This window comes from Tubulanus polymorphus, chromosome 4, assembly GCF_964204645.1.
Source record: "Tubulanus polymorphus chromosome 4, tnTubPoly1.2, whole genome shotgun sequence".
Taxonomy (NCBI): domain Eukaryota; kingdom Metazoa; phylum Nemertea; class Palaeonemertea; order Tubulaniformes; family Tubulanidae; genus Tubulanus; species Tubulanus polymorphus.
In genome coordinates this window covers 13,673,513-13,745,601 of record NC_134028.1, presented here as the reverse complement: position 1 = coordinate 13,745,601, position 72,089 = coordinate 13,673,513, and positions in this window count along the sequence as shown.

Here is a 72,089-nt window from a genome sequence, read left to right as displayed (position 1 = left end):
ATATAGAAATCTTATATTTTGATACTGATACATATTAAAGATACAAACCAGGGGCGGATCCAGGGGGATGGGTAGACAGTATTGGAAGGAAACTTAAGGGCACCTTTCTGATCGTAGGGCACACCCAGTAGCCAGGTCAATGCGAGTGCCGAAGGCGCGACGTCCTTCGAAGGGGGTATGGGGGCCCTCCCCCAGAAAATTTTGAAAATATGGTACCATTTAAAGGCTTTTAGAGGGCTTCTAGAGACTTGCAGAGCAATCCAGAATAAACGACCCGGACACGGAATTAGCGGTTGCTGAAATAATGCCTTTAAAAACATTGCCGGTGAAATTTCGAAGGGCACTTAAAAATTCTAGACCGTATTGGGCAATACGGCTAATACGGTCTGGATCCGCCTCTGCAAACTAATAACATAACTGATGATTTAAAAACATTAAAACATCATTTTGATTTCAGTAATTATCCTAAAGATCATGAATTGTTTAGCAATGATAATAAAAAGCGACCTGGTAAATTCAAGGATGAATTAGGTGGTGAAGAAATGATAGATTTCATTGGTATTAGATCTTAAATGTATTCATATAAAACTAAAACCCATGAATCTAAAAAGTTAAAAGGAATTACCAAAAGTGTAGTAGAAAAGAATATTCATTTCAAAGATAACATCAATTGTATATTCAATGAAGATGAGATGTTTAAGATCTGAGTACCACGAAATGTTTATTGAAGAAATAGAGAAGGTTAGTTTGAATCCATTTGATGATAAAAGATATATTTTAGATGATGGAATTCATACGGTTGCATATGGTTGCAATTTAGATGAATACGTAAAATTTAAAAGAGAAGAGACAAAAGAGAATGAGATTATGAAAAGAATTCTAACGTGTTAATCAAATTTTTATAAAAATATGTATTATAAATGGAGAGTAAACAAGCAAACAGTGAGAACAACATATTATTTCTAGATAGAATAAAAGATACTTCAAATGTCAAATCAGTAGATTATAAATTTAAGAAGTTAAAAGAATTAACAATTCATAAGAAATATCTAATTACAAATATTGTTACAGTTACTAAAAAATATGGAGATAAATTAGTTATACACTTAGAATATGAAGGATTAAAAGGAGATACATATAAATTCAGAACATATTTACCTGATAGATTTCATAGATTATCAAGTGAAGATCTAGAAGAATTACGTTCAGGTGATTTCTATTTCATATACAAAGGTAAGAATGAAAAAGGGCACCATGAAATAGATTTCGAATAAAATATGTAAAATAAATGGTAGAATTAAAAGAATACAGAATATTTGTTGATTCAAGAAGACTTACAAATTATAAATCACATAATTTACTAGTACAATTAGATAGAGAATTTAAGAATTGTGTAGATTTAAAATAAGTTAATGTAAGTTTATGTAATTCTTTTTACAATGTATCGGATAAAACTATTGAACATAGAGTCTTTTTAATTCAGGATAGAAATAAGAATAAATGGTTTCATCTTTATCTCAAACCAGGATTATATAATTTAGATATATACATTAGCTCAAGAAATTAATAAAAGAGCACGCTCAAAAATGGGTGCATCTGCTGGATTTGGATTAAGACTGACTAAAAGTGATAGCTGCGATAAAGTAAGAATAAAATTAGGTAATGAAGATCAACATCAATTTCTAGTTAAAAAACCTTTAGCTAAAATTTTAGGAATAACCCCAGATGTAAGGATACGCAATGCTGATGCTACACAAAACTTAATACCTTTTACACACTTTTATATTTATTGCAATTTAATCGATCCTACAAAAACATATGAAGCAACTAAAGATATAACTTGTAATTCTGGTTTACTAAATATTTTACCATTGGAGAATGTTAAAGAATTTGGAACACAAATAAATTATAATTTAACAGAATGTGATTTCAAACCAAGCATTCCTCAATTTAATAATTTTAGATTAGAAATTAGAAATCACAATGGATACTTAATCGATTTGAATAACTTTCCTGTGATATATGAATTAGTTATAAGATGTAAAGAGTAATTTTTTTGATATATAAATGAATATAACTGTTGGACCAAGTATATGTTTTGGGTTTGATTTTAAACATGGTAAAGAAATGAGAATTAAACTAAATGATGTAATTACTGATATAAAAACAATGCATCAATGATTAATAAAGAAAATTATAATATAGAAAAAGTAATTGATTTAATTAAAACGCCTTTAGAATATTATGAATTAAATGAAGATGGAATTATTGATGATATTAAAAACATATTATCCAAAATATATGATAATCATAAAAGTAGTAATGAAATAAATGTTGAAATAATCATAACTAAGATAACTTAATATTTTGAAAATAGTAATTTTTTTGATAAATAAATGAGTGGTAATAAGTGGATAATAACTGGATTATATAATGGAGCATTATTTTCAGTTGGAACTGTTGGTTATTCAATGGTATTAAAAAAAAGTATTTAAAATGGGAAGTGTTAATGTTGATAGATTTGATATAAATGATATTTTAAAATTAACATTAGCAGTTACTTTATCTAATTTAACTATTGATTATTTGGAAAAACAAACAAATATTCCTCCCATATAAATGCATAATTTTTTTGCTAAATAAATGGCTTCTGCAATTATAACTATTATAGGATCGGCAATTGTTAACGCTTTAGCATTTACTGGTGGTGGTTATTTATTTAAGCATATTGATAAAAATGGATCATTATCAGAACAAAAAAGACATAACTTAGCATTAGAGAAATACAATAAAGCTGCAGAAGAATATAGAGAAAAGAGACAAAACTATATGGATTATATTAACAAGGAATTATATGATCAGAAGATTTCACATAGAGATTTTCAATCAGTCGATGATGCAATGAGTTTATATAACGCAGTAACCAATAAAGAAAAATTACATCTATACAAACCTAATTTATCAGATTATTATACCCCAAGTAAAGAACAACAGAAATATGAAATAATTTGGATTTTAGGTGGAACAGTTTTTTTTACATTTGTTGCTTATAAATTTACTAATTAGTAATTTTTTTTGCTAAATAAATGGATGATAAAGTTGATAATATTGATATTATTCCTCATGATATAGATAAAACTAAATTAAAAACATATTTAGAAAAACAAATATTATAATTTGAAAGTGACTTAAAGATAAAAAAGAAAAAATATTTTAAAAATGAAATTATATATTATTTTATTATCAGTGGTTCAGTTACAATTAGTTAATAACATTTCTAGCAATATTTTCACCATTAACACCTTTAGCTATATCAATTGGTGTATTAGGTTTAAGTTCAAGTGTTTTAACTGGTATAAGTTCAAAATTAAATATAAAAAGTAATAAAGAAAAAATTAAAACTAATATAAAAGAAATTAATAAATTGAAAAATACACTAGATTATATAATAAGTTTAAATGGCCATATAACAGTTGAAGAACAAGATAAATTGTTAAAAGAATTAATAAATTATTAATTTCTTAATTATATGAATGGGGTTTCCAAAAGCTTTCCAATATAATAAATCAATTAAATATAATATTCCTGCTATAGATTTTAACACAAGTATTACATATAAAAATTTAGTTTTAAATTCATTAACTAATTTAGAAATTTATGTTACTGAAACTAATAATTATAATATTCAGGTGGAAAATATATTCAATGTTTACGTAATTAATTTTAAAAATTTAAATGAGGCAAAACAATGGTTATTAAAATCTAATATGAAGTATTGGCAGAACCAATTAAATTTTGCTGTTTATTGCGCAACAACAGGATGTGGAATTAGTTGGAATGATCATTTAAATAAACCAAGTTTACCATTGATGTTATCTCGTTTTAGATTTCATACTTATTTTCAAAGAAAATTAATATTAGATGAATAAGAATGTCCTTTACCAGGTTCAAAATATTTTAAAGAATTGAATGATAATATTAATTTTTCTAAGTTTTATAAAACATGTAATGAATTTAATATTAATTCAAATAATGATTTTAGAGGGTGGATTAGGAATAGGAATATTATATACTAAAGAATTTGGAAAAATAATGACAAATACAGATATAAGAACACTAAATTGGAATGAATTACCAAAATATTATAATAATATACAACAACAAAACAATAATGGATGGATTAATTTCATTTTAGAAAATAGTGAAGGTTTTACTAAAGCTGGAATACAAAGAATGAATCAATCTATTAGAACTTATTTGATATGTATTTTATGATAACACTTCATTTGATGCGCAGAAACAATTTAAAGTATTATTTGAAGATTCTATTCATAATGATAAAAATAGATCGATTCCAGAAAACATTGTAAGATATCAAAATTATTTAGATAAATCACATATTAGATTAAGTTATTGTATAGGCCCTAATCTATTAATCATTTCTAATGATTTAGTATTAAAGATGGGAAATATAATTGGTAATAATAATCTAATTAAGACTGCAACAATAAATAATTCATTTGGATTAAATGATATAAATAAAAAGATTATGACAGCTCCAAAATTAATGGAAGGTGAAAAAAATAAAAAACATATTCAATCAACAGAAACTAAAACTAAGAATATTAAATTGAATAATGATTCTAAACCGGATTATACTACATCAGAAAATATTAGAACTGATAATATTCAAAATGAAATAATTAAACTAAATGATGATAATAAATCCCATGAAAATGCTAAATTAGCTATAACTTGTATAGGAATTGTAAACGGAGGAATATTATATTTTAAATTCAATTTTTTATTATATAAATGGAAGAAGATATTCCAATGGATACTTTTGGTGACGCCCCCGGTATAAGTGATGAACAACAACCTGATTTTAATGAAACTAATATTGATAATGATGATGAATCAGCTTAAAATACTAATTTAGGTCAAGATGATGATCCATCATATAATTCTAGTTTAGCTGATGAAGATGATGGTGTAATTGATTATAAAACGCGTGAAGAATATATGACAGCTCCCGAAAGGAAAGTTATTAAACCCATTACATTTAGAAAAGATTTAATGAATAAATTAGTAAATACAACTGATCCTTATTTGAAAGACCAGTTGTATGGAATGAAAAGTAGATTAATAGATACAATTGTTAACGAATTATTACCAAAAGTTGTAATAGATGAAATTGATTCAGAAGGTGTTGTAATGCAAATTTTAGAAGATGACAAATTTTTCATGAATAATTTAGAATTTAAAAATGATTCATAGTATTATAATGTTGAATTAAATAACAAAACTGCATCAATACAATTATCTAGAATGGGACAAGAAAATATATTTGAACCTGGAATGCTAGCAAGATCTACAATTGAACGTTCAAAGGGCGGCACAGAATTTCTCAGAATTATATGGAATGCAATCGATAGAATAAATGAAGAAGAACCAATTAAGAATATTGATATTAACAAATATTCACCATTTAAAAATCCAAATCCAAATCCTACTGATGTTATCCAGAAATGGAAGAGTATGCAGATCGATTAGATAAATTAAAATCTTCAACAACCGAAACATCGAGAAGAGATATTCAACAAATTGATAATTGTTCAAGCCAATTACAATTAGGAAAACGTTCAGATAACTTACTGGATACAATGAATTCATTTGAAGAAGAGATGAATAGTGTTTTAGATACACCCGGTGCTGAAACTGGAATAAATCGAATACAATCTTTACTAGTAAAAGGATTATTTGATTTAACTGATGATGAATTAGAAGCATTTCCTGAACAAGCACGTAGAGAAATTAAAGGTATGCAAGAATCAGCTGATAAAATTGCGCATGAAAAAAAGTAAAATAGATATTAAAATTAGATTTTTAGAAAAAGAATTGACTGATAAAAATAAAGAAATAGAACAATTAAAGTCTGATTTAGAACGTCAAGTAATTGATGAAATAGAATATAGGCAAAAAGAATTACGTTAAGAAAACGAAAAAGATGATTTAAAATATAACATAGAATTACAGAAAGAAGAAATTAAATTATTATTAAAATCATATGATTATAATATTAATAGATTAAAAGTTATTTTTAAAGAGTTGACAATAAAACCAAATTCTGAAATATCATTGAAAGATTGAATAAAATTATTATTTAAGTTAGAAGGTATAACAATTCTTTCAATTCTAACAACTGTAACTATGGTATTTACAACAATTGGTTTAGCTATATCAAATTCATTGAAATCTACACCAAATTCTAATAAACCAGATAAACCCCCGAATGATAATAATTCTATACAAGATAAAGTTAAAAGATAAAGTTAAGGATGGTTTAAAAAAATTAGCAAAATATTTATGGGAACTATCTAAAAAATCTGCTGCAGCATTACCCGGAGTTGTTGCAATTGTTGGTTTTATATTGAAATCTGCAGGAAACATTATTAACTTTGCTGCTGAACATATTATTTTATTTTTAATCACAGTTGTAAGTGCAATTATTTTTGGTTTAGTGAATATGATAAAAAATAAATAATTAATTTTTTTGTTAAATAAATGAGTGGGAGTTATATAAGTCCTTCTAAGAATTCTAGAATATCTAATGCTATTAAAGCAGAAAGATCTCATCATATAATTACCAATAATCCTTCTAATATTAATCCTGATGAAACTTTATATGTTAGAATTCCTCGATTAACACAAAATACTTTTTATGTTCCAAATAGTATTTATTTATCAGCCGATATAAAAGTAACTGGTAATAATAATAATTATGTTGTTGATAATGTTGGAAGATATTTGATTAAAAAATTAACTATATAGATTGGTCCAGAAACAGTTTTCTCATTAGATGATTATAATTTATTTATGCATTATAAAGAGTTATGGTTAACTAAAGAAAATAGAAATAATATGATATTTCAAGGCATCCAATCAGAAAACCAAAATAAACTAAGATCTGAAGCCAATAATGCAGTAGTAGCTAATGACGTAGATAATTTGATTAAAAAGAGCAAGCAAATTTAAGGAAGCAAATATGAAATTCCATTAGATATTGAATTGATAAATAATAATGCACTTTATATAAATATGCAATTCAAGAAGATGTTATATTCGAAATAACATTTGCTCCTGTAAATGAAATTTTATTATCTAACGTTGTTAAAGATATTGGTTATAAATTATCGAATATATGTTTGGAATATGATACAGTAACTGATGAAAATATTGCTAACACAATTCAAACTCAATACAATCAAGGATTTTTATTATTATATGATTATATTGATAAATTTAAAACTGTTACTATTAATGCAATTGATGAAATAATTAATGAGAATATTAACTTCCCAAGAGGATCTATTAAAGGTATATTAATATTGTTTACTATTGCAACATATTCTAATTGCGCAATACAGGTTGATAAGTATTATAATCCTGAAATAACAAAAGTAGAAATAACTATCGAAGGAATAGCAAAAAAAATATTCTGTCAAGGAATGAGAATGATAGATCAATGGCCAGAAATTAGAAAACATTTTATGAATGAAAAAGTAAAATCATCTGAAAATTGTAATATTAATCAAATTGATTATTATACCGGTAATAAATATGCATTATGGTTAGATTTTAGAACAACAGAGGATAATTCATTACATAGTTCTGGGAAAAAACTACAGAACACTAAAGATGGGATACAATTATTCATGACAAAGAAAAACGGAAGCTTAAAATTTTAAAATGCACATTTACATCATATCTGACGCGCAATTAAATATTGTAAATTCTCAACTAAATAGTGTTATGTATTAAGTGTTATGAAATATTTAAATTTTAACTTAAATTTTAATTTTAATAAACATTTATATAATAAATGGAAGGTGGAATATATGAAATACAAACTCCAAGTGAAATGATAACAGATATATATTATATATTACCTTATGAATATAGTAATTATTTTGGAGAATTCTTTAATCAATTCAAATATAGAATAAGTGAAATAGATAAGAATATTGAAACTAAAATAGAAAATAATATTGAACCTAAAATAGAAGATAAGAATGATATTGAATCTAAAATAGAAGATAATATTGAAACTAAAATAGAAGATAGTAATAATATTGAAACTAAAATAGAAGATGTAACAGCATCTACATCTTATAATATACCCTCTACATATGATATCAAAACCAAAAAGTCAAAGGAAAAATATTGTGACGTATGTAAACAGTATAAAAGTTATAAGAATTGGGCAACTCATCTTAATTCACTTAAGCATAAGAAAAATAAGAATAAGACTATAAATGAATTGAATAATGATAATAATATATCTGATAGTAATATAAAAGATAATTTTATAAACAATGTTAACCCAATTGAAACTAATGATAATGATATAACAGATAATGAAATAATTGATGATTCTAAAAAACATTGTAACATTTGTAATTTAGATATTACTAAAAGTAATTTTTCTAAACATAAAAAATCTAAGGGGCACATAGAACATGAAAAAGAATTAATATGTGATTTTAAAAAAATAATGAAATTGAACCTGTTGATTAAATTACTCATTATAAATCAAAATTACATCTAATTAGTGTTTATAAAAAGGTGGGTATGTTACCATTGTTAAATAACCCAATAGAATATATCAAAAATTTTAATGATTATAATAAACAATATGAAATATTCTATAATTTGTTATTTAGTAAATTTCAAGATTATGCAAACGATTATCTTGATCAAATGTATAAATTATTTTATTTGAGAAAAAAAGATTCAACTTATCTGATAAATAATTTTGGATATGATATTGATTTTTTATTATTATGATTTTGATAAATACTTTGAAAAATAGGAGAAAAAATTAATATGCCTTCTGATTATAGTTTAATGATGGCTCGACTAGAATCAATAGATATACCAAAGACTTATGATGAATTTGATATAAACAAAGATAAATTTACAAATGTATTAGAAACAAAATTAGAATAATTATTATAAAACTATTTATTATATATTACTGTTTCAATAACGATAAAATAAAAATTAGTAGGCTTAGTACGTCTAGTGCCTTAATAATAAATATATAAATAGTTTTAGAATAATTATTCTCATTTTATTTTATAAATTTATATTCATATGGAAATTGTAGTCACAGTAATAATTTTGAACCTTTATTATTCTTTAATTTATGCATATATTCATCATGTAACTCAGTAGGTATAATTTGATTTTCTTCCAATGATTGTTGCATAGATTTTCTATTTTTGTTATAAAATAAAACTAGAAATCTTATATTCTCCCTAAAATCTTAAACAATTGAATTATATTTTTGATTTAAAACCCATTTTGTTATCCCGAAATGTCTCCCAGAGAAAGCTAGATAACATAACTCACTTTCTCTAACTTTTGAATCATGTAAATTTGCGCAATCATCTATAATGAATAATGTATTTGATCCTTTATAAATATCAATTGCTGTTTTAATACAATTATCTAAATTTTCTTTTACTGTTTTAGGATCTAATATAATAAACTTTTTTATCTTAACTATATCCCTATTATATGTTTTATTCATTTCATAAGTAGGACAAAATAATATTATATTATCAAAATGATTCTTATAAATAGTTTCTAACAAATTTAATATGAAATAAATGTGTTTTACCACAGTTTGTTACTCCAGTAACTAACATATTATGTGGTTCAAATATAAATAAATCTTTATTCATTTATTCTTTTAATTTTACTAGATAAAATCCATTCATTAAATTTATCCTTATACCCTTTATATTTCACCAAAGAATACTTTTTCCTTTAAGAGTTTTTGTTTTCAATACTTTTTCTATTTTGTATTCTATTTCATCTGGATTTGGTGCAAGTGATAATTCTTGTTCATAGAAATAACCTAATATTTCTTCATCTTTTATATCTTCTAGTTTATAAACAAAAGGTTTAGTTAGTATTATCTTTTTAATCTTGAATATTTCTTCAGTAAAATTTGGGGTATAACCTTTATAAAAAGTTTTTCTATATTTAGATATTCTAACGTGTTGTCCAATTTTAAATCTAGGTTCACCAAAATCATGTGTAACAAATGCACCATATAAATTATTCAATACTATTTCTGAATTATCTTCTTTTCTAGCTTGTATAGGTTTCATATTTATAGAAGTATGTTTAGAATTATTATAACCTTTCACTAAATCATCTAACACATCGATATATTTATATGTTTCATTAGCAGTAAAATATTTCCACATTCTAGTTTTCAATCTTTCTATAATAGATTTTTATCTGAGTGTGTTGAAAAATATTCTTCATCGTTATCAGATAATAGTTTTTTAAAATGTTTGTTATAGAATTCCTTACCTTCATCAAATTGTATCTTATCTGGAATAGGTTCTTTAAATATTAATTTAAAAGCATTTGTCACTTCTATACCAGTTTTATTTTTGATTGGAATTGACCATGCGTATCGACTGAATATGTCTATAATATTCAGTATCCAGAAATATCCTTTGTTATATTCCTCTAAGTTCTTCATATCAATTAAATCAGCTTGCCATTGTTGATTGATATATGAAACCATAACTTTTCTTGTTAAATAAGTGTTATCCATTTTCTTGTGGATTTGATATGTTGGTTGATTTTGTAGCCATGATTTTAATTCACTATATTTTATATTACCTTTTTCTTTATCAGATTTAATTTTATCCCATAATTCCGAAACGCTAGAATATGATACTTCACTTTCTGGGTTATAATATAACTCTCTTAAATATTGTTCTTTTTTCATCTTATTTTATTTAATGCATTAATAATAAATTTTATTTAATCCATTAATAATAATTTAGATTTAGTTTCAATGACTTTATGATTTGATTTATTTTCTGGTATAATAGGTTTATCATCAGAATCATTATTGAATTTGCATTTATATATTACACCGGAGAATATAATAATTGTGATTAACCCAATTGTAATATATAAGTAATTATTTCTTCCACTATTAGAAGAATCAGATGGATTATCATTCGAATCAATATCAGATAATTTCTGTGATTCATTTATATCAGTTAATTTCTTTTTCTTAGCTCTTTTTAATTGTGCAGATCTTTACCTAATTCTCTTGCCCATTTAATTTGTTTCTCAGATCTAGCCTTTTTCGTAACGTCACTGTGCGTGTACGGACCATTACTCATTTACTTTAGTTAATTTTTGTTCTGATTCATTTTCTGTTTCACCGTTTGGTTGTACGGCGCCATCTGTTTCGTTCTTACCTGATTTATATTCCATAGGCTTTATATTCGAAAATGTTATGACACCAGTAGAAACTAATGTCATAACCGATCCTAATTGGAATGAAGGGTAACCAACCCATTTTTGTAATTCAGTCATAACTAAGTAGTCATTTTTCAAATCACTATATAATTTATTTTCATCAACAATTGACATTAACCGGTTACATAATTTTGAATAACATTTGACAATACCATCTGAAATAGAATCATTTATTCTGGCTAATCTAGCTTCTTCATAAATCTTAAAATATTCTATTACTTTATCTGGTTTCATAGCATCTAATTCTTGAAAAGTAATGATCTTAGTTAAAAATTGTTTACACTTTCCGCTAGCAATCAGTAATTCAAGATGGTGCTTACAATAGAAGTAGTATTCATAAAAATATTGTTATTAACTTGAATATTATTTTCAATTTTGGCCGGAATATCCTTATTATCACTAATGCCCAAATCATCTAATGTTTTTTCAATGTTGGTATTATTCTTATTAGATTTCTTTGACATTTATATAGGAGAAAAAAGCAAGAAAAATATTATAAGTATTATAAAATGATACTAGATAGTTAAAGTTAAAGAATTCTAGTATTGACTACTGATACTAGCTATTTGAATTTAAAGAATTTCTATTTGAATCTATTCAAAATATAAAGTATTCTCTTTTTGAAAAGAAAATATTAAAAATATAATAGAATTCACTGGTTAGTTGAAGTTATTGTTTTTTTAATATTTTTTATTTAAATTAGGATTCAATATCTCTATTGTCTATCTATAGGAGCGGTAACTATAACTGTCCAGATAAGTCATTTCGGATTCTCGATAATAAATACTCAAACTGAAAATAAATTCAAAGAAACGACTGGTGGAATTACTATTTCATAAACACATATATTTTATTCTACAATCATTATCGATTTCCACATTCCAAGCCGCTCGGGAGCCGAGCGGTAAGGTATGCGTGGAATGCAGAATCAATAAAGTATAATACAACATCTGTCACTGTGTGTGACATTAACAACAGCTGAATATAGAATAGTAGAAAATGCAATTAGGGTAAATATAATACAAATACAAAAAATCTATATAGTATGAAAAATTGTTAACTAAACAAGCAAATCATCCTTGGGATCATATAATCCCGACCAGAATTCTTTGATTTCGGGGTAATTTTCAAACATTTTTTCGATTTCTGTCAAATGATTAATAACTGTATCAAATGGTAAACCCAATCATTGAAATTTTTTAAATGAATATAATTTCCCAATCCCTCTAAGTTTTCTTTCATACCCGACACTAATATGTATATTTTCTTTAACCCAATTAGCCCATGAAATATTTATAGTTTGAGTCGAATGAAAAAGAACAAACCCTTTATTCAAGGAATTCCCAAAAATTATAAAATCCCAAAGATGATTTGTTTGTTTCGTTAACAATTTTTCATACTCGCTTATCAGCAATCCACTAATTTCTGAAAATAAATGCGCGTCTATTTCACTAAAGTTCGATAAATCTCTATGATCCAGTAATTTTGATTTTAAATATTCGTGTAGTTCACAACCGCTCAATTTGATTCTATTTTCTTTAAGTCCTAATAATGTTTTTAAACTTGGTGTTGGTATTTTTGGTAATTCTTGTATCTTTGATTGTTTGGTTGTAATTACTTCGTCCAAAATTGACACTAATTGTTTATAATAAAACATATGTTTCCTGAGTTTTTGATATTTTTTTCTTCTATATCTATTACAGTCTCTTGTGACGGTGTGTTGACATCCATACATTCTGGCTCCTCACTTTCTTGCGTTAGATTTGGAGTAGATGGTGGAGTTCTTGATCTGTATGACATTTTTTTACTAAATATCTAGAATGTAGAATAAAACTAACTTGAAGTTGTAGTTGTCAAATATCAATTACAGCACTTAAACATGTTTAACGTTTCCCGGCGTCTTAATAACAACAAAAACAGTACTTACATTTATAACTAAATGTGTTTCTAGAGAAAGATATTATACGTTCTATATATACCGTCTGATCAGTTCGGATGTAGTAATGCGTCTGCGCTCAATATACCCAGGCCCTGTCTGTCTAAGCAACAGATGTTCCTTTGTGATGTAATTGATTAATCCTTTTCAACTATAATAGCACATTCGATCAATATTCAAATGAGGTACACCCCATTCAACTGAATATAAAATGTGGCACAGATGTTAGTATAATTGCATATAGGCAGTTATAATGGATAGGCTAAAAAAATTGATACCTTGTTTCTCCGCTCTGCTGAGCTTAAATGTTGACCCGGCCGGCCGCCTATCTACCCTATACATTACTTTTTTTAAATCGTGATCAATTTTACCATAACAGACCCGGCCGCTATAGAAATGAACTGTTTACAAATTTTATCAAATTTTACAAAAATGACCCGGCCGCTGCGGAGAAACAAGGTATAATTTTTGTTTAGCCTAACTAAACACACACATACACGAGCGACTCGAGTAGAGTTTTTATTATAACCGCTTAAGCTTCAACATGTTTTTCATTCTGCTTTGAATTCCATAATTCAACAAATGTCTTTGCTTTATCCAGTTGATCTAAATATAACTGTAAATCTAGTTTATTAAATTTAATTATATTTTCCTTCTTTTCTAGAGGTCTTAAATTTTTCCAATTCCAAAATAGTTTTTTATTGTATTCATCACTCATGTCAAATTTAGAAATCGGCAACACATGATCAATATGAAAGTATTTACCATAATTATCTATATTCATTTTATCGTCGAATTGATATATTATCCACGATATGAAAAATGCATCTGAACAACATAAATTAGATAGTGTTTCTGAATGCGTTCCTTTGTTAAATAATTGTGTTAATCTAGACCTTAAACATTGTTTCACTTTAAAATTAAAATCTGTTTGATATCTTCCTCTCATATATTCTGTCATATAATCATTGTAAGCTTCTCTATTATCTTCTCGATATTGTTTGGTATATAGCTAATTTGTTATCTGTTATAGCTAATTTATCTAATTCACATTTAGAGCACTTCTTGTAGTATATATTTATGACAGCAGTGTTATTTGTAATATTGATAGTTTGTGGTTGTTCTGATTCCATTTATTATACATATTTTTTTACTTAGCCTATAAAATTTGTAAAATTTATATATATATATATATATATATATATATATATATATATATATATATATATATATATATATATATATATATATATATATATACATACATACATACATACATACATATATATATATATATATATATATATATATATATATATATATATATATATATATATGTATATACGGTGGTGCCTCTAGCGGCCGAATCTTGAACTTGGCGGCGCACTACTCTAGTATTATTTCAACCACACTTTACTAACACTTTTAATGTTTAAAAATCTAACTCATACAAATATAAATATTGAAATATGTTTAAAATATATCTATATATCTATCTATAAGAGCTCACACTTTACTCACCCTATTATATCGAATAATCTATCAATTTATGTGTTATTCATATATATTTTATTCATGTATATAAATATTTTAAGAGTAATAGGGGTTTAGTTGTTCTAGATTAAAGGTTGAAAGGGCGGGTGACTAATTCAAATAGAAATTATTGTTATTTTCATATTTTTTCATTTTTTACGAGCTCGACCTTTCGACCTTTGATCTAGAACCACTAAACCCCCATTACTATCGTGGCTTCTATATATTTCCGTGTTCGCTTCTCTTCACCTAAAGTCAATCGAGTAAGTCACATTATTTCTTTCAGTTGTAAAGTTTTTATACTACAAAATCATTTGAACATAATCTGATAGAAGTAATCTGGCAATTATCAACATGATCATAGTTTCCGTTAAGAAACCACAATATTCAAAGAACAACGATCCAAAAAATTTGTCCATGTCTACCAAAAAATCATTCCGAACCCCAGTCCCCGGGTGTAACATTTCACGTAACGATGTAAGACAACACCGATCTCTTACCTCTTTAAAAAGTGATAAGTTTAAAGTTCGATTAATTCTACTACAGAAATATAAAACCACCAAGCAAGCTTTCAGTACAACCATGTCAGCAAGCCCATTTTTAGAATTTCTTCTTACGGTCTTGCAGAGAAGTAAACCATATTCTTGTAAAATTCAGCATAGTGTTTTTAGTTGGCTCGCACGATTTGTGAATGTGTATTCTTCATTATGCTGCCCATATGCATTGAATATCCGATTACAACCGACTTAATTTGTCCAAGTATACTCCACACATACCGTTTATGCATGTCTCTGAAACCAAAAATTAGGTAGAGACTAAAGTACTTGGTTCAGGACTCGACAGCGGACACCGGCCCGGAAGAAATTACAAACAGGTATTGTCGGCTCCTAGCACGATTTCAGCGTTTTTCGGGCATATCCATGTTCTATTTGTAAGCCAGCTTTTTCGGGAATTTCCTGAAATTGAACCTTTTTTTTTCAGCGTTCCGGTGTTTTAGTGTTTTAGCTTTTTCAGCGAAGTTCAGGATCCGAGATGCGACATGGTAATGCAAAAGTGTCTGGACCAAGGATAGAGGAATAGCGTATAAATGCGCCAGCTAGCCAATTCGGAATTTAAAAAAAAAACATGCCTCTAGGTCGACTGTTGGTTTTTCTTGCGGGTATTTCTTACTAGAGGATGCGCTTATACTAAAACCTTTATGCCGAATGATTCGGCATAAAAGAGTAAATTTCGGCATAAAAGAGTAAATTTGGAGAACAAAACACATAAAAAGCCTAACTGGTAACAAGAAAAACCGAATCGGGAACAGGTTCCTTATTATTCGAGGGAAAAAGTAACCAAATAAAGAATAAGGAACAGGTAACAAACTTCAACGGGGTTTGAAGATGGTCGTTACATTTGATTGTCTTCTTGATTTAAATTATCAACCAAGTTTATATTCAACCCAGAACAAGGTTTCCTCAACTTGTATTTTTCTTTGCTGTACCAATTTCAGATAGTTATCATTACCAACCAACAAAACAACTTCAAACAACATTTCTTTGACAGTCGTTGGTAGAGTATAAGCCAGTGCCTTTTTGCATCTAAGCATATGATTTCCACTTACTGTATGTCGAATGGGGTTGTGATAAAAATTATCAATGATTACCCGGTAATAAGTAACATTAGGAAACTACTAGCGGAATTTTCAAATATGATAATTTCCCGTTGAGATATCTTTGTTCCATGCAGAAGATTTGACAGGAGTGGATAATTCAATTCAATTCAATAAACTCTTTATTATACTGATTACACCCTTTCGGGTCGAGATGTACAGAGTGATATTTACAAGTAGTATTTACAAGACGTAGCATACCAGGAGAGCTTCAAACTATCAAGCTAGACCCAAACGTCCGATGGCTTACAGTCTGAATACTGGTCAACCATCCTATTTTTTTCTTGTAACCAGATTCATCATTGAGACTGTGGCTCTCTGCATACAAACAAGCGGTCTGCTATGCATGTGGCTAGCATACTGGAAATCAATTTTAACATATCGGTACCTGATTCAGCTTCAGTTTAAAAGGTCAACTGTATCTTAGAAATTTATCTAAAAAGCATATCATCGAAATCATACATTTATTTCATTACTATTTTTGTGATTATCATATATTTTAGATAATATGTTTTTAATATCATCGATAATTCCATCTTCATTTAATTCATAATATTCTAAAGATGTTTTAATTAAATCAATTACTTTTTCTATATTATAATTTTCTTTATTAATCATTGATGCATTAATAAAACATAAACTCGGTCCTACTATGGTATATTCATATTTATATAGTGAAAAAATTATTAATTATTCTCTACATCTTACAACTAATTCATTAATTACAGGAAAGTTATTTAAATCAATTAAATATCCATTGTGATTTCTAGTTTCTAATCTAAAATTATGAAATTGAGGAATGCATGGTTTGAAATCACACTCAGCTAAATTATAATTTATTTGTGTTCGAAATTCTTTAACATTGTTTAATGGTAAAATATTTAATAAACCAGAATTACAAATTGTATCTTTAGTTGCTTCGAATGCTTTTGTTGGTCAATTAAATTGCAATAAATACAAGTGTGTAAAAGGCATTATATTTGGTGTAGCATCAGCATTACGTATCCTTACATCTGGGTTGATTCCTAAGATTTTAGTTGAAGGTTTTTTAACTAGAAATTGATGTTGAACTTCATTGCCTAATTTTATTCTTATTTTATCAGAGCTAACACTTTTATTAAGTCTTAATCCAAATCCAGTAGATGCACCCATTTTTGAGCGTGCTCTTTTATTGATTTCTTGAGCTAATGTTTCTAAATTATATAATCCTGGTTTAAGATAAAGATGAAACCATCTTTTTTTATTTCTATCATGAATTAAAAAGACTCTATGTTCAATACTTGTATCCGATACATTATAAAAAGAGTTACATAAATTTACATTTACTAATTTTAAATCTACACAGTTTTTGAATTCTCTATCTAATTGTACTAGTAAATTATGTGATTTATGATTTGTAAGTCTTCTAGAATTAAAAGATATTCTAAATTCTTTTAATTCTACCATTTATTTTTTTTTCTCATTCGAAACCTATATCATGGTGCCCTTTTTCATTCTTACCTTTGTATATGAAATAGAAATCACCTGAACATAATTCTTCTAGATCTTCACTTGATAATCTATGAAATCTATCTGGTAAATAAGTTCTGAATTTATATTTATTTCCTTTTAATCCTTCATATTCTAAATGATATAACTTATTTATCTCTATATATGTTTGTAATTGTTTCAATATTTGTAATTAAATATTTCTTATGTAATGTTAATTCTGTTAACTTTATAAATTTATAATCTACTGTTTTAGCATTTGTGGTATCTTTTATCCTATCTAGAAATGATTTGTGGTTCTCACTGTGTATTTGTTTACTCCCCATTTTAATATAAAATTTTTTATTAAAATTGATTAGCATGCTAGAATTCTTTTCATAATTTCATTCTCTTTTGTTTCTTCTCTTTTGAACTTTAAGTATTAATCTAAATTCCAACCATAAGCGACTGTATGAATTCCATCGTCTAATATATATCTTTTATCATCGAAAGGGTTCAAACTAACCTTTTCTATCTCTTCAATAAACATTTCATGATCTTTGGATCTCAAACATTTCATCTTATGTTTTCTAACTTCTTCATTGAATATACAATTGATGTAATCTTTGAAATGAATATTTTTTTTCTACTACACTTTTGGTTATTGCTTTCAACTTTTTAGCTTCATGAGTTTTAGTTTTATAACTATACATTTTCGATCGAATTCCAATGAACTCTACCATTTCTTCGCCACCTAATTCGTCTTTGAATTTATCTGGAACTTTTTTATTTTCAGTATTATATAATTCATGATTTTTAGGATAATTACTAAAGTCGAAATGATGTTTTAATGTTGTTAAATCAACTGTTATATTATTAGTTTTTATCTTTAATACGTAAGAATCTGTTTCAAAATTTAAGATTTCTATATGCTTTTCTCCAAAATGAGGTTGTAATACGTTTTAGTAAAATTCATACATCAATAATTTTGATATTACTAAAACTGATGCTCCAACATAAATAGGTTTATTGAACTTCATAGAAGTCCTCCTTATTTTAACAGCAGCTAAATTTTCATCAAATATTCTGATACCAATAAATTTAGGATATTTTGGTAAATGTCTAATTCTTTTAGCATTACTAACTTACTCAATATCATTTCTATTTCTAATATAATTTCTACTATTTCACAAGTCTTACCATAAAATGCATTATTCATTAGTTTGAAAAAATCTTTCTCAAATTCAGTCTAGCTTTAGTTCTCTGTTTGGTATTAAAATCTATATATTTTTCTAACCATTTAGGTTGACTAAATGAAGTATGTATATGTACTTTTTTTAGAATCATTCCTCGTTTTAGATTTTAGAATTTTAACATCCGATAATGCACTACGTACTTATATTTATCTTCCTGAGTTACCATTAACTTTTCTGTATGAATATGATTTTTAGGTTTAATTCTTTTTTGATAATTTGATAATTCTTCATGTGTTACAGTTTTATGTTCGGGACAGTATGCTAGATTTCTAGATTTGAATTTAATATGTTCAGGATATTCTAAATCTACAACAAAGAAGTAACCAGTATCTGAATCATCTGAAATATCTAGAATTCTTTTCTTCCAATCAAATTTATCATTATTTTCATACTGTAAAACTTTCAAATACTCCATAAGGTTGTGGTTCCATCATTGCCCAACCATATAGATTATTTGCATCTATTATAATAGATTATATCCAGGGTTATCATTTACATTGAAATACCTATCACCTAATACACCTGAAACACCTCCTCTTATACATTTTTAAATAATAATAATTGATCTATATTTGTTAATAAATCCATTTTTATATCTGTAAATTTAATCCACAATTTAACAATAATACATCCGATTCTAAATATAAATCTACTAATCCTCCATGATTTTTTATTTTGAAATGATTCCAAATATTCAGTGTTCTTTTATAAACTTTATCTTTAACATATTCATTGTTTAATTCATCATAGAATTGTTCTTTTGTAAGTTCAGTCATATTAAAATCATTATGATTTTTATAAAATGAATATGGAATCGCGCCTTTAAACCTCATTAATTGAAAATCATCATTATTTGGATAGTGTTGCTTTAATATTTTCAATTCATCATCAACTAATGATTTTGATAAATTATCTAATGAACTACTTAAAAATCTATATGAATCTATAAATCTATAAATCTTAGACATCCAAATTGGAAAGATATATAATTCTCAGATGTTTTAGCTAACATTTTAAATTTATAAGTTTATCTTTTGATCTATTTGAATTTAATCTTTCTATTTCATTATTGATTCCTTCTATTTTATGACATAACTGTTTTATAAATAAATGTGCATCATACCTTGATAAATTATGAAATATAACTGGAACTAAATTGATTTTCTCAGCTTGTAAGTTACAATTCGCATGCGCTGCACCTCTAAATTTACCATTCAAATGATCATGATTTCTTACTTTTTCATCAGATGAATAGAATACTTGATTACAATAATAACATTCATCTGAAAACTCAAATTCTTCATTATCTTCTTCTGTTTATTATAATTTCTTTATTTTCATTTAACAATTTATTAAATTTTATTTCATATTCAATTAATAAGTCACAAAAATGATTGATAACATTTTCATTTCTATAATTATAATATTCACTTTTAATTGGTTCTGGATAATCAGATTTTATATATAACCCGAAAGCTGCAGCTGATTGATGAATCTTTTTAATAGTATTTATTTTTGGTGGTTCTTCTGAAAAATCATTTTCATTAGAATTTAATTTCTTTCTTTTATAATATATTTCTTTTCTATCTTGATCAGTTAATTCTTTATTTAATGATTCAAAATCTTCATATATTACAAATGGTACTTCATTCTTGTAATCAGTTTTTTTTTAAATTCTAATATCTTATCCTTTTCATTTGGTAAAATCATTTTACAATAATCATGATTTTCGCATAATTGTTTTTGATTTAATAATGCACTTCCATTACTGAATTTAGTTATACATTTTCTACATAGATATATTTTTTGTGGTTTTTTCTGTTCTAAAAAATAAATCGATTTGTTTTATCCACATATAATGATTTTCATAATATGATATATCTATAACACCATTTGAATCATAATCTTTTGATAAATACAAAGGTTCTAATGTATAATGTTCAATTTTATCACGTTTTGTATTTGGTAATTTAATTAAATCGAATACATTTATATTTTTATTTATTTAGATTATTATCTCTTTCCATGTTTTGAATATTTTCAATTCTAACAGGATAACTGTTTATCTTATAAAATTTTTCAAATTGTTTATAATTTGATACTCTAAAGCTATGTGTATTATCAGTTGCAGGATGTAAGCAACTAATTATTGTCCATAAAAAAACCATTCATCATTAAAATTTTGTACATTTATAACAGAATTAGTTTTAAATGGTAGTTTAATATAACTCGATGCTTCAATATCTAGTTCTTTATAATATGTTAAATTATTTTTATCAATTGGTTTCGATTTAGTTAACTTATTATATTTTGTGTTATACACATGTAAAGTCATAAATATAATTTCATCAAATATTGAACCATATCCTTATTTCTCTTTTACTTTTTATATCATTATAACATTCATCTAATCTATCATCTATATGCTGTTTTGAAATAATATGTTGTGAATGATAAATTATATTATATATTGGTTTATCTTCTGATTTTATGAATTTAACTTTAACTGATATACTAAATTGTGGATATTCTACGCCTGTAATTATTTTTATAATATTTTTAATATTTTCTAAATTTTTTTATTTTCTTTTAATGTTTATACCTTTATGAAATTTAAACTCGATAGCGGCTGGTCCTATATCACTTTTAAATGCTTCAGTTATCTCTATTTCGTTTTTATTATCTAATGAATGAATGTATGGTCTTTTATTGTTTAATTTATTGTTTATTCTATTAATTGTGCTTTGTTTCTTATCAGTATCTTTATCAAAATAATCTTCACCTAAAATAATCATTATTAATATTTCTAATATGACTTTTAGATTTTAAATGTTTTTTATCAGCTCCAAAACTAATGGAAGGTGAAAAAATTAAAAAAAATATTCAATCGACTGAAACTAAAACTAAGAATATTAAATTAAATAATGATTCCCAAATAAAAGATTACAATACATCAGAAAATATTAAAACTGATAATATTCATCATGAAATAATTGAAACCAATAATGATAGTAAATCACATGAAAATACTAAATTAGCTATAACTTGTATTTGGAATTGTATTAGGAGGAATATTAAATTTTAAATTTTATTTTTGATGGGTTTCGTCGTCAGACGAACCCATCTATGGCATCGTCGTCATGTCTGTCTGTCTGTCTGTCTGTCTGTCTGTCTGTCCGTCTGTGGATGTTTCTTTATGACACGATTTAAGCTGTTTGTGTGGACCGACAATTCTGTAATTTCACACAGGTATTCTCTACTTGATGTAGATGGTGCAGCTTGGTTTATATTTGATTCCGATGGTTATAAGTGCTCTAATTTGGTTAAAAGATAATTAACGTTACTCGCTAGTTCAAGCCGCTGTATAGCGCGTTGCTACGACGACGCTCGATCAACATACTGGTACTCGCTGTGTAATACTGAACACGTATATACCTGTAGATATTGATCGTACTAGCACCGCTTTCAGATAGCGCGCGCGCTGATCGGTCTTAACACTTCTCGGAACTGCTGTGCTAAATGCTGAGAGGCCGAATCTATGCGCAATCATTTATTGGGCTCGTCACATTTGATAGTGAATAGATAAATAACCGGTGTCAATGTCACAATGCTACTCCCCATCAGTATAACTCATCAGTATAAGAAATAATTCTTTCGAGTTTTTTTTTTTCAATCCCCGAAGTTGTTGTTACTATGTTGACCTCGCCGTTTTATAAGCTTACCGATGATTCTTCTAGTATTTTCAGGGTCACAAGACAGGGTCACATGGCGAAGTCGCAAAGTTTTGTACAAATTTCACGAAACAAACAATTATTTAGGCGGCACCTGATGTATTGATTAATTATGATAAATAATGTTTATTTCATTAAAAATTTGTTTTATTCAAACACTACTTTCATCGCACATAGCGTGATCGGTAGGCCCTACTATTCTACGGTAGGCCATGGACTCTCTCATGTGGTAGGCCTATTACAAATGATACAATCCGCGTGTGTGAATAAGTGACACGTGGTGGGGTGGGTTGTGAGGAGCATCGAAACTAATCCGTCACAAATAATAGATAGAAAACAATACCTTCAGAGGTTAACTTTTATTAACATCATTACCAAATCAAAACCTGCACATCCTATCATAAATAGAAATTCTAAGAATTTATTTCAAAGAATAATAAATTACGTCTAAATATTGGGATTCGAACTCGTAGCATCGATTCAGGTGCCTTTCCCAAAGCGGGTATCCCGCGGGGAAAACCCATTACTATTTATATCGAGAATCGCCTTTTTGACAGCGAGTTCGGTGAATGAAACAGAAACAATTACACAGAAACCCATCATGGAAAGTTTCTTTCTGGTTTTATTATGTAAGTGGCAGAAGGTGGGAAAGGTTATGATATTGATCCTTTAAATGAAAGGAAAAATAGTGATGATGAATATATTGATTACAATCCAGGTTTTAATGAAACTAATATTGATTATGATAATAAACCAGAATATAATTCTAATTTAAATACGTCTGGTACTGATGATTTTGTTAGAAATGCTGAAGATAGAATATATCCTGAAAATTTTAGTTTCATATTTAGAAGAAAGAGATTTTGATAATTTAAACAAAATACCTAAATTAAAAGGTATAATTGAAAATTCTAATTTCATTATAAATGATAAAGACGTTGGACCTTTGGCAGATGAATAAAAAATTTTAAAACCTGGTCGATGGTATTATCATTTGGAAGGTGAATATTATATTGATATCACTTATGATAAGGAAAACAATTATTAAAAGAATCAACTTTGAGAACATTAGAATTAAAAGAATAAATAATAGAAATGAAATAGAAAATATTAAAGAAAAAGAAGTAAATGAAAAGTTTAAAAAATTATTTTATCAAAGAATTAATATACTATTTGATATAATCCAAGATTATCCAAAACCAAAAATGGAAGAGTACACAGATGAAATAAGAACTCCAACACCAGAAACATCGAGAATAGATATTCAACCAATTAATAATGATTCAAGTCAATTACTAAATTACTATTGGAAGAACAAATTGATAGATTAAGTGATATAGAAGAAGAGATGAATAGTACTTTATATTCATCTCGTACCGAAACTGAAATAAATCAAAAACTAAGTTTATTGGAAAAAGGAATTCTTGGTTTAACTGAAGAAGATTAAGAAACATTTCCTGAACAAGCACGTAGAGAAATTAAAGGTGTACAAAAATCAGCTGATAAGATTAAGCACGATAAAATGATAAGAGATAAAAAAATAATACTTTAGAATATGAATTAACTAAATTAAGAAAAGAAATAGAACAATTAAAGTTAGATAGAGATAATAAAGCTATTGATGGAATTGAATTTTAAAAAAAGAAATGGATATTTAAAAAAAGAAATTGATGATTTAATATATAACATAGAATTACAGAAATGAGAAATTAAATTATTATTAAAATCATATGATTATAATATTAATAGATTAAAAGTTATTATTAAAGATTTGTTGATAAAAACAATTTCTGAAATATCATTAAAAGATAGAATAAAATTATTATTCAAGTTAGAAGGTAAAACAATTCTTTCAATTTCAACAGCAATAACTATGGTATTTACAACAATAGGTTTAGCTTTATCAAATTCATTAAAATCTACACCAAATCCTAAACCACCTGATTAACCACCGAATAATAATAATTATATACAAGATAAAGTTAAAGATGGTTTGAAAAAAAAGGTTTCATATAAAATATAAAATAGAAGTAAAGAAAGAAAAAATTAAATTCTTAAAAAATCATGTGATTATTGTATTAATAGATTAAAAGTTATTTTTAAAGATATGTTGATAAACCCAACTTCTAAAGTATCATTGAAAGATATAAAATTATCATTTAAATTAGAAGTTATCACATTTCGTTCAATTCTATCATCTGTAACTATGGTATTTACAACAATACGTTTAGCTATATCAAATTCATTAAAATCTACACCAAGTCCTAAACCAACTGATAAACCAACTGCGAGTAATAATTCATTACAAGATAATGTTAAGGATGGTTTGAAAAAATTAGCAAAATATTCATGGGAAGTATCTAAAAAATCTGCCGCAGCTTTACCTGGAATTATTGCATCAATTGTTGGTTTTATATTGAAATCTGCAGGAAGTATTATTAACTTTGCTGCTGAGCTTATTATTTTATTTTTAATTACAGTTGTGAGTGCAATTATTATTGGATTAGTGAATATGATTAAAAATAAATTATCAATTTTTTCTCTTAAATAAATGAGTGGAAGTTATATAAATCCTTCTAAGAATTCTAGAATATCAAATGCTATTAAAGCAGAAAGATCTCATCATATAATTACTCATAATCCTTCTAATATTAATCCCGATGAAACTTTATATGTTAGAATTCCTCGATAAACACAAAATACTTTTTATGTTCCAAATAGCATTCATTTATCAGCTGATATAAAAGTAACTGGTCATGATAATAATTATGTTGTTGATAATGTTGGAAGATATTTGATTAAAAAATTAACTATAAAGATTGGACCAGAAACAGTTTTTTCATTAGATGATTATAATTTATTTAAGCGTTATAAAGATTTATGGTTAACAAAAGAAAATAGAAATAATATGATACCTCAAGCATCCAATCAGAAAATCAAAATAAATTAAGATCAGGAGCTTATGACGCAATAGTAACTCGTACGCAGATAATTTGATAAAAAAGATTCATGGAAGCAAATATAAAGTTCCATTAGATTTTGAATTGTTAAATAATAATGCGCCTTCATATAAATGTTTTACAAGAAGATATTATATTCGAAATAACATTTGCTCCTGTTAATGAAGTTGTTTTATCTAGCGTTGTTAAAGGTATGGGTGATAACCTATCGAATATATGTTTAGAATTTGATACAGTAACCGATGAAAATATTTCAAGTATAATTCAAACTCAGTATGATCAAGGATTTTCATTATAATATGATTATATTGATAAATTTAAAACTGTAACTATTAATGCAAATGATGAAATAATTAATGAGAATATCAACATCCCAAGAAGTTCTATTGAAGGTTTATTAATATTTTTTACAATTGCAACATATTCTAATCGTGCAATACAGGTTGATAATTATTATAATCCTGAAATATCAAAAATAGAAATAACAATTCAAGGAATAGCAAATAAAATATTTTGTCAAGGAATGAAAATGATTGATCAATGGCCAGAAATTAGAAAACATTTTATGAATGAAAAAATAAAATCATCTGAAAATTGTTATATTAATCAAATAGATTATTATACTGGTTATAAATATGCATTATGGTTAGATTTAGAACAACGGAGGATCATTTATTACGTGGTTCTGGTAAAAAGCTGCAGAACACTAAAGATGGAATAGAATTATTAATGGAAAATAAAAAAGGAAGTTAAAATTTCAAAATGCATATTTATTTTATATGTGATGCGCAATTAAATATTACAAATTCTCAATTACACAGTGTTATATATTAGAATTTTAACTTTGATAGAAATTTATATATTAAATGGATGAAGGTAAAGTATATAAACATATTCCTTACATTGATAAACATGAAAATAATGATGACTTATATTATGTAATACCTTGTAATATAGCTTTGATATTTGATCCTATTTTTAAAAATTATAAAACTAAACTAATAGAAATCAATAATAATAAAAGTGGTGTTAGATCTTAGGAAGAGAGTTCAAATATCCGAATAACCATAGAAGCGATAACATTAAAAACCTCATTTTCTAATGAGTAAATACAGTTTATTAACACGAACCGAAACCTGTTGAAGATGGAATTGATCTATTCATTTCATTACCGTAGATTGGTAACCCGTCAATCCTATTTGCCCGAAAATTAAAATATCTATTTAAAAGGAATTTTGAAATCAACTTGAAATGTGCATTCACTACGACCAAAATTAAGAATTTTTTCTCTTTGAAATGTGCTACCCCTAAATCGCTGAAGGCTAAAGTCATATATAAATTTAATTGTTTATGTGATATAAACACTTCCTATATTGGGAAAACTAAACGACATTTGGCCATCAGGATTAAGGAACACAGATCAAAGACTTCTGCGATTGGACAACATCTCGCAATTTGTCACACTTGTGATCAGGAATTCAGTAACAACAAATTCAAAATTCTAGACAAAGGTTCATCTGATCTCGACTGTAAAATTAGGGAGGCCCTGTTTATTAAAGCGCAACGACCCTCTTTAAATCAACAATTATTTCAAAACGGCTCATCCTTTATCCTAAATGTATTCAAATAATTAGTTTGTAATTAAATACTTGGTTTGTAATTAGCTTAGAATTTAGCACTTGTAATTTTGTAACTTATGTTGTATATAAACCTGTAGTTTAATCATTTGATTCACTTGTATTTCACCTGATGAGGGGATATGATCCCGAAAACGTTCGTGTTAATAAACTGTATTTACTCATTAGAAAATGAGGTTTTTAATGTTATCGCTTCTATGGTTAAAAGTGGTGTTGTTGATAATCTAAGTAATGAAATTGATAGTAATGTTATTCCTTCTACGTCTTATATGAAATAATATTAAATTATAGTGAAAATAGAAATTATTGTGGTTACTGTAAAGGTGAATTTTCAAACGCCCCAACAAATTGGAATAATCATATGAATACATTTGTACATATTAATAATGTTGTAAAAGTGTTGGTATAAGAGAATTTATAGAACAACAATAGAAAATATATTTAAAGGTAAACATATTGATTATAATAATAATGAAGGTACTAAGAAATTGAAAATTGAAGATACATTTACAAGTAATGATAAAGTTTTATAAGAAAAAGTTTTAGATAAATTAAATAGGTTAAATGAAGTTTTAGCGTCTGATAATAGAAGTGATTCAGATAGTAATTTAAATTATCTCACATAATATATTGGTAGAAAATTGTATAAAATAATAGTTAATAAAAAAAGGGTCTTAAGTATTAAGGTATCTAATGCGTATTTAATATGTATTAATTAAAATAAATTTATATTGAAGTTTGAAAATAAAAAATAAATAACCTTTATTATTTTCAAACTTATTTATATATAAGTTGAACAATTAAAAATATTTTGGTTGAAAATGTAAAATAAATTGTATAAATAATATTCATTTAAAAAAGGGGTTTTAAGTATTTATGTATCAAATACGTATTTAATACGCATTTAATACATGGGTTTTGAGTATTTATGTATTTTTACGTATCTAATACATAAATACTTATAATATCTTATTTTATAAATTTATATTCATATGGAAATTGAAGCCTCAGAAGTAATTTGGAACCTGTATTACTTTTTAATTTATTCATATATTCATCATGTAATTCAGTAGGTATAATTTGATTCTCTTCCAATAATTGTTGCGTTGATTTTCTATCTGTGTTATATATAATAAAACTAAAAACCTAATATTCTCCCTAAAATCTTTCACAATCGAAATATATTTTTGATTCAAAACACAAATTGTTATTCCAAAATGTTAACCAGAGAAAGCTAAATAGCATTGTTCACTTTCTCTAACTTTTGAATCATGTAAATTTCCACAATCGTCTACAATGAATAATGTATTTGATGCTTTATAAATATCAATTGCTATTTCAATACAATTATCTAAATTTTCTTTTACTGTTTTAGGATTTAATATGATCAACTTTTTTATCTTAAATATATCCCTATTATATGTTTTATGCATTTCATAAGTAGGACAGAATAATATTATAATATCAAAATGATTTTTATAAATAGTTTCTAACAAATCTAATATGAAATGCGTTTTACCACAATTTGTTACTCCAGTTACTAACATATTATGTGGTTCAAATATAAATAAATCTTTATGCATTTATTCTTTTAATTTTACTAGATAGAATCCATTCATTAAATTCATCATCATACTCTTTATATTTCACTAAAGAATACTTTTTTCCTTTAATATTTTTTGTTTTCAATACCTTTTCTATTTTGTATTCTATATCATCTGGATTCGTTACAAGTGATAATTCTTGTTCATAAAAATAACCTAATATTTCTTCATCTTTTAAATCTTCTAATTTATAAACAAATGGTTTCGCTAATATTATTTTTTAATTATAAATATTTCTTCAGTAAAATTTGGAGTAAAACCTTTATAAAAACTTTTTTCGATATTTAGATATTCTAACATGTTGTCCAATTTTAAATTTAGGTTCTCCAAAATCATGTGTTACAAATACTCTATATAAATTGTTCCAAACAACTTCTGAATTATCTTCTTTTCTAGCTTGTATAGGTTTCATATATATAGAACTATGTTTAGAATTATTATAACCTTTCACTAAATCATCTAATACATCGATATATTTATATGTTTCATTAGCAGTAAAATATTTCCACATTCTAGTTTTCGATGTTCTTTTAAATCTTTCTATAATAGATGCTTTTTTATCTGAGTGTGTTGAAAAATAATCCACATCGTCATCAGATTATAATTTTTTTAAATGTTTATTATAAAATTCTTTACCTTCATCAAATTGTATATTACCTGGAATAGCTTCTTTAAATATATTTTTAAAAGCATTTGTTACTTCTATACAAGTTTTATTTTTGATTGGTATACTCCATGCGTATCTACTGATTATATCTATAACATTTAATATCTAAAAATAACCTTTATTGTATTCTTCTATGTTTTTCATGTAAATTAAATCTGCTTGCTGATCAATTGTTGATCAATATATGAAACCATAACTTTTCTTGTTAAATAATGTTTATCCATTTTCTTATGGATTCGATATGTTGGTTGATTTTGTAACCACTAATTTTAATTCACTATATTTCATATTTTCATTATCAAATATATTTTATCCCATAATTCTGAAACACTCAAATATGTTACTTCACTCTCTGGGTTATAATATAAATCTCTTAAATATTGTCCTTTTTTCATCTTATTTTAATCCATTAATAATAATCTTGATTTATTTTCAATTATTTTATCTTTTGATTTATTTTTCTGGTATATAAGGTTTATCATTATCGTCATTATTATTAAATTTAGATTTATATATTACGCCAGAGAATATAATTACTGTGATTAACCCAATTGTAATATATAAGCAATTATTTCTTCCAGTATTAGAAGCATTAGATGGATTATCATTCGAATTAATAACAGGTGATTCATTGATAACAGTTAATTTATCTTTCTTAGCTTTTTTTAACTCGGAAGATCTTTTTCCCAAATCCCTTGCCCATATAAATTGTTTTCCAGATCTAGGCTTCTTCTTAACATCATCACTCATTTATTTCACCTAATTTTTGTTCTGATTTAATATCTGTTTCGATAGCTGTTTCGATATTATCTGATTTATATACTATAGGTTTGATATTGGAAAATGTTATTACACCAGTAGAAATTAATATCATTATTCTGCCTAACTGAAATGAAGCGTATCCAACCCATTTTTGTTATTCTTTCATGACTAAGTAGTCATTTTTTAAATCAGTATATAATTTATTTTCATCATCAATTGGTATTATCCGGTTACATAACTTAGGATAACATTTAACTATTCCATCACTAATAGAATCGTTTATTCTAGCTAATCTAGCTTCTTCATATATTTTGAAATGTTTGATTACTTTATCTGGTTTCATAGAATCTAGTTCTTGAAAAGTTATAATTTTTCCGATAAATTCATTACACTTTCCACTAGCAATTAGTAACTCAAGATGGTGCTTACAACATAAGTAGTACTCGTAATATATATTCATTATCAATATTATTTTCAATTTTGGTTGGAATAACCTTATTATCAGTAATACCTAAATCTTCAATTGTCTTTTCAATATCAATATTATTCTTACTCGATTTCGTAGACATTTATTTTAGCAAAAAAGTGAAAAAATATAATTCTTATTCTAAAATGATACTAGTACCTCTTTGGGTTAATACTAGTGTTAACACTAAGAATACTATCTGTTTGAAGTTATTGTTTTTTATTCAAATCTTATCACAATCTATTTAATCTAGTGTTAATTAGAATTGCATAAGAAAATATTAGATTTTGAAAAATAGAAATAATGGCTAGTTGAAGTTATGTAATTTTGAATACTATTTATTTAAATTAGGATTCAAAATATCTCACTTCGTTTGTCTATCTATAGGAGCAATTAAATTGTCCGGATAAGTCATTTCGTATTCTCGATATTAAATCCTCAAACTGAAAAGTAATTTAACGAAAATGCTGGCCGATTTCAAAAACACATATATTTATCATGCGAATTGTAACAATCGAAGATAGAATAATTGAGAACAATAGAAAAGCGGTCCTGTATGACCGCTTATTGCGCAATACACAGTTATATATTTATTCTCTAAACTACAACATTCAAACACATAAGAGTACCCAATCAATACAGAACAGTCATTACCATTAACAACGCCCGAAGAACAATAGAAAAGCGGTCATCAATGACCGCTTATTGTGCAATACACAGTTATATAATTATTCAAACACAGAACTGTAACCAATTAATACAGAACGGCTGTCACCATTAACAACGACCGAACGACAATTGTACACGCGACTGCAATTCCGGCAAATTGAAAATCTATACTGCACGACAAAACAGCTACAATCTCTTGAGATGAAACATCCATAATTTCTGATTCCACATCCATCATCACTTTCTTGATTCAAATGGCAATTGTCTTCATTTTGTTATCTAAAAGATATCTGGCGTAGAATATAATTAACTTGAAGTTAAACCAGGTTTATGCTAAAATTTAGCACGAGTCAAATCATTGCTTGTGAGTTTGGGAAGTGGCTCGTATCTCACTTTATTACAACACGGAGTACTCCAAATTCACAGAGTTGTTGTTAAATATAGATTAATACACTTAAACATATTTAAAGCAACCCGTTTTCTGATTTCTTAATAACAAAAAACAGTACTTACATTAAATGTAAGTACTGTTTTTTGTTGTTATTAAGATATAAATTTTATAGCTGGAACTGATAACTCCGAATTGTATTACAAGATAGAAATATACGTGCCCTGTATATGCCGTCTGTTCTTTGAAAAAGCGGCGATCCAATATGTTGCAATGCGTCCTGACTAAATGGTATATGTCTGCGGTGATTCAGTATGGCGCAATACGTCCAGACTCAACAGACACCGTCTGTCACTATGGTAACGCTGGCAACATATGTCTTGATAAATAAACTAGAGCTAGTAGTTATAACACATTATTATTCGAAAATGGAATTATTAAATTCATGGAATCAATTGTAAAGCTGAAAAAAGAAAACGGTTATGCTTCGGTCAAAGGAATGATAGATAATTTGTTACCTAGCAGTGCGGGTCTGCGCAGAACGTGTGATTCAGCTGTTAGCACTGACCGAGGCTACAATATTGTAACCTAGGTCGGTTCACGGCACAACTTTTTTTGTAAACACTGACCGAGGCTACAATATTGTAGCCTAGGTCGGTTCACTGCATGACCTTTGCTTGCGATTACTGGCCCAACTCCAGTCGGTTGTTTTTAATTGGATGTTACCATAAATAAACAGTATTTTGAAGATGTGGGGACAGAGAGAATCTGTTTTTTATTTCGTCTTGAGAAGGTCCTACTGTTCGCTATTCTGTGTCAAAATATGAATTGAAATATAAAGGATGGAGTTAGTTTCCTTTCCCGATACTGTATTTATGCTGTTAATCATGAAGGATAGTTGTGTTATAGCAATAATAGTGATAACCTACGACAGTTTCAAATTCACGGATTAGAAAACGACAATCATCTTTAAATTCCAAATTTTATTTGAAAAGCGGCGTTTATGCGCACAATTCCTAAAATGTCAGAATTCCGAAAACTAGGGATTCACACGGTTAGAATGTTAACTAAATAAGTTTCGTCCGAGCAAATGTATACTATAAGAAACTAACGGCGAAACTTCACGGGTTGGTGCGGTCTGTGCGCTGCATGATCGGGTGTTTGGTATCAAATGTAAAATACCGGCCGTGTACATGTTCGGATTTGTACCGATACATTGAGTTTAGTTCAATTTTTGAATCATTATAGTTTAGGAGCTCTGTGTGACGTCACTGAGCGCGCTGATCAAAAATAGTCTGCACACTGTGAGCATCACATGTTGCTTAGTTTTAAAGGACAGCGTGCTAATTGACTATACATGAAAATGGGCTTGACCAAAATTTTCTTCCTGACAGAGGAATGTATAATCGCACTGATATAGCTATCTTGCTAGGTTGAAGGGTGTTTGAACTTCGGCGAATTCCGTTAAAATTCAATTAAATACCATAATTAATAAAATCTTATTGACGGAAATTTATCGCTATATTTTGGTTATTTTTCAGTGCGTTTTAAAATTACATTGAATTTATCGTTCGAGGTCAACGATGGCGCAAAACAATTTGAATTGAGTTCAGTAGGGAGAATATTCCCTTACATTAGGGTGATTTAGTATTTTATGAATCAAAGAATTATTTACAATGGACTAATTTTCCGCTAACAGCAAAACAACACGCTGTTATCTGAACTGTCAATCATTACGTCGTGTCTAGTTTAACAAGTAGATATAAACAAAAAAATATGCGTGGTTTCCACGCGAGAACCAAACAAGACGGTTGTTAGTGGACGTACTCAAGTTGGATGGTCAGGAGTCAACAACGGTTTAAATTATTTATAAAAACAGATGTAAGCAGTTGTAAACTTGTGAACAGAGGAAATATCAACATATATACACAATTGTGTCTAACTTTCTCCTGTCTGGTTTTATGTTAAATATATCCAGAACAAACATTTTGTTTGAATAAATATTCAAATATCGATCCGGAAGAGCAATGCGGCGAACAACATTTTATTTTGAGTTTGAAAAAAATGACCTGTTGACTCGGTAAGACGGAAGTTCGATTTACCGGGTCCGCACTACTATGTTTTAAATGGCTATGAAAACAGAGTCGAACCAAGAACAGCAATTAAGCTTGATGTCTCGTTTCCCTCACAGATGACATATATCAGAATCAGTTTTGTCAAAATCTGTTTCTTACCGAAGTCCTTGATTCGTGCTTGGATATGTACATAAGATTTAACTAATGAACACGAAGATATAACAAGAATTGAGGTCTTGGTTATTCGGTGACAAGTCGAATCGTTTGGAACTAAGAAAAATCCTCAGACTTAGAAAAGTCTGGCTTAAGTTGAATTTCCGAAAAGTACGACTACTAATTGTTTCTGTTATCGGAAATTAAATCAACATCTACATCTAATGTATCTATTGATACGAAACCGTTTTAGGACCGTAGATTGATTGAAAGTTACGGAGAGGGAGGGGTAGCTCTATCGCATTAAAACATTATTGCTCAGTTATACAGATGGCATTCATCCATTTAGCTCAAACAACAAACACACTTCTGCGCAGAAAAATACCAAGGCTATATATGCTTAATTATGTATTTTATTGATACAGACAATAAAATCGCTGTCCGCGTTAGGTCACTTACGTTTGTTGTCCAATACAAATTAATACAGGTCAGCAGAATTTAAGGGCTTTCACCGTTGAGTAGTAGCCTATCTGTCATGAGGCCTGATGATGCACATGTTTTATATTAGAAATACAAAATGACTTTTCAATTTTTTAGGCGAAACGTTGCCTTAAATATATTCCCCGCGTCTTGATTTTCTGGAGGGATTTCTCTTGATTGTTAAAACAATATCAAATCATCCTGTCTCAAGTGAGAAATCTAGGCTGAAATATGTAGCCAATTTGGAATTGAATGAAATGTTCAAAATAAGCCATTCGACCCTGTTATCAAACATATCATTGTTCTTTAAAACACTTGTTAAATATCGGAGGATTTTTATTTTAAGCCGAGCTTCAAATATTTCGATTTCTGAACTAAAATAATTATGTGGCATGTAATTATCCAAGACTGTATGACTATGAATATGTTTTAGGTGACTGTTTAAGGTGTTCCTTTTATCCAGGAAGGATTTGTTTCAATCTCACTTTTAAGATATCAACTATGAAAAGTAACGGTATCGAGTGATCGCTGGCAGATTTAGCTGTTAAAATCGTCACATTTTTTTAATGTTTGCGTTGCTGAAGGCGATACATGGCATCCACTGCTTATGAAACAGTAGATAGTTTTCTGGAGATTTAAAGTTTGGATGCTCTGATGAACTCTATCAGCTGTTGGTTGGTTAAAGCATAGCAGTGCTAAATTTCTATGGTTATAGTACATTGCAGGTGACCCAAATGATTCGCCTGCAGCCTGGATACTAAAAACCTGGTACCTACGAGCATGGACTCGTTTAGATGGATGTCTGGACGTTATAGTACAGTGTTCATGACTATAGACCCGGGTGACCCGAATTCCCCACCTGCCTGAAAATCTCATAGCGTAACGCGTATATCTTTGCTGCACACCGATGTCCTTGAAAGGTCAAAATGCTATTTTTGTGAAGAAGTACACGGGCCTCTCCATCTGAAACTTTTAACACAGGGTACATAAATATTTAACGCTTAATACTTTTAAACAAGATTTCTTCAGAATAAAAACTACGTCCAAATATCTGGCTAAAGTACTCCCCGGCACTGGGTACTTTTTCTGATTCTCACATTCGGCACAATATGGACCTTTTAGACAAACTCAAAAATCTCAAACCTGATGGCCGAAAATTTATATCTTTCGACGCTATATCCTTGTTTACAAATATGCCATTGGAACCAACTCTCAATTTATTAAGAAGAAAACTCCCGGACTCCAATCTTAATTTCCCGATTCCTGTAGATTGCTAACATGAACTTTTGGAGCTCTGTACAACCAATCTATACTCCCAATTCCAAGACAAATTCTATGAACAAATTTTCGGTTTCGCTATGGGTAACCCATTATCCCCCATTTTGGCTAATCTTTTCCTTGAACATTTTGAATCCGAAATTCTTCCCAATTACGCTGGCTCTAAACCTAACTGTGGGATTAGATAAGTTGATGACATTCTGTGCTTAGTTTCTGATGATTTTGATCTTACCTCTTTTATTGACTTCATCAACTCTCAATATCCATCTTTGAAATTCACATTTGAATGGGAACAAAATGACCAAATTCCGTTTTTAGATGTTCTAATCCACAATAAATACACTAATTTGTTTTTTCAGTCTACCGTAAACCGATCAACGCTGAGGCATATCTCCATTTCTTTTCGTTTACTGCTAAATCAATCAGAATTGGTCTCGCTCAAGGCCTCTTTCTCCGTGCACTGCGGATCTACGATGAAACCTTCCTTTCGGCTGAATTTGACCACATATCCAACTCTCTTAAAAAATTGGCTGACCCTGATCACATTTTGAAAATCGCTACTTCTAAGGCTAAACGTACTTTCTTTAACTCTAAACCTCCAGAAAATAAAAAAACACATTTCAGAATTCATTGTAGTTCCGTATGTACCTGTTTTGGAAAAGTTTCGTCACTCTCTCCATTATTGCATAAACAAATCATTTTCACGTATGAAAACAAAATTAGCAAGACTTTGGTAAAAAACAATCAATCTAAACCATTGGACTGCGGAGTTTACAAAATTCTTTGTTTTGGCTGTGATAAAATGTACTTTGGAGAAACTGGTCGTGATTTAAAAACTCGAATTTCGAAACACAAAAAGGATATAATTAATCAAAAACCGGCTAGTGGTGTAGCCAATCACGTTTGGAACACTGGTCATCGTTATAATTTTGATAAAGCCGAAATTATTTATACTTCCAGCAATTACACTAAACGCAACATAGTTGAGTCTGCCCTAATTACTCGTCACTCAGATATTAGTACCACGATATTAGTTTTATCTTATTATTAGTACCAATTAAAATAATGGCTTTCCTCCCAACAATTCCATTACTCAATGCCTTGCCAAACACTAATTAGTTACTCACTCACCAATTTACTCAATTAACCTGTTCTGCTGTTTATATATACCCCTGTTTTTAGTCAATATCTCACACCTGACGATGATCTCTAGTGTGAGATCGAAACGTCGTGTTTTTATATTTTAGATTGTTTCAATAAATGATTCTCGATTTTAGATTTCTTTTAATTTTTTAATAGTGGGTTTTATATCTTACGTCCGATAATATCATCATTTTTTATGCATATGTTGCTTGCTAAAAGTCACGAATTATGTCATCTTATATGTACGCAGCTTAGTAAAAGTCACAGATTATTCAAGATGAATATTGGGAAAAACAACACGGGAAATTTGAAATTTTTGAAACGATTTAAGCTTTTCAAAATCAGAATATTGAAGTATTGAAGGAGCATATTCAGAATCTTTAGATTTTAACTGCCCTGAAAACTACAGCGTATGCATACATTTTGCACTACTGTTTATACGCTGTTTATATTGTCACGTATCACTGCAAATCTGAAGCACATGTCGCTATGTATAACAGGGAATCTAGCAAGCGAATCCAAACTGAAAAGTAGATGCTTTTGGAGAGTGGCATGATCGCGGGGGGCAGACTTGAAATAAATGCCATTGAGTAATTTAGATAAATGTTCGAGAATCTAGCTTTTGGAGAAGGGCCACAGGTGAATAAGGCACAAAAGGGGTGTGGTCTTTGAAGAATTAGATGCGTTTAGGTGCTTTCTGAGCACTTTCTTAGTTGAAATTAGGAATGGTATATGCTCACAATTTCAGGCATGTTTTATGTAAAAAGGATAATAACGATTACAATAGATTCAAGGAGGCTAAGAATATCTAATGTATAAAATGAAGGTTAAAATCTTAAGCCCACGAACTGTTGAAGAATTTCAGAATGTAACGCTATGCAGAAATACGACAATAACGGTTTTACACTGGTATCCTTTAACAGCAGGCGATGAAAAAAATTATGTTCAAGCGTCAGAAAAGTGGACGAGGGCCTGGCCCCATGTCTATGTATTGTTCCCTGAATCCAAGAACATGTCTATCGCACATTTGAGCCTAAACGTCTACTTTTACTTAGTAGCCACTTAAGATTTGCGGTGATACGTGACAACATGGACACACTGAGAAACTAGTGGAAAATTCTATTCTCACGCTATAGTTTGGGGTATAGTTGTATTTTGAGTGACTCAGTTAAGCTCTAAAGATAGTCTAACAAATAAAAATCGAGATTGGAGTAAATTAGTTTACAAATTGTCATTGGTTTTGGATTTTACGATGAATCGAAATTTCCTTCTTTTTATGGCGATATTAGTTTAATGAAAAATTCGATTTTAACAAATGCAGCTATTTTCAAGTATGTCTGCATTCATATTTTGATTTAATTTCTTAAATTAGAAGCGTAATCATAAATTCAGGCTAACCTCTCATTATTGAAATGGTGGTTTATTTTCAAAGGGGGTCTGGATGTCTTTGCATCATAAAATTAAGATGTGCATTTTGGAGTGTTCGAACCTCCCATGATTTTATATTAATATCGCTGAATCGTTGATTTAAAGTAAATGCGGTATCTATAATGGATTTATGTGGATCTAATGCATTCTAAAGAAATCTTCCGATCTGAGGCCGAATTTAATAGAAATAAGAAATTTCGTATAGTATTCAAGATTTCATTTGGATTACGGTAACGGCCTCTGGTGATCTTCACCGTGGGGTCATGAATGAAGAAATACCGTAATAGAACTCTTAATATGATAACATGTGTTGAGATGAAACCGCAACGTTTTGACAGCCATTATCAGGTGGAATGTAGACATTCCAGTGATTTGAGCTTTAAGTCAGATGGCAATCACTGAAAATCCGAACGTTCTTGTGGTTTAACTTTGATAATTAAATGTCATCGTATGAAATTTTATTGCGGAATTTCTTCATTTATCGGATTAGTGTTCTATTCGACTACTTCGGGTCGTTTAGTCGTTTAGATTCATTTAGATTCCATGTATATCGGCATCTTAAATCGGCACCTTTGTTGGTCCTAGCCTGCATTCACTTCCAATTTAACGTATTGGTAACGTTATTCTTACTCTGAATGCACTTCTGTCGTAGAATATGGTGCCACTGATATAAAAGTAGTTTTTATTTTACGATAATTTGAGAAAATGAGTTATATTGGGGAAAAAACTGATAAAGTACCTTAAAATTCAGCGATTCATTGGCATTTTATTTCATTGGCATCTTCAAATAGAGTTTTGAGGTGCTAAGTTTATTACTATTAAGAGGTCATTATTTTTGGTGGTCAGTGCAGTTTGTTTATTCGTTCATCAATCACTGTCTAGTTAGCCAGTGTAATTCACCTGTTGACTGATAGCTGCTGCTGGGTTTTTGATAACCTATACAAACAATTTACTCAACAAAGTAGGAAAGCATGTGAAACTGAAATTTCAGCCTTGCATTCTTTTACTTAGACCAGAAGAGGTTTTTTTATCAAATTGGAATAACTGATTTCAAAACTATTCAAAAAATTTCGGTTAAGGTATCAATTCTAACAAGCGATAAAAGGGTTCAATAATCATAAACGAACAAGCAGAGAACAGCGTGACAAAGTGATGGATTACTTTGATTATGGATTACTTTGATTATTACTTTGAAATTGATTATCGAAATAAACAACAATTGTAGATTAATTCTAAGTATTTTAGATACATTTTTGGGGAAAATTTTTGTAGTCTTTCATCCAAGTAAAGAGATCTAAAGACATAATCCATTTCATGAACATGTGATTTTATTTGTATTTTCGTCTCTCATATATCCTTGAAGACGAATTCATTTCCACAGAATCAAAGATTTATGACAGTATGAATGCACCAGCATGTTTTATAATCGCAAATATAAAACAAAAATCATAAAATTCTAAATTAGATCTGGCACAATACTTGTTTTAAAGGATTTAATCCATAATGATGTTATATAAATCAATAGTTTTCCTATTGGTTATTCCCATTTTGTTGAGCGTGATATAATTTAGGGGGTTCTTAGCAACTCAGAAACTAGGATTTCTATTGACAGAACTGTATTCAAAGCATACTGAGTTCTGTATACAAAGCATATGGGGTTTAACAGTACCTTTGACCCTGTCACATATCAGTGCAAATCTTAAACAGATGTGGCTATTTTGAACAGGAAATTACTGTGCCATCTCAAAATGGTCATTTTTCACTAGTTGACTTTTAGAAACGATGTGTTTTGAGAGTAACTATTGTGGTAGGAGTTACTATCACTAAGTCGCTGTTTACAATCGGTTGGTTACAGTCACATCTACTGCCAGTGTGCACTATCAAAATGCTTCACACTAGCACATCATATGTTTTAGAACAGTCACTTTTCAGCAGTAGACTCTTTCAAACAGCTACTATGGAAAACCAACTGAATTGAAAGGTAGACTATTTCGGCGTCAGTTTATTTGTTATTTGTGATTACATCCAGCAGTCAAATGATTTCATTTCAATCGTTGCTCAACTTACAATCGTCACGATTTTTTGTATATTTTTCTGTCATATCTGAAACTCAGGTCCCCAGGGCGAATCACTATTAAAGCTGTAAGACTACATCGAAGTACCGATGACGTAAGCCGAAAGCCGTTACCGCTCTCCGCAAAATAGATTCGTTACCGTAATCCAACTGAATTTTTATAGAATATATGTAACGACATTTATCAATGAATCGGTCAAATGAAACATTTTCTCTAGAATATGTAAAATATGCATGGATTGAGCGTAAATTCAAATCAGCGAAATTAATATAATAATCAACGATTCAGTGATTCAGCGAAGTTCGAACACTCCCAAAACAATGCACATCTGTCTCCAATTCTATATAAATTTTCATCCGATTCTAGAAACGTTTTCGTATCAATCATGGCAATTGCGCAATATAATTATAAGGCTCTCACTTAAACTTCTTTTAAACCCTTAATTTGGAATGTGTACGATGTACATTCCTAACTATTCAAGTCATTTCTCAATGATAGGAGACGTTTGACTGAAACACTTTTGGATTCCTCGTTAGTCAAACCTACAAATCAACCGACTGATATCGGACCAGCAATAACTTCAAAAACTGATCAAGTTAACTGACTGATCTTAATCTTGGATTAGTAGTGAATACTGCAAATATAATGCAGTAAACCGACCGAGGTTACAATATTGTAGCCTCGGTCAGTGTATGCAAATAAATCCGCGCAAGTCAACCGACCTAGGTTACAATATTGTAGCCTCGGTCAGTGTCCCACTGATGAATCATACATTTGCCTCAACCTAGTCTGCCAGGTTGCTTATTGCTTTGTTTTTATCCTGGCCCAATCATAACCGTATTTCGTTTTTCAGCTTTACAACTGATTCCACGAATTTAATAATTCCATTTTCGAATGATAATGTGTTTTATATAGATCGGGCGTTATCGGGCTCTTATTCTAACAGCTGATTAAAGTCTCAGTGTACGATTCATTCTGTGGTGAACTATTCCATAATTCAATAAATGTCTTTACTTTAACCAGCTGATCTATATATAATTGTAAATCTAGTTTGTCAGATTTACTCATGTTTTCTTTCTTTTCAAGAGGTCTTAAATTCTTCTGATTCCAAATTAGCTTTTTATTGTAATCATAATTCATGTTAAATTTCGATATTGGTAAAACATGATCAATGGGGAAATAATCTCCGTAATTATTTAGATTCATTTTATCATCAAACTGATATATTATCCATGATTTTAAGAATTCATCTGAACAACCCAACAAATTAGATAGTGTAACTGAATGCGTTTCTCTATTGAATAATTACGTTAATCTAGATCTTAAACATTGTTTCAATTTAAAAGTAAGATCTGTTTGATATTTTTCTTTATGATAATTATTTTGATACGGTTTAACATGTTCTCTATTATCTTTTTTTCCAATCTCTCATATATACTTGTTTACAACTTTTTCAATAACTTTGCTTACCATCTTTCTTAGTCTTATCGTTATAATATTCTGAAGATTGTTGACTTAATTCACACTTTGAACATTTCTTCTGGTATATATTTATAACCCCAGTATTATTACATTTTCCTGTTTCTTGACAGAAAACCCTATTGAAATTCGCGTGATTATTATTAGGGTTTCTGCTGCCTCGGCAGAAACCCTATTGGATTCCTGCTGATTATTATTTTAACATATTTTCCACTGAGTTTCGTCACATAAAAATCATCTTCTATTAGATTTTACTACTAACAACTTTGAAACGAAATGTTAAACTCTGATAATAATATAACAGTCTCTTTCTGCGCGTAGTTTCTATGGATGTACTGTGCTTCCTATTTTTAACTTGAAGTTACTTAAAGATTACACCGGTGGAAATAGCAATCATCAATCATGGCGCGCATACTGGCGCGAATCTGAAAGTTTGTGACGTCATTTCATAGATAAATAAAGAAGGAATGCCCCGAGAATATCCAAATCACTGATTATTGTGAATAACTGGGGTTCGACCATCCTCAAGTTAAAAATGTACTTCCTTGTTTGTGTAAGTTTATTCATACTGTTATTAAAAGCAGTTCCTTTTAAACATCCTATAATGGTATAGCTTTTTTCGCGGATATCCATACTTCAAAAAATCAACAGCGGTTTATTTATTTATTGTACCGGTATGCGTTTTCTTAATTGAATTGAATTGGTCAGGGTCGTACTAGTTAGCGTCAGAAAATGTCAACGTCCGTGATACCTTGTTATCGTCGATATTAAACGGTCTAAAGTCAGTTTATACATCACATACATTACAAATTGGAGGTCCCTTGTACATGTACATCACATCGTGACGCGGCGGCGATGGTAATGTCATAGAACAACAAGGTGAGTTGAAAATACCTACCCATTGCAGTGCACCGATAAAGAATGATTGCTAGCCAGAGACCAGTGACGGTCAGTAATAATGGGGAGTGATGGTACCGTTCGTGATTATGTATTTATAATGGTTATTGGACGTCAATTTCATATGTGAATTGTAGTCCCCATCTGATCGCTTGATTTGTCCGACTGACTTGTCACTCCTCTACTTATAGTAACACTACAAGGCCCTCCCTCCTGCATAGTTTACCCTAACAGGCCAAATTTGTGCTTTGAGCCAAATTCGGTTTCTTCTTCTTCTTCCGTTTACTGTCAGCATCAACTTGTTAATGAATATTTCAGTTGTCGGGTGTGCGCAAAGGAATATTGGTTTTCTTATCTAGTCGGAACTAATAATAACCGAATATGCGCTGTCACTAGGGAATGGTTAAAACACCGTAGCTTCGTTCTTCTCGATGTTATTTCCCCCAAAACCTGGTAGATTAGTACTTTGCGCGTAGTAGCACATGTGGGTCAACATATCCATGTTGTGACTTGACCCCTAGGTGGCACTCTTTCAAAAAAACGGAATGTAACGAACTGATTTCGGGTGAAATCTTTGCTCGCATCCCTGAACGACATTCTATCCAGAAAGGCAGAAACCCGTTATCGCTGCTTGCAGCTATATTTAGGGTTTTCTGACTTTCGTCGAAAACCCTCTTGTAATTCTGTTGATTGTTATTATTATTTTTCACATATTTTCCACTTTTTTTCATTACATAAAATTCATCTTCTCTCGGATTCGACAACTAACAGCTACTAAACGGAATTTTGAATTCAGATAGAAATATAACAGACTTTCTCTCCGCGTAGATTCTGTCGCATTCTCCATCCTATTTTAAACTTAAAATTACTTACTGTAAGATAACACCGGATGATAGTAGCAATTTCTCGCCGTGGCGCGTACTCCCACTAACGGTAAAAGACGCGTCCTGTCCTGTGGCAGGGTGAATAAGGTGTTTGACTCACAACTGAGAGGTTGACGGTTCGAATCCCAGCATATCAGTACAGTGCCGGCGCGTGGATGGTTGAAATCATTTTCGGCTTAAATTTATCGCGAGTTTTAGGACCTAAATGAATTTCACGTAACCATGATTTCTTAAATGAGTCAATTGATTAATTCTATTCGTAAATAAATTTACGTTGGCTACATTATCTGAAGATTTCGGGCTCAAATCAACGTGATATGGTCAGAAATTGTAGGAACTTTCACACGGAATTTTACTTCCGCGTTCAGTTCACGACTCGGATCGATGACAACGACAGCGGAGTTTATGTATTTTAAGGTGAGAATCCTTTAACCAGGGAATGTATTAAATGATTTCTTTAATAATATGAGTATGTTAGCAAATGAGTACTCGGTGAAGCAATGATCGTTGTTGGCTACTTACTTAATGCCTAAATTAGCTTTTTTAGGGGATGCACCTAGAATAGATTTAGGCCCTTAATATAGTGGTTAGAGCCAGTCAGTGGAATGCCTTAACAGCAGCTAGTTATGGCCTGGTTTACACTGAATGTGCACGGCAATTTATTTTGATTACTTTCTTTCCAGCTATTATTCGTGGATTGAACTGGTCTGGTCACTGGTCACTACGGTCTTCAATTCCTTTGCGGATTCTTGCAGGAATATTAAACCACAGTGCGCAAATGCATGTTTCAAATTAGGCTTTTTCGACATTGACAGTCAAAGGCGTAACTTAACACTCTAACTGAAGTGCAACTGTCTCAGATGCTGTAAGTACTTGACGTTTTGCGTAATTGTTTTTTTGTAATACAATATTTGGATTAGTAATCAGTCGTGCTAACGTACATGCAGGATTGGATTCATTGTTATTATGGGATGATAATTCATGGGCGTCATGAGTCCTGTGACATACCCTTGATATGAAGCTTTCTTTAATGTTAATCATAGACTTGTTTTGGAGTAAACTGAATAGCCCTTAAAATACCAATGCCACGTGGCTTGGTGTCTATGCTCCTCGAGACTGTAGTAATAGATTTCCACAACAAAGTCATGATTTAAATTAGTCTCCTGAGATATCTATATTTCATTTCGCTCCTCAACTAAGTAATTCTTACTTTTGATTGCTTAATTACAGATGGAAAGAGGTCAGATGGCATGAAAATCGACTGTGGCTGACTAATTGGCGCGAGTAACCAAAATGCTTCAATCATCAGGGGTAGACAAATTAGCCGAAGATGAATGAAAACTTCACCTTGATGATCATCAGTTGATTTTGCTGTAATTATATGCCTGGATATATCCTTCATTTCAAAATCTGTCTTCCGTAGAATTTCTTTCAATAAAATAAAAAAAATTTTGACTAATTTTTATGTATTGAAGATTGAATTTGAATTGATCTTAAAACCAGAGGAAGCATTCAGAAATTTAGAAAATCCTTGACTCATAATCAAATTCTGTGAAGTCAGTTAAGGATCTTTTTGCTCGAATCAAGCCGAGGGCTCAGGTGGCTAAAACTCAATTCCTCACTGTCTTATAATGCCCATTACGACAGAGTTTACACACTGAAATTACAATTTTTTGAACTAAAATTTGTATTTCCGAGTAGTACCTACCCTTTCCTATGGTTTTTGCCAATATTTTCTAAATTTGGATTGATCGCCAATGGTTTTTCTATACGACCCAGCCCTGCGGTATTGCATTTAGCCACCGGCGAAATCAGCCATCTTTTTACGTCATAGCAGACCCAAAAAATGCAGCTATGCTGGGCCGGTGGGCGGGATTCCCACCATAGGAAAGGATAAGTACTACTCGGAAATACAAATTTTAGTTCCAAAAATTGTCATATTTCCGTCGAGTACTGTACCCTTACCTATGGTTTTTGCTAGACTAGCCTAGCACAAGGATGGTGGGAAAGGTAGAAAAACCACCGCTCAAACGCAAGGTAAGAGGGAAAAAGAGAGCACTTACCCAAGCACGGAAAGGAACACTGTAGCACAGGGAAGACTGGTTGGCCACAGTGAGTCCGTCCAGCTCAGCCCCCCCCCCGAATTTTGCGAAATTAATAGTTGTGGATATGAGCCCAAACTATGTACATGGATACACCCCCTGTGATCCTGATAATGCAACATAAATATTCTACGCTAAAGGGTCCGATCGGAAAGAACGGGCAACTTGAGCCATAACAACAGGACCGAGTGAAGCTAATGAGCCTAACTGGCCTGAAACATCCCGTAAATAAAATGACGTGAATGTCGATGGAGAATTCCAAAAGGCGGCCCGACAGACTTCCTCCAACGGAGCACCTGAAAAGGCTGCGCAGGAAGTAGCCATAGACCTCACTTGATGAGAAACCACTCCCTCCGAGGAAAGATTCTCCTTCAATACAATGTCCTTGATTAGTGAAGAGACCCATCGGGCCACTGTGTCCCGAGAAATATCACCCTTCAGGTGATCCAGCAGCGAAATAAATAACCGCTCCCACGAACCCCTCCGTGGAGCACAACGATCTAAATAGAAACACAACGCCCGCACAGGACATATTGTCCTGTCCGGAAGACCCGGTTCCACTCGATGTTTTAGGGCTTCAATTCGCCATTGACGCCCAACAGAGCCTGGTCGTTGGTTCTTTGCCAAAAACTCCAAAGCAGGCCGCAGCGAAACAAATTCCTGCGCTGGCCCGAAGACAATATGACCTTGTCGGACTGAAAGCGCATGAATCGCAGAGCGACGGGCCGAGCAAGCCAAGAACAGCAAAAATACAGTCTTTTTTGACATATTCGCAATTCACGCTGCCGAAAGAAGTTCAAATGGAGCCTCCATTAACTTCTTCAAAATTACAGACAGATCCAATGGTGGAACTATCCTTGGTACCCGAGGCCGGGAAATGAAAATCCTGCAACAAGCTGGGATATCCGATGATCCCCTGTTACATTTGGCCATCCAGAAGCATGCAATGTATGAGAAATCGCGGAGCGGTAACCTTTCATAGTCATAACCTGCAAACCTTTTACTACAAATAGGTGCAGTAAGAAATCTGCCAATTGAGCTACAGAGGGTGAGCATTGATCAATTTCCCCTGCAGCACACCAATCCGCAAAATGACCCCATTTGGCATCGTAAATGGTACTTGTTGATGGCCGCTTTGATCCTGCGATAAAGGAGGCAGCCTGTTCTGAAAAGCCTGAAGCTAGCAAGGATCGCTGGACAATGGCAAGGCGAGCAGACTGTTAACCACTGGCTGTTTGGATGATGCCGAAAGTTCCCCTGAGACAGAAGCGATGGGAAATTCGGAAGAATCCTGGGGTTGTCGCACAGTAGGATGATAAGTGGTAGGAACCATTTCTGTGCCGGCCAACATTGTGCTACCAGAACTATGTTGCAATTGACGCATGCATCCCCGACCAGTCCAGAGAGAAGGCATCGACCCCCCACGCTTCCGCGTCTGGAAACGGGGAAACAAACAGAGGACACCTCCGATTGAACCGGGTGGCAAACAGATCCAGCAGCGCATTGCCAAACATGCCTCCAACCCGATCGGCTACTTCTTGGTGGAGAACCCATTTTGTCGCAATAGCCTGACCTCGACGAGAGAGCATCGGCCATCACGTTCTTTTTCCCTGCTAAATGTGCCACAGTCAGGGACACGCCCTTTGTCTGGCACCAAAGAAGAATTTTGGCCGACAGATCAGTGAGGATTTCTGAGTGAGTGCCCCCTTGGTTCTGAAGGTAAGCACTCACTGTTGAATTGTCTCTGGCTAACCAAATGTGGTGGCCATCCACTCTCCTGTGAAAAAAACTTCAGGGCCTTCCACACGGCCAGCATTTCCAAGATTATGTGGTTGGTGGCCTCGTAGCGAGACCATCTTCCGGCATTGACTCGGTTCCCCAGATGTGCCCCCATCCTTGGTGACTGGCATCCGTGAATACACGAACTGGAGCCTCTAACGGGGCTAGTGACACCCCGCGCCGAAGATTCGTAGTTGCCGCCCATCAATGAAGATCCGAACTTAGATCGGTTGGAGGTACGGGAATCAAGGTCTCCCAGTTGCCCTTCGACCGAGACCAGAAGACCTTCCAATATTGTTGCAAGCGTCTGCTTCTGAGGCGGCCTAAGGGCACCACCAGACCCATGGAGCTGATAAAACCTAGAAGCCGTGACCAGTAACGAGCTGTTCTCGGGGTTGTGGACACTCCCGCTACAGCTTCTTGAAGTTTGGCTACTCGAGCCATAGACGGAAAGACTTTGCCGATTCGTAGATCGAAGTCCATGCTGAGATAAAAGAACTGTTGAGATTTTTCCCTGTTTCTGCGGAACCCTAGCTGATGGACTAAGTCCAAGACTGAGGTCATTGCCTCCCGACATTCTTGAGCCGAGTTCGCGACTATTAACCAGTCGTCGAGGTAAACGAACAGTCGAACACCCCTTGACTGAAGAACCTTCTGAACTGACTTGACCAACTTGGTGAAAACCCACGGGGCCGTACTGAGGCCAAATGGAAGAGACCTAAATTGGAACTGGCGGTTTCCACTTTATCTTGAGAAATCGCCGAGATTTTAGTTGCATTGGAACCTGAAAGTAAGCATCTTTCAGGTCCAACAAAGCCGCCCATTGAACCGGACGGAGCCCTTGAATAACGTCCTTGGGTTTGGTCATCCAGAACCATGGAATGTCTAGGTGCTGATCGAGGGATGACAGATCTAACACCGTCCGTTGACCCCCGTGGCCTTTGGTACCATGAATATTCGAGAAAACCAGCCGGGAGAAGTTTCGTTGCAAACTGGTTCTATCAGTAATTGGAAAAGTAGGCTTTCATACCAGAGGACGAGAGGACGAGACACCACTCATCACAGCAAGGCTCTAGTGAGAACGGACGATTGCTCTGTGACACACATATACAGTGAGTCCGCGTAACAACAGCTGCGCGTGGATAGATTGATACAGTGAGTCTCTACTGAGAACGGTTATTAACGCGTGTGCTATTACTGTAGTACAGTGATTGCGTGTCAACTGTACCCGGATAAATAGATGCTGTGAGGCTTGGGTGAGAATGGTTAATAGCGTGTTTGTTATATACAGGGGAAGTAATCCCCACTCATCACCACAAGTAATTTGTTTTCCTTATAAATGGAAAGGAATGATGAATACAATAAAAAACTTATGTGGGGTTGGAAAAATTTACGGCCTTTAGAAAAGAAAGAAAATCAAATCAAATCTAATAAACTAGATTTACAGTTATATTTAGAACAGTTAACAAAGGCAAAGAAATTTATTGAATTATGGATGATCCAAAATGATCCAAATAATGAACAATACGTTGAGGAATTTGATATCAAGGAACCGAAATGACTTATCTGGACAGTTATAATTACTGCTCCTAATAGATGCTGTGAAGCTTGGGTGAGAACGGTTAATAGCGTGTTTGTTATATACAAGGGGAAGTAATCCCCACTCTTCACCACAAGTAATTTCTTTTCCTAATAAATGGGAGATAGAAAAGCATTCTTAGCAACAATAAATAACAGAATAAAACCAGCAAAAAACAATTTGAAATAAAAAAGTTAGTTGATGAAAAGAAATTGAACATAAAATATTGAAATTAGAAAAGATAAAAACTAAATATGGACAGAAAGTATCAGCTATTTAAAGCTACTGTAATGTTAGTACATCGCGAGATTTTAAAGTATTTTTACCTGATAAATGGGTTTCATTGAGTACAGAGGAATTAAAAGATTTAGAAGGATTTAAAATAATATATCATGGAAAAAATGAAGATGGACATCATGATTTAGAAATTGTTGATAAAATTTAAAAAAATAAAATAATAAAAATAATGAATATCTAGAATCCGAAATGACTTATCTGGACAATTTAATTGCTCCGCATAGATGGTGCCATAAACAGCACCCACACAGTGATAGACAAAAGTAGTGAGATATTCAATTAATTAAAAAAAAATTATTTTTTTTGCTTTTTTCTAAAATATTAATCCATTTTTTTTATTATCAATTTTGGAATTTCAGAACTATTTTCATTTTTAATAGCAGTTGTTTCAGAATTATTAATATCATGAATTTTATTTGATTTCTTATACCAATTACACCCAATCAAAATGAATACAATTACAAATCCAACTGTAAAATATAAATATTTATCAAATATTCTATTATCAGAAGGAGTAGAAATAACAATATTTTCACTATTTTTATTAACATTTTTATTACTTATTTTTTCTTTTACAGCTTTTTTATATTCTTGTGATTTAATTCCTAATTGCCGAGACCATTCAATTTGTTTCTGTGATCTAGGTTTTTTCTTCACAGTAAATTCCTTCACTTCTTTCACCTCGCTCATTTATTATAGAAATATTTTTACTTTCAATATTTGAAAATGTTATAACCCCAGTTGATAATAATGTCATAAATCCGCCTAATTGAAATGATAAATATCCAATCCATTTATTTAATTCAGTCATAACTAAATAGTCATTTTTTAAATCGGAATATAATCTATTTTCATCTTCAATTGGACGTATATAATTACATAATTTACTATAACCTTTTACTACATTTTCTGATATCGCGTCATTAATTCTAGCTGTTCTCGCGGCTTCATAAATCTTAAATAATCTAATAATTTCATCTGATTTCATTGTATCTAATTCATTATAAGTTAAATTTTTACCGACAAAATTTTTACATTTTCCAGATGCTATTAATATTTCTAATTGATGTTTACAATAAAGATAATATTCATAATTATTATTTGTTGTAACATTATTTAAAGCACCATCATCTGGAATTAATTTGTTTTCTGTTATTCCTAAATCATCTAAAGTTTTTTCAATTGGAACATCACCATTTTTAGATTTTATTTTCTTTTCACCTCCCATTTATATAACAAAAAAATTAATTGTGTTGTTGCAACTAGAATTCAACTAGAATGTAACTAGAATTCAACTAGATTAACAAGCTAGTTGAAATACTGTTGTTTTTGTTTATTTCTTGTTAAATCTAGTTGATTTTTGTTCCAACTACTAACAACTAGAATTCAACTAGAATGTAACTAGAATTAAACTAGATTAACAAGCTAGTTAAAATATTGTTAAATCTAGTTGATTTTTGTTCCAACTACCAATAACTAGAATTCAACTAGAACGTAACTAGAATTCAACTAGATTAATAAGCCAGTTGAATTTAAATAAATTCATATGTAAATGGGTGTTGTAATCTAAATAGTAATTTTGATCTTTTAATATTTTTCAACTTATCCATATATTCATTATGTAAATCATGTGGAATAATATCATTTTTCTCAAGTGCATTTTTCATCGATTTTCTATCTTTATTGTAGAATAAAACTAGAAATCTTATATTCTCCCTAAAATCTTTAACAATTGAATTATATTTTTGATTTAAAACCCAAGTTGTTATCCCAAAATGTCTGCCAGAAAAAGCTAAATAACATAACTCACTTTCTCTAACTTTTGAATCATGTAGATTAGCACAATCATCTATAATGAATAATGTATTTGATCCCTTATAAATATCAATTGCTATTTTTATACAATTATCTTTTACTGTTTTAGGATCTAATATAATAAATTTATTATTTCTAGTAATATTTCTATTATAAGTTTGATTAAATTCATAGGTTGGGCAAAATAATACTATATTATCAAAATAGTTTTCATAAACAGTTTCTAATAAATTTAATATAAAATAAGTTTTTCCACAATTTGTTACGCCAGAAATTAACATATTATGAGGCTCAAATATAAATAATTCCTTATTCATTTATATATTTTTAATTTTACTTGATAATATCCATTCATTGAATTTATCTGGCCATCCAACCCATTTTACTAAAGAATATTTTTTTCTTTTAGTAGTTTTTGTTTTTAATACTTTTTCAATCTTATACTCTTGTTCTAGATTTTCAGTAGTTAAACTTAATTCTTCTTCGTAAAAGTAGCCATCAACTTCTTCACCATCTAAATCTTCTAATTTATAGACATATGGTTTTGTTGTTATTACTTTTTTTATTTTATATATTTCTCTGGTAAAATTTCGATCGTATCCTTTATCAAATATCTTTTTATACTTAGAAATTCTAACATTTTGACCAACTTTAAATTTAGGTTCACCAAAATCATCTACAAGAAATGCTCCATATAAATTATTCCAAACAATTTCAGCATTTTCAGGTTTTCTAGCATCAATAGGTTTCATTCCAATAGAAGAATGATAAGAATTATTATATCCTTCTATCAATTTTGGCAAAACATCAATCCATTTAAAAGTATTATTGGCTGTAAAATATTTCCACATTCTTGTTCTTAATGTTCTATTAAATCGTTCAACAACTGCTGCTTTTTTATCCGATTTTGTTGAAAAATATTTAATATTATGATTATCTAAGAGTTCATGAACAAGTGAATTATCAAATTCTTTTCCATCATCAAATTGTATTTTTTCTGGTTTTAGTTTATCATCCGAAAGAAATTTTCTTAAAACATTTGATGTTTGTACAGCATCTTTTCTATAAAGTGGGAAGCTCCATACATAATGACTAAAAATATCAATTATATTCAATAACCACCAATAATCATCATTGCCTTTCTTAACATTTTTCATATCAATTAAATCTCCTTGCCACTGTTGATCTACATAACTTACCATAGTTTTACGAGTTTTATATTTTCTAACAATTTTTTTATGTGTTGTGTATGTTGGTTGTTCTAACATAAATTCATTTATATCTTTATTTTTAACTAAATTTTGTGGGATTATCTTATCTAATTTATCTTGTTTTACTTGACGCCATATATTTTTGGTAGAAGAATAAGCAACCGAACTCTCAGGGTTGTAATATAAATTTCTTATATATTGTTCTTTAGTATTAAGAGTTTTTTTACCTCCCATTTATATATCGTTAATTTTAACTTTATATTTCTAATATTGAATACTATCTAACTGTGAATTTACAATATTTAATTGCGCGTCAGATATAATATAAATGTGCATTTTGAAATTTAGGCTTCCTTTTTTCTTTTTCATGAATAATTGTATTCCATCTTTAGTGTTTTGTAATTTTTCCCAGAACCATGTAATGAATTATCCTCTGTTGTTCTAAAATCTAACCATAATGCATATTTATTACCGGTATAATAATCAATTTGATTAGTATTACAATTTTCAGATGATTTTACTTTTTCATTCATAAAATGTTTTCTAATTTCTGGCCATTGATCTATCATTCTCATTCCTTGACAAAATATTTTATTTGCTATTCCTTCGATAGTTATTTCTACTTTTGTTATTTCAGGATTATAATAATTATCAACATTTATTGCACCATTAGTATATGTTGCAATGGTAAAAAATATTAATATACCTTTAATAGATCTTCTTGGGAAGTTAATATTCTCATTAATTATTTCATCATTTGCATTAATAGTTACAGTTTTAAATTTATCAATATAATCATATAATAATGAAAATCCTTGATTGCATTGAGTTTGAATTGTGCTAGCAATATTTTCATTAGTTACTGTGTTATATTCTAAACATATATTCGATAATTTATAACCCATATCTTTAACAACGCTAGATAATACAATTTCATTTACAGGAGCAAATGTTATCTCAAATATAATATCTTCTTGAATTGCGTATTTATATAAAGGTGCATTATTATTTATCAATTCAAAGTCTAATGGAATTTTACATTTGCTTCCATAAATCTTTTTAATCAAATTATCTGTGGCACGAGTTACTATTGCGTCATTAGCTCCTGATCTTAATTTATTATGGTTTTCTGATTGGATTCCTTGAAATATCATATTATTTCTATTTTCTTTAGTTAACCATAAATCTTTATAATGCATAAATAAATTATAATCATCTAATGAGAAAACTGTTTCTGGACCAATCTTTATAGTTAATTTTTTAATCAAATATCTCCCAACATTATCAACAACATAATTGTTATCATGGCCCGTTACTTTTATATCGGCTGATAAATAAATACTATTTGGAACATAAAAAGTATTTTGTGTTAATCTAGGAATTCTAACATATAAAGTTTCATCGGGATTAATATTTGAAGGGTTATGAGTAATTATATGATGTGATCTTTCTGCTTTAATAGCATTAGATATTCTATGATTCCTAGAAGGATTGATATAACTCCCACTCATTTATATAACAAAAAAATTAATTATTTATTTTTGATCATGTTTACTTGATATTTTTTGATATCATATTTACTAAACCAAAAATAATAGCACTTACAACTGTAATTAAAAATAAAATAATATGTTCAGCAGCAAAGTTAATAATGTTTCCTGCAGATTTCAATATAAAACCAACAATTGATGCAATAACTCCTGGCAATGCTGCAGCAGATTTTTTAGATAGTTCCCATAAATATTTTGCTAATTTCTTTAAACCATCCTTAACTTTATCTTGTATAGAATTATTATCTGGGGGTTTATCTGGTTTATTGGGAGTAGGAGTAGATTTTAAAGCATTTGATATTGCTAAACCAATTGTTGTAAATAACATAGTTACAGCTGTTAGAATTGAAAGAATTGTTATTCCTTCTAATTTAAATAATAACTTTATTCTATCTTTTAATGATATTTCAGAATTTGGTTTAATCAACAAATCTTTAAAAATAACTTTTAATCTATTAATATTATAATCATATGATTTTAATAATAATTTAATTTCTTCTTCTTGTACTTCTAAATTATCTTTTAAATTATTAATTTCTTTTTCTAAACGTAATTCTTTTTGCCTATATTCTATTTCATCAATTACTTGATGATCTAAATCAGACTTTAGTTGTTCTATTTCTTTATTTGCATTAGTTAATTCTTTTTCCAAATACATAATTTTTTGATCTCTTATACTTTTATTATGTGCAATTTTATCAGCTTCATTTCTTATACTAATAATTTCTCTAATTGCTTCATCAGAAAATATATTTAAATCTTCTAATTGTTGATCTGTTGCATCAATTAATCCATTCGGTAAAAGTTTTTCAATTGAAACTTTATTTGATTTAAGTTTACTAGTTTTGGAAGTTATATTCTGTTCAGAAGTTGTTTCTGTTTCTGATTTCTATTTGATTATTTCAAATAATTCATTAATTCTTTGTTTAAATACGTCTATATTATCATCTATTTCTTTTTGTGTAACATCAGTTATTTCATAACTATTACTTATTCTTTTAATTTTATCTGGTTTTAAACTTTTCAAAGTTGATTCCGCTAATATTTTTTTATTATTTTTGGAAGTGATATCAATATAATAATCACCTTTCAAACGATAATAACATTTACCATTATCTAAAAATTTTAATTGATATGCTAAAAGTCCAACGTCTTCATCATTTATGTTAAGTTTAGATTTTTCAATTAAATCTTCTAATTTAGGTATTTTGTTTAAATTATCTAAATCTTCTTTTACTAAACCTGGGTCTAAATTTTCAGGATTTAATTGTGATTCTGCATTTTTAATATAATCAGGCATATTTAAATTATTATTATATCCGTGCTCATTACCATCATTAAAACTTGTTTCATCAAAATCAGGTGGTTGTTCATCACTTATACCAGGTTCATCAAAAGGATCCATTCTAATATCTTCTCCACCTTCTACATCCATTTATATAATAAAAAAATTAAAATTTAAAATATAATTTTCCTCCGATTACAATTCCTATACAAGTTAAAGCTAATTTAGTATTTTCATGGGATTTATTATCATCATTTAGTTTAATTATTTCATGTTGAATTTTATCAGTTCTAATATTTTCTGATGTATTGTAATCTTTTATTTTAGAATCATTATTTAATTTAATATTATTAGTTTTAGTTTCTGTTGATTGAATATGTTTTTTATTTTTTTCACCTTCCATTAATTTTGGAGCAGAAATTATCTTATTATTTATATCATTCAATCCAAATGAATTATTTATTGTTGCAGTTTTAATTAGATTATTATAACCAATTATGTTTCCCATCTTTAATACTAAATCATTAGAAATAGTTAATAGATTAGGGCCTATGCAATAATTTAGTCTTACATGAGATTTATCTAAATAATTTTGATATCTTACAATGTTTTCCGGAATCGATCTATTTTTATCATTATGAATTGAATCTTCAAATAATACTTTGAATTGTTTCTGTGTATCAAATGATGTATTTAAATTTCCAATTATTGGGGATCTCGTTTCAACTTGCGCACCTAAAATACATATCAAATAAGTTCTAATAGATTGATTTATTCTTTCTATACCTGATTTAGTAAAACCTTCACTATTTTCTAAAATGAAATAAACCCAACCATTATTGTTTTCTTGTTTTAAATTATCATAAAATGTCGGTAATTTATTGAAATTTAATGTTTCTAAATCCTTAGTTTCTATTTTACCATAACTTAAATTATTATTATAGATATTATAAAAACTATTAGATGGTATGGGAAGTGCACAATATTCTGCAATCTTTTTAGGGCAAGGAAGTGATCTTATTGTTCCAATTTTCGTTCTAAAATCAGAATTATTTATATCTATATTAAATTCATTACAAATTTTATAAAACTTTGACAAATTAATATTATTATCTAATTTATTAAAATACCTAGATCCTGGTAAAGGACACTCTAATTCATTTAATATTAATCTTATTTGAAAGTATGTATGAAATCTAAATAAACTTTGAATTAATTTATATTTAGAATTATTCAAATGATCATTCCAACTAATTCCACAACCTGTTGTTGCACAATAAACAGCTAAATTTAATTGGTTCTGCCAATACTTCATATTAGATTTTAATAACCATTGTTTTTCATCTTTCAATTTTTTAAAATCAATTAAATATACATGAAATATATTTTCCATCTTTGCATTAAAATTATTAGTTTCAGTAACATAAATTTCTAAATTAGTTAATGAATCTAAAACTTCATTTCTATATGTAATATCTTTATTAAAATCTATTGCTGGAATATTATATTTAATTGATTTATTATATTGGAAAGCTTTTGGAAAACTATCTACCATTTATATAATTAAAAAATTAATAATTTATTAATTCTTTTAATAATTTATCTTGTTCTTCAACTGTTATATGACCATTTAAACTTATTATATAATCTAGTGTGTTCTTTTATTTATTAATTTCTTTTATATTAGTTTTAATTTTTTCTTTATTACTTTTTATATTTAATTTTGAACTTATACCAGTTAAAACACTTGAACTTAATCCTAATACGCCAATTGATATAGCTAAAGGTGTTAATGAGCTGAATATTGCTAAAAATGTTATTACAGAACTAATTGTAACCGAACCACTTATAATCAAATAATATATAATTTTACTTTTTAAATATTTTTTCTTTTTTTTCTTAAAGTCACTTTCAAATTCTAATATTTGTTTTTCTAAATATGTTTTTAATTTAGTTTTATTTATATCATGAGGAATAATATCATTATTATCAACTTTATCTTCCATTTATTTAGAAAAAAAATTACTAATTAGTAAATTTATAAGCAACAAATATAACAATAACAGTTCCGCCTAAAATCCATATTATTTCATATTTCTGTTGTTCTTTACTTGGGGTATAATAATCTGATAATTTAGGTTTGTATAGATGTAATTTTTCTTTATTGGTTACCGCGTTATATAAACTGTTAGTTTATAGTTTTGTCTCTTTTCTCTATATTCTTCTGCAGCGTTATCATATTTCTCTAATGCTAAGTTATGTCTTTTTTGTTCTGTTAATGATCCATTTTTATCAATATGTTTAAATAAATAACCACCACCAGCAAATGCAAAAGCGTTAACAATTGCCGATCCTATAATAGTTATAATTGCAGAAGCCATTTATTTAGCAAAAAAATTATGCATTTATATGGGAGGAATATATTTTTGTTTTTCCAAATAATCAATTGTTAAATTAGATAAAGTAACTGCTAATGTTAATTTTAAAATATCATTGATATCAAATCTATCAACATTAACACTTCCCATTTTGAATACTTTTTTTAATACCATTGAATAACCAACAGTTCCAACTGATAGTAATGCTCCATTATATAATCCAGTTATTATCCACTTATTATCACTCATTTATTAATCAAAAAATTACTATCTTCAAAATATTTAGTTATCTTAGTGATGATTAATTCAACATTTATTTCATTACTAGTTTCATTTGTATATATTTCAATTATTATTTTTTTTATATCATCGATGATAAAATCTTCATCTAATTCATAAAATCTTAAAGATTCTCTAATTAAATTAGTAATCTTTTCTACATTAAAAGTTTCTTTATCTATTGTTGTTTCATACTCAAATGTTGTTTCATTAGAAAATGCAATATTTTTGATATGTGTAATTACATCATTAATGTTAAATTTAATTTCTTTCTCACGTTTAAAATCAAACCCAAAACATATACTCGGTCCAACAGTTATATTCATTTATATAATGAAAAAATTACTCTTTACATCTTATAATTAATTCATATATCACAGGAAAGTTATTCAAATCAATTAAGTATCCATTATGATTTCTTATTTCTAATTTAAAATTATTAAATTTAGGAATGCAAGGTTTAAAATCACATTCTGTTAAATTATAATTTATTTGCGTTCCAAATTGTTTAACATTTTTTAATGGTAAAATATTTAATATACTAGAATTACAAGTTATATCTTTAGTTGCTTCAAATGTTTTTGTTGGGTCAATTAAATTGCAATAAATATAAAAATGTGTAAAAGGTATTAAGTTCGATCTACCGTATATGTTTTCTCTAATATCTTTATCTGGAGGAATTCCTAACAGTTTAGCTATAGGTTTTTTTACCATGTAAAGATATCTTTCTATTGTATGTTGATAAAGTTTATAATAATCATTATCAAACTTTATTTTAATTTTATTAGAGCTCTCACTTTTTATGAATTTAATATTAAATTTAGAATCACTACCTTATCTAATGCGAGCTTTTCTATTAATTTCTTGCTCTAATGTTTCTAAATTATATAATCCTGGTGTAAGCATAAGTTGAAAATTTTTTCTTTTATCCTTATCAAAAATAAAAAGGCTTCAATGTTCATCAGTTTTATCTGATATATTGTAAAAAGAGTTACATAAACTTATATTAACTAATTTTAAATCTACACAATTCTTAAATTCTCTATCTAATTGAACTAATAAATCATGTGATTTATAATTCGTAAGTCTTCTTGAATCAACAAATATTCTGTATTCTTTTAATTCTACCATTATTTATAACATAAAAAAATTACCGCTCATCACTAAAAATTAATTTTAATAAAATTTTTCCTAAATAAATGGATGAGAAGATAGCATGTGAAATTTGTGGTGAACTTCTAAGAAAAAGTAATATGGCTCGACATACGAAAAAACATGATGAAAATTATAAACCCCCTAAAATAAACTGCCCAAAATGTGATAAATTATTCTCAAGAAATTATGTTAAAAAACATTCAGAGAAGTGTAAAATTAATGGCACGACGGCTAATGTTGATAGTAATGAAAGTAATAGTAATTCTGTTGAAGTTGAACCTGAAGTTATTTGGAAAAGACCTTTCTTATTCTATGACAAGGATAATATAAAAGATCATTTCTGTGAGCCTTGTCGAATAAAATATAGCCCTGAAAATATAGAAGATTGGGAGAATCATCAATTTCGTAAAGCACATATAGATAAAATTTCTAATAAATTTGAAACTGAATTCAATGAAAGAAAAGATAATTTATTAGAAAAAATAAAATATGAGAAAACGTTACCAGATAATAAAGAAACAGTTGAAAAGTTAGAAAAACAATATAATATATTAACAAGAAAAACATATTATTGTAAATATTGTAAATTGATTATTACAACAAGTAATTCAAATCTACATAATAGAACAATAAAACATAAAGAAAACGTAAGAAAATACCAAGAGCTTAATGAAGATCTATTACCAATAAATTATAAACGAAAATGTCCCCAATGTAGTTACGCGACCTTAAGGCAAGAAGGTACTGTGTTATTTTGTAATGAATGTGGATGGCAAAAGAATTTATGGAGTGAAGAAAAAACTAGGAATTTTCTCATAGATCCAAAATTAAATTATCTAGATGAAATTTTTAAAATATTTTCTATAGAAGATCATACACCAGAATATATGCAATGGCTTGAAAAAATGAAAATAATAGAAAATAAAAATGGTGAAATAACTTAAAAAGATATTATAAAAACAATTATTCCGTCAACATTTAACACAAAAGAAAAGAAAATGTATTTATATTTATTATTTAACGATTATTATGAAAAACCTAAATTAACAGAAGAAGATATGGAAAATATTAAAAAAATATTTAAACAAATATTATTGTATCATTTGGAAAATAGAATAACAGATTCAATTAATTATGAATTCTTTTTAAATAAGATTGTAAGTTATTTAAACATAGATATTATAATTCCATTTGATGAATTAACAAACAAAAAGAAACAAAGAGAGCGAGATGAAATGTGGAACAAGATAGAACTTTATTTAAATGAGAAAAATGGAATGGAAGAAGAACCTGAACAATTAAATGAAAATGAAGAAGCCAATAGTGATTTCGATTATGATGATATTGATTTTATGTTTTAATAACCATAAGGTAATGTTTTTATACCATCATCTAAAATATGCCTTTTATCATCAAATGGATTTAAACTAGTTTTTTCAACTTCATTAATGTACATCTCATGATCTTCTGATCTTAAACAATTCATTTTGTGTTTCATTACAATTGATTTATATAAACGCTTTATATAATCTTGAAATTCTATATGTTTATCAACCACATGTTTTGTTATTCCTTTTAACTTTTTAGCTTCATGATCTTTTGTTCTGTAACTATACATTTTACTTCTTATCCCAACAAATTCAATCATTTCATCACCCCCTAATTCATCTTTAAATTTACCAGGAATCTTTTTATTATCATTGCTAAATAGTTCATGATCTTTGGGATAATTGCTAAAATCAAAATGATGTTTTAATGTTTTTAAGTCTTTTGTTATGTCATTTGTCTTGATTTTTAGTATGTAACTGTCGGTATTTTTTTGGATTAATGGGAACCCAGAATTGAATGTTCCATCATCTGTTGATAAATCATAAACATAGTCAGTTGGGTTATATATTTCAAATAAATCTTTAACTTCTTCTGTTAATTCTTTTTCTACATGCCTTAAATTAAAACAATTTGGTTTAGATTTAATCAACCGAATATTCATATTGAAGCCTAATGAATTACATAATATATTCAATCCTGATATAGCAACTTTTCCTTTCTGTGCAAAGGTTATCTTTTTATCCTTTGTAAATTTTGTAGTGTCATCTGCGGCATAGAATCCAATGAAGAACCATTTTCTTAAATTATTTTTTGCATTTAATACATAATCTGGTACTATCTTTTCTTTAGTTGAAGTATTACTTTTTACTATTGCATGAATATAGAATTCATCATTATATTTTATAGCAAAATCTTTAGGATTATTCACAAGTATTCTATAAACTGCTGATGATTTCATAACATCCATGATTTTAAATGTTTTATTTGGATAAACTTCTTCACAGAATTTCTTTATTCTTTCTAATAATTTTAAGTCTTGATTGCATAAATACCAACAATATTTATTACACCAAACATAATTATACACACCTGCTGAACCATCGCCCATGAAAAATCCTTTGATAAAATATTCTTTTTCTTCTAATGTTTTGGGTTCTATATTATAAATATTATCAATAATTTCATCAAATGACATTTGATTCATTCTTTGGAAAAATCTTTTATGTAATAATTCATCTCCAATTTTTATATCAGTTGGTTTTATTTCATCACCATTTTGTTTTATTAAACTATGATCTTCTGTAACATCTACAAATCCTAATTTAGTTCTAACTCTATAGATTTTCTTATTTGTTTTATGCCTAATAATATTCTTTAATTTTTTCCATCCATTTCTTGTCCAAACATCCATTAATCCATTTATTTGTATTAATTCTTTTTCACCATATGAAATATAACATTCATTTTGTTGTGGAATTATTTCTGAAAATCTTCTTACCAATATTTTATTATTACATTTTAATAATATTGGGGTGTCAGCTGTTACAGAATCAAAATATAATATTTCAATATGCTTTTCCCCAAAAAGTGGTTGTAAAACATTATAATAAAAATCATACACTAATAATTTTGATATTTCTAAAACAGTTGAACCTATAAATATTGGTTTATTAAATTTCATTGAAGTTCTTTTTAATTTAACTGCTGTTAAATAATCTTCAAATCTTTTATTTCCTAAATGTCTAGGACTTGATTGTAAATGTCTTAATCTTTCAGAATTATTTACTAATTCAATATCATTTCTATTTCTAATATTTTCACATGTTTTACCATAAAAACTATTATTCATTAATTTGAAGAAATCTTTTTCAAAATCTGTTTTTGATATGGTTCTCTGTTGAGTATTAAAATCTATATATTTTTCTAACCACTTCGATTGATTAAATTCAATATATCTATGTACTTTCTTTAATTTCATTCCTTGTTTTAGATAAAATTTTAACATTCTATAATGAACAATATAATTGTATTTATTATTTTGAGTAAGTATTAATTTTTCTGTAAAAACATGATCTTTCGGTTTTATTTTCTTCTGGTATTCACTTAAATAACTATCATCTACAGTTAAATGTTCTGGGCAATAAGGTAAGTTTCTTGTTTTAAACTTTATATTTTCAGGATATTCTTAATCAACTACAAAGAAATAACCAATTGGTGCTTCATCTTCTAAACTCATTACTGCGCTTTTCCAATTAGTTTTATCATCATTTTCAACTTCTGTTAATATAAAATTTTTATATGGTTGAGGTTGCATCATTGGCCAACCATATAAATTATTGGCGTCAATATATAATAGTTTATATTCATCATTTGCTTTAAAATATCTCCCATAACACCACTAATTCCACCTCTAATTGATTTTTCAAATAATAAAACAATATCTGTTTCTTTTAATAAATCTAATTCTACATTTGTATATTTTAAACCACATTGCCAGGTTAAACCAGGACTAGAGTAGCAATAACAAGGATCAACATTAAAATGATTCAAATTAACTTCTCTAAATTTTTCAAATATGTCAGCTAATATCATAACATCTGATTTTAAATATAAATCAACTAATTCACCATGATTTTTCATCTTAAAATGGTTCCAATATTTAATGTTCTATTAAACACTTCGTCTTTCACATACTCCTCTTTTAATTGATCATAAAATTGATCTTTTAATAATTCTGTTACATTAGATCATTGTGTGTTTTATAAAATGAATAAGGAATTGTGCCTTAATATCTCAATAATTTAAAATCTTGGTCATTTGGATAATAATATCGAGTTATAACAAAATCATTATCAACTAAACTTTTTGATAAATTATCTAATGAACTTGCTAGAAATCTATAAGAATCTAAAAATCTAATGCAACCAAATTGAAATGAAATATAATTTTCAGATGTTTTAGCTAATAGTTTAAAATCATATTTTCTTACATTTGCTTCATTCATAGCATTATATTCTTCTATTTCTTGATTAATTGTACCCAATTTCTTTGATAATTGTTTTATAAATAGATGGGTATCATAGCCGGATAAATTATGAAATAATATTGGAACGAAATTTACTTTTTTAGCTTGTAAATTGCAATCTTCATGAGCAGCTCCACGATATTTTGAATTTAAATGATCATGATCTGTAACTTTTTTATCAAATGAATAAAAACGTTTTTCACAATAACAACAATGAGTTGCATAATTAAAATCAATTTCATCTTCTTTTGTCATAACTATTCTTTTATTTTTGTTTAATAATTTTGCAAAATCACTTTTTAATTCAATCATTTTGTCACAAAAATCATTAACTACATTTTCACCTCTAAAAGAAATATATTGACTTTCATATAATTCAGGATAATTTGATTTTATGTAAATTCCATAAGCAGCAGCTCTTTGATGAACTTTTTTAATTGTATTTATAATTGGTGGGTCTTGAATTATATCTTCATTTAATTCATTTCCTTTATCCATTGATTTTAATAATTGCTTTTTGTTATATATTTCTTTTCTATCTTGATCAGTTAATTCTTTATTCAACGATTCAAAATCCCCATAAATTACAAATGGAACAATATTCTTAAATTTATGATTAGTAAATTTCAACTTACAATCTTTTTTTGTTGGCATTATTAATTTACAAAAATCTTTATTATCACATAATTCTTTATGTTTTAATAATGTATTCTCAGTCATAAATTTAGATAAACATTTTCTACATAGATAAATTTTATTATGGTGATCACTTTCTGTTCTAAAGAATAAATCAATTGGTTTTAACCACATATAATGTTCATTTTCATCTTTTTTGTAATATAACAAATCTATAGCATTTTCATCATCATAATATTCTGTTAAATATAAAGCTTCCAATGTATAATCTTTAATATTTTCACCTTTTGTCTTTGGTAATTGCATTAATTCGAATACATTTATTTTTAAATTATTAACTTTTTCTATTTTAGGAATCATTTTTATAGTTACTGGATATTGATCAATTTTATATAATGTTTCATATTTCCGGTAATTTGTTATTCTTAAACTATGCGTCATATCTTCTGTTGGGTGTAAACAACTAATGATTGACCATAGAAAACATTTATTATCTTCATTTTGAACATTTATTACTGCTTTTGTTGCAAATCATTTTTAAACATTTTATCACTTTTTGATGTTTTATTTCTTTTTGTATTATAAACATTTAAATCTAAATATATAATTTCATTCAATGTTAAGCCAGAACCCTCAAAATATCTTTCTTCAATATGACGTTTAAATTCATTAAATATTTTTTCTAACTTCTCTTTTATTTGTGTTTTTGAAATTATTTCTTCAGAGTGTGTTTGAATATTATAATTCATTTTTTCTTCTGACTTTATAAAACTTACTTTCCCAGAGATACTAACTTTTGGATATTCAACATCTGTTATCAAATCTAGTATTTTTTTTCTATTATTTCATTAAATGTACTATAATCTTCTATTGTTGTACCTTTAAAAAATCTAAATATAATGGCTGCAGGACCAATTTTTCTATGTAATGTTTCTAAAATTTCAATTTTATCGATATTGTATCGATATAATTTCTAACATTTTCCATGTAAGGTTTATTTGAAATGGATTTAGTTTTTGAAGTTGATTTTTTTACTTGTTGAGGTTTATCATCAAAATATTCTGATCCTAAAACATTTTTATTTAAATTTTTATAATGTTTTTGTGATTCGAGATGTCTATTATAATTCCTTTTTACTAAAAATTCATTACAAACTTCACATTTTATTTCATCCGCATTCATATTTTCTAATCTTTCTTTTCTTTCATTGGAATTTTCTGGAGTTTCAAAATCTATTACATTTTTTATATGATTTGCAGTTTTTTCATGTCGTGTTTTATTAGATGTATCGACGTATTTTTTACAATATTGGCAATAATATTGATTTTTATTAACATTATTATTTTCTGGCTGGTGTTCATTCTCTCCCATTTATTAGGAAAAAAAATTACTTGTGGTGATGAGTGGTGTCTCGTCCTCTCGTCCTCTGGTATGAAAGCCTACTTTTCCAATTACTTCTATCGCTCCCTTCTCGGCCAATTCCTTGAGAGCCGGAGTGATTAAGGCCTCCTGACCTTGTTTTGGCCGCATGTCGGGAGGTGACCTCGTCAGGCGCAGTCGCCTTAGGAAACGGAGACGGTAGCCACGAGAGACGACCCGGGAGGGCCAACCGTCTCCGAAAAGGTCGGACCAGCGGGTTGCTGCCTGCTGCAGACAACCTCCCACTGGTCCCGAGAATTCATTCGAGTTTTTCCGAAAGGAATAGCCCCTTTTTAGAGCCTTCCCCTTGCCTCGATACGAACTGGAACTGTTACGACTGGACGAGGCTTGACACGATTGTTGAAGTTGAGCGCTAGTTCTCCAACCGGCATCCGTTGCCGCCTGAGAAAACGCTGAAGTTTGAGTTGGTCCTGTTTGCGTCCGTGCCGAACCTTGCGCCGCCGGCGTCGGACCAGAACGCTTTTTCCACGGAGTTCGGACGGTGGACATGGTCTGGACCTACCGAATCTTCCTCAGCTCGGCGGAAACAGGAGCGCACCAATCGGAGAAGAGACGTGAAGACGTCCCCAATAGAGTTCTCAGCAAAGCATTGGACACCATATCCGGTAGACGAGCTTTGGAAATGGAGTCCATAACTGACTGACGGGAGGCTAACACAAAATACGCCTGACCCCGAACCGACAACGGAATTACATGTGAAACAGACCGAGCCAAAAATTGGATAATCCGGTCCATTCCCTCCAGTTTTAGGAACTGCGGCGGCGTGAGTCTCGCGAAGCTCACCCGTCAACACCTTAAGTGCCATATCCTGAAACGAACCAACCCTGGTAAGATTGTCCAGGATTGACGTCATGGCCACCAAACCGGACTTAGGCAAACGAATACCCGACTGTGCTGAAACAGTATCCGGGCTGATCAAAGTATTATCAGCATCCCGGCAGCTATGACTGTGATCCACAACACCTGGAGTTGCGTAAATACGCCGAGCGAAATGCGCCTATAGGTGGATCGGTTGAACCAAAATATTTCCCAGATTTTATACCCCGTTCTGGAGGGGGAAACGAAAACGTTCCAGGGCGACATTCACCCCATAATTGCGTATCCAATCGAGCCCATTCTCTTGAAACCGCTGACGATTCCCGTAAAACGTTAAGATCGGAATCCGGAGGGCGATAAGCTTCCATTGACTCACCGACCAGAGGAGCTGCTGTGGGCTAAGCGCGAGTTGCCCCGTGTTTGACAAAAAACTCACTAATCATCGCTCTAAATGGCATGTCCCCCGCTGGTTCGGATAAAACTAAACGGGACGGAGATACATTGCGAGCCAGGGAAGTCCCCGTCCTATTGGGCAACCCAAAATTGCTCGCGACAAGAACGACACCAGAAGAAATTGCCGCTTCTGGGACCGGATCCTCATTGAAATCAGACCCTACCCCAGCATCCAGGAATTCAGTGTCAGAATTCCGAACAACTGAATGGGCTCGCGAACTTCTAACTGGACAATCAGGAATAGGCTTACCTGTTGTAGAGGTTGCAGTGACTTGCTGTGACGATGGTAACAAGTTAAAAATTTTCTCTTCAAATACATGGAAATCCTTCTGAGTCAGGACTTTTCCCGTATCCCGACGATCATGCCGACTTCGGTGACGGTCCCTCGAACGGGATCGAGACCTACTAGAAGAATCGCCTTCATCGCTAACCGACGTCGACTAACGATGAGAAGACCGAAGGCGGAACTTCCTGCAATAACGATCGTAATCCCTCTCGCGATCAAACCTTGATCTGCGAGAAGGAGACCTTGCGCGTTTATTACGCTCACGGCGTTTGGATCTAGTGGGAGAGCGAGCTCTATCCCCGGAGCGACGATCAGAATCAGACGATGTACGAACCGGAAGTTTTGAACCGGATGACGTGTGGACCGGACCGGTGCCCGAACCGGACCGGACCGGTACCGACCGAACCGATGCCGGCCGATCCCGACTACCGAATCGGTGAACGACCAACGACCGGTGAATGACCGGAGACCGGTGCCGGTTAACCGGCGTTCCTCCCCGGTGAACGGAATTGGGAAGCCGATCGTACCAGAACGATCGGCTACCGCTCCGCTATACTATCAGAAATAGAATTAGAGACGTCGGTTGGCACGTCGGCCGAAACCGACGAATCCCTTCTATTAACTCGACGACGATCTCTTGGCTTCAGAGCCTTATCGGCCCGAAGCCAAAGGTCCTCGGACCACACCGCGCAAATCTTGCAAGGATTACTCCTTGCACAGATTTGCGCCTGCACGACGCACTCGAATCTTGATTGTCCCAGGCACCGACACAAATGCCCACATCCCTCACCGCCACGATGTTGACCCTTAGGAGGGGGTGGCATAATTATTTCTGTCACAATAATAAATTCAATTCAATTCGATTCAATTATATTTGTAAATAAAATTATTACGGAAAAATAGAAACCAGGGATAACCCTCAAACCGAACGGACTCACCGTTATGAGAGTGATAACTCCCTTATATTCCTTATTACTAGATTTTTATGGCGAAAAAATCCAACGCGTTCTGAAAGCTAGAACGTCAAGAAAAAAGATGGCGGATTTCTCCGGTGGCTAAATGCAATACCGCAGGGCCGGGTCGTAAAGAAAAACCATTGGCGATCAATCCAAATTTAGAAAATATTGGCAAAAACCATAGGAAAGGGTACAGTACTCGACGGAAATACACGTTGGGCTGTGTAAGTGTAATTTGGATAAGTCCACAATATAATGACCGCCCTGCCCCGCTGCATCTGAGACGTCAACAAGTTAGACTGCTTCAATGACAAACTGACTCCTACGCAAGATGACCATCCAAATCAAATGTAAATTAAGAAAGAAAACAACAAAACTAGTTGCGTTGATCAACAAAAATAAATCAATAGTTTATAACAATACTTCAATTTAAAAATAAGGATAGGAAAAAAGTGTACAATAAGTGTGTTTGCCATGCGTCTTTAAATATTTCCCAAGAATATTTCTTTTTCTGGCCACCACCTGCCTCGACGTCAGACTTTTTCGAGATGATCTCGCTAAAAATACCAAACAAGACAAAATTGATGGATGGGAATCATACATGCTACAATTCACATTGACTGCGAACATTGGAATGAGCTAAAGCAATTTTCTAGGAGGAAAAATTGAGTCAAATGATGTTTCAAAATCTGGACGGGAAAAGTTTTACTGAATTTTATGGCTAATGGCAAATACATGTTTATATTCATAAGGTATATCTGTATAAAAGGTTGTATAGCAACTTGAATTGAAGGATTAATTCAATAGGTCTCTAATTCTAAAAGACGAGTGAGCCATACTTACTAGAGTCATGTGAATCAACATCAAATTAAGAACTATCATCCATTTTTAGTTTTCAATCAAAGACCAACCTATGAAATAAAGTACATATTTTTCTGATAACAACCTGGAATGAATTAAAATAAATCTGAGGAATTCACAAAATTTCTGTATCGAACCCCTAATATATAACCTATAGATTGATACTTACGACGAAGAAACTTCATTTGACAGTATACAAACTCGCAGACAAACTCCCAAAATGAATCATGTCCTATTCATGATAAACACCTAGAATCAAACAAAATACAACTAAAAAATTCACAATACATATGACAAACCCCCAAAATGAACCATGTCATGAATTTCTAGAATTAAACGTAATAAAGCTACAAAATGTCCATTTCGAATCCCTCAAATAGCCTTACACTTACAAACGATGGATTATCAAACAACTATGAACTCTCACAACGCCACATGTCTTTAATAATCTACAGTGAAAACCTGGAATTAAATGAAATAAATCTTAAAATTCTGATTTGAACCCAACGTAGGCCCTCTCTCTACTGGTAGGCCTAAGATCTTGAAATACGATAAATTATGTTATGATGAAAGGGGCATGGTGGTTCAGAAAAAATTGAATTCAATATGGTTCTTGGCCCGGCAAAGTTTGCTTTGAAATATCCTTTTGATTAGGCTAAACAAAAATGATACCTTGTTTCTCCGCAGCGGCCGGGTCATTTTTGTAAAATATGATAAAATTTGTAAACAGATCACTTCTATAGCGGCCGGGTCTGTTATGGTAAAATTGATCATGATTTTAAAAAAAGTAATGTATAGGGTAGATAGGCGGCCGGCCGGGTCAACATTTAAGCTCAGCAGAGCGGAGAAACAAGGTATCAATTTTTTTTAGCCTTAGGCCTAGTTACACATTTTTAAAAGCAAATGACATTTTGCATCAAACTAAAAGCGGCTTTTTTCAGAAAAAGATTCGTTTGAGTCGTAAAATTTATAGCCTAGAATCAATTGCTTCGTCAAAGTGGATGCACAATTTTCACTGGGTCTTTTTTCCACGTGGTAGTGGACAGAAAATTTGAATAGGCCTAAATAATATAATAATCTTTCTTAGGTTTCATGATAAAGATGCAGCATGAACTTAGATTAATGCTATCTTTTACGATGAGGCTTATATTTCAAAGGAAAACGCCCAAAATTGGTCGAACAGATTGGGCATTGATGGTAGTGTGCTGAAACAGAGATAAAATGCACGGGAACGAGTTTGTCGAGTGGAGCTCATTATTCCATCAGGGATAGTGTACTATGGTCATGTTATATATCAAAATGTTTCTTATTAGTTCGGCTGCATCGCTAAAAACAAATTGAGATAGGTTTCCCTGTATTTTTTGTTTTACCTTTGTCAGCTATATGATGTTGGCATTGAGCCAATTCATGTAAAATCGCGGTACGTTTTTTACGTTTTCGCGGTACGTTTTGTGAGCATTTGTTTCATTGGTTCTCGGCTTAAACGACGTATAATCGATGCGATTGAAGACATGGCGAACCTTCGTCGATGACATGGTCAATTGAGTTAAAATTCTACGAAAAACTGTTTTTGGCGGGAGAATTCTTAGCTCTCGCGTATAAAATTGCAATGACCTCGATTGGGGGGCGTCGTCTCTACGAGCGAATGGGATTCGCTGTTTTTGGGATATACGGGGAATTCCGGCGCTACTAAAATTATTACGGGAAAGCTATAGAATGGCGTACGTTTCATTGGACTAGGTGCCGTATACGTGCCGATTTCAAATGCTCAGTGCAGGTGAGGATGTAATTATTTAACTCATCTGCCATAGGTATTGTTTCATTTTAATACCCGGTGATTGTTTTGATTGACATTGAGGTGTAAGCGAATATTCACTTACACAAGGCCTCCACATGCACGCGGAGTGCTACACCACGCACACACAAGCTCGTACAGTACACTACGGTGATGCTGCAACCCGTGACGTTTTACTTGAAAATAGGCTGAATAATCGTAGCAGAAGATGAGCGCTGTGTTTTCTGTTCGATAGAATTTGTAATAAATTGTTATTTCTTGTGACCTGAAAATACTAAGCAGCAAACTATGAGGTCTGTCGAGGTCTGAATATTGTAGTGGTAAATTCCTGGATTTAAAACGATCTAATAGTCGATTTCTTCTGTACCGGTATTTTAGCTTCCGTGGCCAACATTGGAAGAGGTTTCCAAGACCCAATATTCAGCCACCCTGTGATATGTGACATCATGTGAATTTTAGGCCAACCCCAAAATAATGGTCTGTTTGTCGTAACCCGACCAACCAGACTTCAGAGGTACCGAGTGAAAACTTTTTTCTGGGATTCATTGAAATAAATTTTATTTTTGATAAAAACGGCCGACCGACTATGAGTTACGTTCGTTTGAATTCTAGTGTGCATCGTGTGAAAACATGCCTTGACATGTGGCCTAGTTTAAGTTTCCAAGAAACTGGCAGTGGTCCAATAAGCTGCCATTCATTCTAATAGTGACTGTATTAAAGCTGGTAATTTAAAAGCGCGCACATATTCAATGTACTGTTTCAATTTTAACACAGAGATCACGCTCTGGACGAAGTTATAATTTTAGAATAATTCTTGAAATCTACGCTGACAAATTTCCCGTGCACGACGTAGATGATTTTTTTGCGATATTGTTTCCACGTAAAAAAGCCCAAAGGTGAACAATTTGTTTTTAGCTCTAGCTTTCAAGGTATACCACACTTTGCCCATGGGCAATTTATTTCACATATTACATTTCTTACAGCGATAAGCGTCCGTCGCCGACTGGAAAATTCGGAATGACAAAAGCTTCCGCATTGAGAGCGCCACCGCGCCAATTCAAATTCAATTATATGGATCG